We start from the raw sequence: 72,089 nt of genomic DNA, 5'->3' as shown, positions 1-72,089 counted from the left end.
CCGACACGAGACGACCTGAAACAGACATACAGTACGATAAACAGTTAAATGTACAGAAAAGACGTATAAAAAAAGACGTATCAGTACCAGTGCTTTCCACCTAAGTTGATTTTTTTATTCGCATTTTAAGAAATTAAATGGTTACAAGACATACATACGAAAGTGGATAATTGCCACATTTGGATTTCTTTTTTGAACTGACCAAAAGTGATTGTTGTTTTTTTGTTCTTAGAAAAAAGTTCTGACTTTAACCAAAAGATAAATTCACCTGTGGCACTCATCCTCTTCCGTACTCACATAACAACATGGGATACAGTTTAAACTAGAGTATACATTAAAGAGACAAAATACAATTCTGCAATATTTTGTATGATATAGTTAACCAGTAATGGATGCATCATTTAAATCATATGTACATTCATTGTCACATGTAAGTGGAGGGTCATTAGAAATGTTCCCCATTTTCCATCTTTCATCAAAAATATGAACCTGATTTATACATTTCATGGTTATTTTTTACATTTTATATATATATTTTCACTCACTTTGGTGTTATCCTGGGTCCATCGTCTCTGAACTCGTGCAGCCTCACAGCAGCTCCAGAACCGGACATCACTGAGGAGAAGAATCAATGTAAACAGGGAGAGGGTAAGAGCAGACAGAGACCACAAAGAGAGTAAATAAAAACCTAAACTGATTTTTATTCCAGTAAAAACTATTGATATGGATGGGTAATAGTTTATGGATTGAGGTTGAAATCTTGTCGGTTCAATGCAAAGTATTTGAGTTCCTTGTATTGTGCTTCTGTCTCTATGTTTGCAGACAGACTCTTTTTACAGTATTTGTTACTTTGAGATGATACTTGTAAGTAGAGTAGATTCTGCAAGAGGTGCAGAAGTTAATCAAATTACAGTACTGTTTTTGTAGACTCCTTTAGTGCAAATTATTAGAATGTAGTTGTTTTGAATGCAAGGCTAAGGCCCTCTTATGGTTGACACCCGCTATTGCATATTAACTTTTTCTATATTTGCTGATCTGGAGGCAGTTTATATCACAATCATAAAAAAGCTATCTTCCGGATTATACTCACATATTTTAACTCAAGTATCATTCTCCCATTTGCAGAATATAGCTCAGTTCCTCCATGACACTCCTGCACTTTCACATTTGATCACTTTTGCTGCCAACCCAACAAAAAAGTCTCTTCAATGCATTAACAGTTATCATGTTTTCTGTTACATATATTACTTTTCTGGTTGTTTCCTTGGTTGTTTTCTATGAAGAAGTGGATTCATGATCACTGGGATGTTTAATAAGATTACATGATTCAATCTGGGCACTAAAAAGTTTACTTTTAAAAGGATTTCGATGTTGACTTTTGCTCATCAGGTCTAAAGATTGCTTTGTACCAAACCTTTAATATGTGTGTCTGATCAATACATAAAACTGTAGGTACCTCAGGGTCTTTTCTAAAGTTAAAGTACTTATACCACGCTGTAAAAAATTCTCTGTAACAGGTAAGTCCTGCATTGTCAATGTGACTATATTTGAGTATAAGTATGAGAGGAAATGTACTTTTACTGATTGGAAAGCTGACTCCAGATCAGTCAATAGCAACATTCAAATGCAATAGATGGTTTCAACCAGTAGAGGGCAATACACACACAATATTAGGAACTCTTATACTTTGCACTAAGTTGTTAAGAATTAAACCTGAGTCCATAAACAATACTTCTATTTAAAGGTCACCTATCATGCTATTTGTAGGCAATAGCATGGGTCTCAGATATATAAAAATATATAAAAAACATGTCTATGAAGTGTTTTGCTCAAAATACCAAACAGATCACCCATTCTAGCCATGCCTCATATCCCTCTATTTCACTTCCTGTTTCAAAAGTGCTGATTTTGGGTATAAAGTTTTAAAATAAAAAAAGAGGAGGGGGCTGAACTCATGCGGGACCCGGCAGCTACGGTCTAAACTAAATTCTGCCGTGATGAAACGCCATATCATGGATTATCAAGGATTATTTCTGAAACAGTATGGAGCTCAAAGGCTTTCTCTCTTGCCGGTTATACCACAAGGTGAGTTCCTTTTTATTTCCTGCTTCTTCACACACATGCTCTCCAGTACAGGTTAGCTCTGAGTGTTAGCCATGCTAATGTAAACACCGACCATATTACGTCCAAAACAGTCGGGCATTGTTTCTGATGGCAACGTTTCTGATAGGGCCGTGGGTCCACATTTCAGATATTACGTCATATCGGACGCAAATCTGGATCAGCTCTGTTGTAGCCCCGTTTTTAGAGATTTGGGTACGGAGGAAAAGAGAGAGCGTTTTATTTTCTGACGCTGCGTGAGTTCCCCGACACACCGGGGACACAAATTGATGTATAAAAGACATCAAAAAGTGCATTTTGCATGATAGGTCCCCTTTAAGTTTCTACTTAATTACCCAAGGCCACACCCATCTACACACCTGTTGCTATTAAAAGACATGAAGGAATAGTAAGTTCTTCTTTTTTTATCAACACAGGAAATATTGGTGAGTATTTTTTCCAGAGTAATTACTATTTTGCTCTGAAATAGTGATATTTAATCATTTTGGAGTGTATTGATTACTCATAGCTTCTAGAGTGCGATCAAAAATGCAGAGTCAATTCTATTGGAGTTAAACCATGACCACGCTGTAACGGAGGTGATCTCTGGGGCCATTGCTCTAAAATATATAAAAAATAACAATAATAATGCAATTGATTTATATATCACTTTTGTAGGTACTGAAAGTCACTTTACAAACTGATATTACATACAACAAACAAAGATACAATGAAGTCAATTAGAAAAAAACAGAGACAATGTAGAAAGCTGTTATTAGAAGGACGTCCATCAGTCTTACCTGTAGATGAGAGAGACGTCACCTAAATGCTGAGTCACCGTCAGTTCGCTGATTCAGAGTCTGTTTTTAAGAGAAGGTAACCTGAGAGACTCTATGGCTCAGATTCAGATTCATCTAAACAAGTGTCCTCTGTTTTTATATTAGTGTATCTTCTTTTATCTCTCCTCTTCAGATATTATCTCTGCAAGACGTCCAGGACAGAGAAACCCAACACTGAACACTGACAACAGAAGAAACTGACACCACACACACACACACACACACACACACACACACACACACACACACACACACACACACACACACACAGGCCTATGAAATGGTGAAGAAAACAATAAAGTTTCCACTCAGCCCTATGGAAACCTTAGGTGTGTGTGTGTGTGTGTGTGTGTGTGTATATGTGTGTGTGTGTGTGTGTGTGTGTATGTGTGTGTGTGTGTGTGTGTGTATATGTGTGTGTGTGTGTATGTGTGTGTGTGTATGTGTGTGTGTGTGTGTGTGTGTGTGTGTGGGTGTGTGTGTGTGTGGGTGTGTGTGTGTCTCTCTGTGTGTGTGTGTGTGTGTGTGTGTGTGTGTATATATGTGTGTGTGTGTGTGTGTGTGTGTGTGTGTCTCTGTGTGTGTGTGTGTGTGTGTGTGTATATGTGTGTGTGTGTGTGTGGGTGTGTGTGTGTGTGTGTGTGTGTGTGTGTGTGGGTGTGTGTGTGTCTCTGTGTGTGTGTGTGTGGTGTGTGTGTGTGTGTGTGTGTGTGTGTGTGTGTGTGTGTGTGTGTGTGTGTGTGTGTGTGTGTGTGTATGTGTGTGGGTGTGTGTGTGTCTCTGTGTGTGTGTGTGTGTGGTGTGTGTGTGTGTGTGTGTGTGTGTGTGTGTGTGTGTGTGTTAAGATTTCCTCGATAGAATATACAGAGCCAAATACAGAGCACTTCTATAAGGAAAGTTCACTACTAAACCCACCACTCCTATATCCTGCCTGGATTACAGTAGGTCCTCCAGACCAGCCTTACCCCTTCCTCTTACATTTCCTCAGTGCTCAATGAACAACAATACCTGTAATAAAAGTTGAACTGACATATTGTTGAGGAGTGGTCCGTGCTGGAGAAAAGTCAATTTGGAAAAGCTTCTGCAACGCCCTGATTATGAGTCCTTATTCAAGTAAAACACGATTTAAAGAGTTGCTTTCCAATATGTTAAAGATGTTGGTCGTCGTTGTGAAGTGTAAGTCTACTATACAGTAAATTACCTCTAATGTTAAAAGACTAAAATGGCAATAGGTTTCACTCATTTGATCTTTAAAATCAAAATATGCATTTAGATTTGTCAAAACAATCACTGATGGATGTTAGAATGTGTCTCAGGGTCCTGATTCAGTATCTGATGTTTCACTGTCCTCTAGTGGAGGATCTTAAGTGAGACACATTCAGGCTTCATCACTCAGAGAGCTCCCTCCACCGTCTGCTTTAAAGGGTCAGCTCACCCAAACTAAAACACTTATTTCCCCCTTTGTGACGGTCTGTCTGTTTTCCTGTTTTATTTTAAAAAGTGTTCACCCCCTGTCTTATGTCTGTGTCTGCTTCCTGTCTCTGTGTTTTCCCTCCTTTTTGATTTTTGATTCTATTCACCGGGTACCATTGTGTTTTTCCTGCTCTGCCTAGCTCAGTCTTGTCCTTTGATTCGTTATGCATGTATTTAAGTTCTGTTTTTTCTGTTTGTTTTGTGGGTTCTTTGAGATTACTAAGGAGTGAGTTCTGGTTTGTACGCTGTATATCAAGACAACCTTCAACAAAGGTAACTTTCTGTGTCGAGACCTTCTCTGCCTCTGCCTTACCCTCGGGTCATCCACCTCCCTGAGTCAGTAGCATATAAGCAGTCAGTAGCATATAAGCAGTGAGTAGTATATAAGCAGCAAACGGGTCTTTAACCATAGTTTTCTTTTTCAAGAAAAGTTGATATTTTGTTAAAAAACATGACTTTATTGTGTAGTGGGTGTTACTGGTGTTTTGCTCATCATGCATATTAATAATCTAAACAGGAAGTAAATCTAGTCATCTAAAGCCTGATATCCGTCTTCTGCTCATTGCTTCAGAGGAAAGGCATCTTTCAACACATGGTTCCTCCTTCACTGTAAGTAGAAACAGTTTATTGATGTAATGATTCTGTAAACCTCCTGTGAACATTATTTAATCTGACATGTTTTATAGTCTCACAGAGATGAGAGGAGCAGCTATGAGTTTAACTGCAGCAGCGAGTGGATTAGTTGTCTTCCTGCTCTCTGTGTCAGGTACTGTACATCTACACTTACATTCATCACATGAACAGAGGGGATTCTGGGGAAATGTGGGACTTGTAAAATCAGGTCACATGTGGGAATAAGTGGGATGGATTTGTGTAAAAGGCAAACCTAGCAGAAACATTTTAAATGTAATTGTGTGTAGAATTGTAGAAACTCAAAGACGTTACTAGTTTTTTTGATGGATTTTCTGAAGATCTTGTTGTGCGTTGCCACTGTCCTTTGCTCCAATCATCTGCATACAATATCAGTTTGCTTATCACTTTTACAAGCGTTAAAATGAGAATATAGTGTATGCATAACTGTTCCATCCTCTCTCTGTGAAAACATTTTGCTTTGTTTTTTCTTAAGACGACTTAAAGAATCTCCAGCTCTGTTTTTATTAAGTTTAAGTGATTTAGAGAGATATTCTTATTCTAAGACATAACATATTGACTCAACTCTTATGTCGCCATACCTCTGCACCAAACCCTTCTAGTTCCTTCTCTCCTCTCTGACCTCAATGTTATATTCACACTCTGAGTTAAAAGCAGTCTTCTTCTTTTTCTCATCTGTATATCAGACAGAAGCTGCTCACACCTCAGTGCTCTGCATTCATTGTTCTTGTTCACACTTACCTCAGCAGCAACCTGACCACAGAGCGAACAGAGAGGGAACTGTTCAGAGAATCTCACACTATTCTAATTAATATGATCGCTAATCATTCACTGTTCATTTATATGAAGGCATTTTCCAATCTTGTGTCAAACTGACCGTACCCTTTTTGCGTAGACTTCTGTTCTACCTGGTTTGATTAAGAAACAACAAAGTCAAAGAGTATCACTGGTTTTAAAGTGCCTGAGAAGGAATTCACATGTGTTTTTCTGCTCTATCCCAGTAACGTTTGTAAAATGTTTATTTTTACATTCTTTGTTGAAAGTACTGATCAGGCAATTTCTCAACAATTTATAGATTAACTTTGATTATAGTTTCTGATGTGCTCTGTGTTTCAGTGGTTCAGGGTCAGCGTGGTTGGGGAGTGACTTGCTCTTCTACTGAGATCTGTGCAGTGAAAGAATCAACAGTGGAGATAAGATGCAGATACACTTACCCATCTACATGGAATGGTCATGTTAACACATTAGAGAAAACATTGTGGTTCACTAAACAGAAAGATGGTGAACTTGTAGATCTGACCACAGACTCAGAGTATGCAGGTCGTGTAGAGGATCTCTGTGGAAACAGCATCTGCACTCTGAGAATCAGAAACCTGAGAGAGAGCGACTCAGCTGAGTACAAGTTCAGGTTCACAACAAACCTATTTCCATACTCGGGTCCTCTAGTCACTTTGTCCGTCACAGGTATCTGAAATTGTACTCTTAAAACATTTAACATTTTATTTTAATTTTGATACATGAACATTATTGATCTTTTTTGTTTATGTTTGTACCTTTATTCAGATCTCCAGGTGGAGGTGAGCAGATCAGGATCGTCTACTTTCCTTCAGTGTCTCAGCAGTTGTTCACCTGGTCAAACTTCCTACATCTGGTCTAAGAATGGACAGGAAGTGAAGAAAGACACATCTTCTTATGCATACTTCAGATATGGTTCAGCAGACAGTTATTCCTGTGCTTTGAAGGGATATGAGGACTTCCCCTCTCCTTCAGTGTGTGAGTTTACTCAAAGTCTTCCACTAACATAATAACATTAACATACAGTATAACATATATCATCATTGCACTCATGTATCTATTTACCCACCAGAGGTCCCCAGCAGACATGGCAGTGTCCAAAGACACTGAACCAGGGCTCTAGGTTTTCTGTTTGATTTTAAAATAGGTAAAATATAATCTTGCTACGAGGGATGCTACTAGAAAGAAGAATAAAGGAGAATTATGAAGGAAACTTCTTCCATGACATAAAGATTAACACTTTCCCTCAAAGTGTTTAGATTTCTGATAAAGGATGGAATCAAGTTAACCACCCACTCTGTGTTTTATTAAACTATTATTCATTCAAATATCTTCCACCGAGGAATTAAATGTGAAATGTGTTCATGTTATCTCCTCCAGATGCTCCAAGCTTTAACATGTTTTGCCTTGTGTTTGTGAAAAACGTTTCCTGCTTTGTGCCTATGGACATTTGCAAGATGCCATTATATCTACCCTTTAATGTTAATCACTTTAAACACTTCTCCTCTAGATGCTCCAAAGCCTCCCTCTGTGTCAGTGAGTCCCTCTGCTGAGATAGAGGAGGGCAGTTCAGTGACTCTGACCTGTAGCAGTGATGCTAACCCAGCAGCTAACTACACCTGGTACAAGGAGAATGAAGACTCTCCAAAAGCTTCAGGACAGATCTTCACCATCTCTGACTTCAGAGCTGAACACAGTGGGAGTTATTCCTGTGGAGCCCAGAACAAGTTAGGACGTAGTAACTCCACCTTACATCTGAGTGTTGTGGCAGGTAAGTTCTCTACATTCACCAGACCTGATTCACTTTGTAATATTCAGCAACCCAAGCATATTCAATATGTCAGTGTTCAGGGAGGAACCTCCATGGTGTCAGAGGTGGATCACACTGACAAAGTTATTTATCAATCTAGTAGTTAGAAGTATCACATATGTATTCATGTTTCTAGGGAGTTCAACAATGATAGTGAATATCATCAGGACGACTCTGGGGGTCTTGTTTCTGATTCCTGTGTTTCTCCTGAGTCTGTGGACGAGGTACAACAATAGAAATGCATCAGTTTAAACATCCTTCTACCATCTTTTAATTTACTGTTATGACATAAAATCTGTGTTTGTTGTTGTCCTTAATCCAGGAAGAAGAAAGCTCTGCGCTCCACCACTGAAGCACATGAACCTGAAGAGATAGAGGTGAGAGAGAGCGGACCTATTGACAACATTTCCCCTTTGTCAAAGCTATACTGTGGCTCATAAATGCAATGTGAAGAGAACTTGTGATTAAAGACAACTTCCTGAGTTGAAACCAGAAATGAATTTAGCCAAGAAATAATTAGCATCAACTTTAAAATATGAAACATGTTTTATAAAATCTTAAAGTATATGCTGGTTTCATGAATGAGGGTCTAATTGTGTCTTCTCTCTCTTCATCAGTTGGACTCTGATCCTGAGTATGAGAACGACTCACACACTGCAGCACAGACAGAAGACACAGAGGAGCAGGGAGACCTGGTGTGAAGTCCAGTCAGGTTAGAGCCTCCTGCATCAGATAAAACAGGCCCACTCCACATTTAGAGTCACAGTTCCAGCTGAAACTTTACACAAAGTTTCTGTGATTTTCTTCAGACGCTCACCTGATGGAAACAAAGAAGAAGGACGTTGAAATGTCCCTGTGGAGAGCGAGGCTGTGCAGGATGTGTGCGGAGTGGATATATTCACGTTCAACTCTTAAAGCTTGTATTGTCAGTTTTCAGTAGCAGCAGCTTGTAGGTTTAGAAGAATGAGCTGCTGGCAGCTTGAAGTGAATCATGTCGAGGTGTCAAACATGATTTATCGTTAAGACCAGCCGATGGTCAGGTGCTCTATATTACTGCTTCAACTATGTGTACATGCTTATTTGTTATATGCAGAGTTGTTGATATTAAAAAAGTCTACTGAAATTGTTTTTTTAAATTCCACATAATAAATATGTATGTATGTATGTACACATATAAATGGTGTTCGTTTTACTATGTCTGAATTCATTTATAGATTTAAAGCTAATCTGCATTTAAACATAACATTTCAGGGGAAAACACTGACTTGACGTAAGTAACTATCTGGGGAAGTTGTGAGGTGATGTGTTTTTTTGTTTTATCCTTTTCACCTGCAATGCCTTGGTAACTGCATGCAAATTAGCGCATTTTAATTAAGCCTAGTTAACGCCTAATTTGCATATCAATGTGGCGATTGTGATGACGTTATTAGAATAGATACACATTTTACTGTAGGCTATTCACTTTAAGTGTCTCCCCTTAAGTACAGTACATTAGCCTGTATGCCCATGATAAATGGTCTTAGCTCAACCTTGAGCTAACTTATCCATTAGCTAGTAGCCTACCTTAGTTAACTATATTTGTTATTGTCTTTTAGTTAATTAGCTGTAAACTCGAGGCACTGGCAGTTTAGTAATTTGTTCATCACCACTCACCTTCAAAATAAGCCAAGAAAAGCCGGCATAACATTGGACAGTAAAGTGGGAGGTGCTGCTACCTGTCTGTCTGAAGTGACTGCCGATGACTGTCCCGCTGTGCGCGAGACGTGGAGGGACGGAGGGTAGAGAGAGCATCGGAGCTTCACAGTCTCACAACCTGATATTTTAATTTTGTATTCAATCAATATATTTTTGGAAAGGGAAACTGTGCGCAAACAGCAGTAGATATCAGTGGCGTTTTCTCCCGGAGGCCAAGGGAAGCCAGGCTTCCCCTGTTTTTTCGGATTGTAGTTATAATTTAAATAAATAAATAAAAACACTTTGTTTTGTTTCGATAATTCTCCTTTGCTGTGTGTTGCTGCTGGCCCGTCTCTCCCCCACTCTCATTGAATATTTTACAAAGAGTGAAACAAACAGCGCCCCTCTAGATGTTATGGTGAAACAGTAGATTGCATTCACTGTTGCGAGAGGAGGCCAGTCGGATCGGGCTTCCCTTGGTGAAACAAATTGAGGGATTGACCAATCAGATGAGGCCCACGTGATGCCCCTGCCAACCTGTGATTGGTCAGGGCCATGCCAAGGGAAGCTAGCTGCCTCTAGCTTCCCTTCAGAGGCGGCTGGCGATTTCACCTGAATAGATGAGATTGTTTATATTTTTTAGTTACTTTTGGACTACGGACTGAGCTAATTACAGAGACGAGGACTGTTGCTGCACTTGCCGTGTGTTAGAAAGGGAAGGGAAGAGAAGGTGGACTATCGCATCCAAATGTTTCTGTACATAATTGTTTTTGAATTCATGTGTTTCATACACGCCTACTGATACTTTGATGTGTACATACAACTTTAAAGGTCTCCTGATTTACTTTGTGAATGAATGCTTCTTTTTTATTCATTACCGAATCTGCACTGCGCATTGAGCGGCTGGTATTGCATTTGGGGGGGGGGTGTGTCTGCATAAATTAATAAGAAAATGCTTAAATGAATAAAACGAGAGTTTCGGCTGGAGAGTGCGTGCGGACCTGTCGGTTAGATAACAGGCGTGTGCAAGTCCTGCATCTGTGTGATACAAATGTGTGTAAAATGATACCGGGCGCTGTAATCACTCATTACCCCCCCCCCCACCCCCCCCCCCCCCCCCCCCAACCAACCCAAAAAAATGGGCTTCCCCTACATTTTTCCCCACGCCACGCTACTGGTAGATATATATTCATTTATAAAAATAAAAAAAGGGGGGAAAAAGAAAGTTTCTCTGGAGGAAGAAAAAGGGCAGGGGCTCAAGCCCACTTTGATGTCTATGTGTGCACGTGCCTGCTGGGCTAGGTTTACAAATGTCATCTACTAAACATGGTCAGTACCCCTTTAACTTGACCACAGGTGTAGTCAAGTTGGAGTCATATGTGTCTCATTGGTAGCCAAAGATAAGGTGAGAATATAGTATAGAACAGGGGTATTCAACTAAAATTCAACGAGGTCCAGTTAGAGAAAATGTCCCTGTGCAAAGGTCCGGAACATCAAAATGTCTAAGTTGCTTTATGAATTAGTGTGATATATATTGAAGTAGCCTGTAGCTTTATCAACGTCTGCATGTAATCAACAACTGACTGCCAATCAAATAAAGAAAGTACAAACAACAATATTTATTGTCAATTAACATTGAACAAAAAAGGAGCTTTTCAGTGGACTTTTTAAGGTGCAAATGAAAACATTTCGCGGCCGGTTTTGAACACCTTATTTATGCCTTTCTAAAACAGGCCATTCTGCTTAACGACTACTTTATGTACTAAGTTTGGAGAGTAAAAGTATTCATTGTGCAGTAAAATGTTCCCCGTCAGTGTTTTACTATTGTATATTGATTTTAGGTTAATAGGGCTGCTGCATTAATGTGTATGTCACCTTTTACTGCTGTAGATGTGTAACGTTGTGCTGACTAACTCCTTTAGCTACTGTTTCATCTGAAGCAATTCATCATATTCTATAAGGTCATTTTTGATTTGTCGCTGAAAACCTCAAATCCTAACATTTTAAAAAGAGCATTTTTCATGATAACTGTATTTAACTCAATAAGTAGGAAACTTTTCTTAAAACACAAAGGAACATTTGATCCTTTATTTTGTAAAACAGGATTTTTCAAAATGGTTATTATTTAGTGTAATTCAGTTTTGCAGGTATGTTGTTTTTATTTCAGTTTCAGCCACTTATACAAACATGTTCACACTTTAGCCAACGGTTTTTGTCCCAATTTCCCTTAAACTGAATCCACATCGTTTATACAAATGATGAAAGAAGACATGAGAAATAATAATAAATAAATAGTCAAATAAAAATAACAACAAATAAATAATGAAGTTATTAATGAATACAAATAAATAACTAATTAAATGGAGAGGGGAATTGTTTTAATATTTGAAATATAACCTTATTTACTGTTGAGTTGCTTGTTGTCAAGGGGTGAACTCAGAGGTATGAACCCAATTGCACAACTCAGTAATTCACAGTAACAAAACAGAGAACACAAAATCACTCTTTCGAGGAAAACTAAATACTTCCATAAGGAGCTTAAAACAAAACAACGGACATGGATCGGGCTTGAAGGTACGCTGATATGTCGAGTAATGAGAGAAGACGAACTGACACAGGACAGGGTAAGATTAAGACGATATATACACACAAGGTAAGGGGCACAGGTGGAAACAATCAGGGCGGGGTAGACAATCACAAACGCAGGAGACACATAGGGGCGGGGAGAACAGTGACCTGAAACGAGAGGGAGAATGACTTTTCAAAATAAAACAGGAAGGCACAAGACAAAGGGACATGACAAAAGCTCATTTAAAGAATAAAACTTTTAAATGATCTTTCGAGACAGGACACTTGTTGATTTCCCCTTAGAGGTTAATAAACCTATTATTGACAATAATAGGTTTATTTTGTTTCCTTAATCTAGAGTTTATCAAATCTATGAGTAGTAACATAGTGTAGAAGCAATGGCAATATTAACCTTTAAGAGGTAAGTGATTAGAAGTTACATACATAGAAACACTTTTTTAACTAACAGATTTTTAACCTAAGTAGAGTACTTGAGTTATTAGCCGCTTTCACACCAAGTACTTTGCCGTACTTAGTGTGGGCACTTAGTGCCCCAGCACTTAGTACCCCAGGACACTAAGTACAGATCGCGTTCACACCGGAATAAGTTCCCTGAGGGAAGATTACGCAAATGAGCCGCTGACGTCACTTCTTCTTCTTCTGCTTTGGGTTTACTGGCAGGCCGCAAACAACTTCACGGCGTATACTGCCACCCAAAGTCCCCGGCCGGCCACCCGAAGTCCCCGGAGTTGGGGACTGGCTTCAGTAGAAGCTGCTGGGACTCCCAGCAGCTTCTACTGAAGCCTTCCGAGTAAATCGCCAGAACGCCGACACCTCCTCATCACTCCACCGCTCCTATGTTTTTTTTTGTGTTGCCATAAGTTATTCTCTCTCCGTTGGTGCGCGGGGCTAATGCTAATGCTGATAATGCTAATGCCACAAATACAATGGCGGCTTCACAAAACTTTTCAGAGTTCTACGGGGCGTGGTTTGCAATTCGCCCAGCCAATAGAAATTGGTACTTTTTGGTACTTTTTTGGTACCACCTCTCTAGCAGGCACTAAAAATGGGGGTAAAGGTTCCCGGCGCTAAGTACTCTTTTTGGTGTGAACGCGACATAAGGGGTACTAACGGAACTAAACAGGAAAAGTACGGGGAAAAGTACTCTGGTGTGAACGCGCCTAATGTACTTCCTTCAATGGAATCATTCACACATCCTGAAAGGTTTTTAATATGATTATTGTGGATTACTTTTTTTTTTGTGATCACATTTGTATTGAGATTAATACACAACATGTACAACCAAAAGCACAACATTTTTATTTATTTTTTAAAGAAAAAATAGACAATAGCAATTACTTACAAAATATACAAAATGCAGAATACAGAATATATATGTAACAATAATACAGACAAACAGAAATAAAATAAAAACAACATAAAACAAACCCAACCCTCCCTCCCAGACATACAAACACACACACACAATGTTTACATCACTTCAGGGGACATTACATTGACTTACATGCATTTCCTGGAGACTCATCCTAACCTTAACCATAACCAACACATGCCTAACCCAAACCCTAACCAAGTCTTCACCCTTAAATGAATGATTCCCCTTATGGGGACCTTCCTTATGTCCCCATAAGGGAGGTGAGTCCCCACACGTGACTGTGTAAACAGATTTAGGTCCCCACAAGGATAGTAATGCTAGGACACACACACACACACACACACACACACACACACACACACACACGCACACACACACACACAAACACACACACACACAAACAGGGTGTTCGCTGTTGCACTCCATCAGCGCTATCAGACAGGACTCAGGAGTGTATTATTGTGGATTACTGAGGAAAGAGAGGAGACCGAAGTGCTCCTGATACGATGTCTGAGGACGGACAGCAGGACGGAGGACAGACAGCGCTCTCAGGGTTCGGAGGTCAAAGCTCTGCTGGACGTTTCCATACGGAGGATCTGGAGACTCATGGAGGGATGGAGATGCTCCACTGAGAGGACTGAAGCTGCAACACACAAGAGAGACGAGAGACACTTATTTATGTCTCAGAATCAGAATACCGGGGGAAATGGGATTTTGTGAGATGCTACATTTTAGATTAAAATAAAACATAGGTTAAAATGAAGAAAAAAAAGGAAATATGTATTTAACCATAAGAAGTTAAAGTAAGAATGTGCAATAAAAACATAAAATGAAATAAAACAATTCATAATTAATAAAGAAATGTATACAAACATGTCGAAATAAAGTAAAATGTACAATAAAATGTGTACATATTAAAAAATAGAATCTATATAAAATAGAATAAAATATGTATATAAATATAATAAGTAAAAAAATATTGAGCACTGAAAATATTAAAGGAATAAAAGGAATTAAAATAAACACAATCACCAAAATTAAAATGTCCAATAAATTATAAAATGAAACTAAACAGAAAACACATAATTATATATTTGAATGTGGAATCAAAAGATCAAATGAAAAAATGAAGAAATTGTTATAAACATAACAAGTTTTATTAAAATGTCCAATAAATACAATAAAATAATTACAAATATATATAACTAAATAAGAGTAGAAGTTCTGCATTCAAAATTGTACTTTTATTTTCTAAAATTCAAAGCGAAAGTCTAGAAGGATTAGCTTAAAAAAATGTTTTATAATATAGTATAAAATCTTGATTATCCTTGTTTTGCACCTATTTGAATGTATTACTCTTGTGTTTGCCTCTTGTGATTAATATTAGTTTTCTGTTCTATGTCTCTATCTGTTCAAAAAAGAAAATAATAACATTTAAGAACGACTCACCTTTCCAATGATATCTTTTATGGATATTCCAAATATTTGACTTTGTTGACACGATATCTTTTTAACAACAGAAGCCCTGTAACCAAGTTGCCCTGCACATTTTTCAGAGCACATTCATCCGCGCTGGAGGAATCATTTTTAACATTACGTGATGTTTCACACAAAACAGATTTAACCTTTGTTACCAGACCTCTTATTTTAGGCCAACAGTGACGTAAGAAGTATGACTTTAGCAATACTACACAATTAAAATACTTCATTACAAGTAAAACCTGGCATGCCTGAGGATGCAGTCATACCAACACACTCTCACTCCCTAATAGAGATGGCAAATCCGGATCCTTTTACGGACTCAGGGTCTTCTGAGTCAGTCATTGAAGAGATCCGGATCATACGAGTCATTTGAGTCATATGAGTCAGCATCACCAAGACCGTAGAAATCCTATCGGTGAAACCGAAAAGTTGATGCATTTCACGAGCATATTATTATTCCATATATTTTGAATATATATATATATATTTGTATATATATATATATATATAATATCCGCATGTATATTTTCTATTTCGACATGTATATTTTATATTTTATATTTTATTTTATTTTTCTTTCTATTCTTGTATATTTTGTAGTTTTGTTTTATTGTAAAATGCCTTTTATGCTGCTGTAACAACAATTTCCCAATTTGGGATCAATAAAGTACTATCTATCTATCTATCTATCTATTAAACTGACGTTATATTAACCTCCGCTACACAGTGTATTTTGCTTTAATAAAAAATGTTGATCACAAAAAAAAGGGTTATTTTGCGATTTGGCGAATCTGAGTCTGCTGTTGACTCGTGCATGAGGACGAGTCTGCTGGATCTCTGGATCTGCTGCTATATACGGCTCCGAGTCCGCACGAGTCTGGATTTGCGAATCTGAGTCTGCTGTGGACTCGTGCATGACGACGAGTCTGCTGGATCTCTGGATCTGCTGCTATATGGTTACGGCTCCGAGTCCGCACGAGTCTGATCCGCTGTGTGTTGCAGCGAGTCAGGATTTGCGAATCTGCGAATCTGCGAGTCTGCGAGTCTGCTGTTGATAGCGCGGGAGCCGGGTGCTGGAGGAGGGGCTATGCTCGTGCACATGACGAGTATGGATCTCTGGATCTGCTATGCTATTACGGTTAGGAGCCGTCGGCTCCTCTGAGTCCCCACGAGTCTGCAGGAAGTTTCACTGATCCGCGTCCCCTCCCCTGAGCCAAACGATCACTTCTGGCAGGCAGCTATCCTGTATATTTGCTAAAGGGTAGGCAGATGGACTGGGGTACGTTGTAATGTGATTTTACATGTTATAAAGAGAGTAGCGAGTGACGCAATTTATAGTTTTAATTTGTACGTCACACCAAGTGTGGGACTCAAGGACTCGGGTTAATGGAGAGGGGAGACTCGTCACGACCAGCTCATTTCTAGGATCCGGGTTAATGATCCGGATGAATCAGGACTCGCCCATCTCTACTCCCTAAACGTCCTGGAGCGACGCTTGGTCAGGGTCCCGTGGCGTGCAGTTGGGACGCACCGAGGCTCCTTCAGCTTCATAAACGGACGCAAAGAGCTTTCAACTGATTGCAATGTATTCCCATCGGCGGCGGGATTTGACGCTCATGGAAGCACCGCATCGGTCCATGTCGGCTGCATTTAACCTGTTAAGCCCGAGAGACCCCGGTACCAGGGCACTGCCGCAACATCTTGCAGGAAACAGTGTCTGAGGGCATGTTCATTTAATAAACTATGAATGTTTTATATCCATGTAACGGGAAGATAAACATTTAACTGTTCATTTTTATTTATTTTTCAAAAGAAAACCCACAATGCTAACACTGAGCCTCTGAATTAGCAACGAGCGAAAAATGCTAACAGATTACTGCACTGAAAATCACTCACAAAACCTTATTATTTATCTCTTCTCCACATCCATGACATCGATTCACATCGTGAGGTGACACAGAATCGATGGGTACCCTCATTATCACTGAATTATACGAATTCGCGACGTTATAAGCAAAAACGGACATCAAAACAGGTGACGCTAGGTAGCTAAAAATGCTAACATTTTTACCTTGGCTCTGTAGTCTCTCCAAAGTGGTCTTCAATGGCATTAAAACGATAAAAACGTTGCTGAAGTTAATCCATAGGTTAATCCAATGTGTCTGTGTCCCTTTGAAATGATTTCTAATAATCCATGAGCAAACAGACGGATAATCCATGCTTTTACGTTTCTAGATGTCAGAGCTAGACTGTAGTTTCACTCTAATGCAAAATTACATGCGCAAAGCCCGCACCTTTTTTTTCACAATGAGTGTGTGTGGGGGACTCCCCCTTCGATTCTATTGGCTCTAACGGTCAGAAAGAGGTGTCAACCATCAAAATTGAGCAAGGGGGGCCAGAGATATGGAAAATCCACCCAAATGACCCCAGAAGTGGTTTCTTTTTGCTAAATCTCTCTAAAAATGTCAAATGTCACTTGTTTTGCATCAATCTTGATACAGGGTACTTATTATATGTTGTACTTTGGATTCCTAAAGCTTTTAGTCTACCTTACCATCATCCAAGGGTAGTTTTCACTATAAGTAAAAAAGAATTTTTGGACGGACACTATAATTTACAGTTTTTTACTATGTAAAATCTGAATTTTCTTTAAAATAAAAAACATCTATATTGATTCTGACTTTTCTACATCCAACTCACAGGTTTATCATTACTTTGAGAAAATTGATTATTAAGTTAACCCTTTTAGAAGGGAAGATATGGTCATTTGTTCTGGGAATGTCATTTTCGAGCATGAGACCTGAAAAACAGGCTCAGGGCTTAACAGGTTAAAGGCAATGTGAGCGTCCATTCCCATTGGATAACGGAGGATTTTACACGCGGAAGTAACTATTCTCCTTACTGTCGATTGATTTTACAGTGATATCTGCACTACTCATCAACTCAAAAACACCAGATTATCCTTGTTAATTACACAACATTGATTGGTTTAAATTGTGTGCAATGCTTTTGTATTTTTCCCCTTCGATTCGGAGAAACAAATATTTTTTCGGAGTTTAGGATGGCAGAAGACACTACACTACCCAGAATCCTCAGCTATCGTTTAGGACTACACCATGTGCTTTGTATGACAAACCCCGTGATTACTGTAGTTCTCAAGCTCTGTGATTGGTTGACCTCCAACTGCATTCCAAATTAAAACATTTTTTTCGTAAAAGATAAAATCATACTTTATTCAGCAGTGCTTGCTTTACTCTTTGAAAGTCATCACATGAATGCATTGTAATAAATGGTTCGGCTGCATTAAATATTACACATCTGTCGTAGTTATTTATTTATCTACAGAGATCGGGCTTCAGAATAGACCGGAAACTATTCTTTTACCGTTCTGTTTTAATTTCACAATAAAGTTAGTAGTAATATTTTAGTTTTGATATTATTGTTTTTTATTAACTACTAGACCGCTGGGTCATGTTAAGACCATCTTTTCTGTGTTGCTGTGGGTTGCTTTTGTGTTACAAATATCAAAACAATAACAAAATATATCCGTCGTAAACTAAACCGGAAACAGCAGTATATTTTATTTTGTTAACACTGTAAACTTGACAGCTTTTTAACCCAAACCACCTACTGGTTAAAGCACGTTATTACAGGTTTAGAGTAATTGCAATGCAGGTAGATTGTGTTGCTTTTTAATGACTGTTTAAAATGCCTTTTTCTTAATGTCTTTCATTTTTGTAAAGCACTTTTGAATGTGTTATATTTTATGAAAACATTTAAATATTAAGAGTATATACAAAATAGGAGGAAAGTAGAAGGTCAATGATAGAAATATAGAATAGAAAATATCAAGAAGATACTGTAAATGGTATCTAGAATAAAACAGTTTAGTGCCGGATGTACAAAGATATTAATAGAAGGATGTGCAAAACAGACAAACTAATTAGGCTTTATTTAAACATTAAATAATACTTTAGGTTAAGGTCTTCTTTTAAATACATGTAAGCAAAAAGCTTTGGGGGTATCTATATTAAGCCTGACAAAGTACTTAACGTTTAATATATTGCATGGTTTGTTTTGGGACTTGACAATCAACTTTCCTGCAATGTTAACTATGTTGAAGCACTTATTTTAACCGATATTATACATATTTATTATACTCTTATACAGTGGCGTTTTTATATGTACAAAAGTGGTGGGGCACAAAAAACTTAGATGTCTATATATAAGCTTCTGCAGTGACGTGCAGTGAGGTTCATGGCTGCTGAGGCACTGGCACTGACTCTTCAGGTTTACAAATATTATATTTTGACCTAAACCAAAATATAATATTATTTTCAAAAGCTTTTTTTGTCTGATGCTTCGATTAATTTTAAACAGACAGTTCAACAAAAGGATACCCAAAAAATGTAATTTTATCATTTAAATATTGAATTGTTCTCTCTTAGTAAGATCCCATTTTCAATAAAATGGCGGTCTTACCTTGACTTGAAGATGAAGTCCATTTGCCTATCCTTCTGGACAAACATTTCTATTACTTTTTTGTAAAAGTCCTCCTTATGTTCTTGTAGTTTCAAAAGTCTATCATAAATCTAATCCATAGATTTATGATAAAAAAATTATAAAAGTAGGGTAGACATGTGGATGTTATCCGGCTAATCAAAACGTGCATTTATCTAACAGGTACGTTTCCCACAGATCTTATTTCCAGCTATTTTCTAAAATCCTCTGGAGAAATCTCATTACTTTTTTGTGCTTACATCCTGGTTTTAGGACGCGCCACTGCAGCTCTCTCGTCTCCTCTTCACACAGCACACTTTTCGCGGCACACGTACTTACAGCCAATCAGCTCTGAATGATTTGAGATGACGTATGGTGGGGATGGTAGCTCCGTGCCCCTCTGGTCATTATTTTTTTGCCACACACATTTCATTACAAAATACTCTGAGCATGCGCAGTGAAGTTTTTACAGTCACCGTTGACTTCACAGCGAGAGGAAGGGGCATAATCAGGTTTTGTCCCACATGGCTCTAAACAGCTCAATAGGCACACACTGTGACTGTAGACACACTAATTAGAAGAACACAGACTAAAACAGCAATGTACAGACGAATCAGATGATTAAACATGATCTTAAAATATATTTTATATATTTTTTTTTTTTTTTTTTGCATTTTTGTAATCATTATTTGTAATACTTTCTGCTGCCCCTAATGACCAGTCGCCACTGCTCTTATAAGATGTATGTAGATAGAATAAGAAATGTGCAGAATATGACAGTTTAATGGTGGAGGTACACACATATTGATATCTTGTTGAGGAACCTATGACCCAAGTTTGTCATCATTGCATAACTACACCGTAGTTGGTAGTAGGACACGTTCGAGTCTTGATTTGGATTGTGTGCCGTCGATGGGTTTCATTTATAGACTGTATATATAAAGGTTTCATTCCATTTCAAAGTGCTGTTTGACGCGGTGTAAACTTCGCGCACTGCCACTCCAACATCCAATCACAGAGCTTGAGAACTAATCACGGGGTTTGTCAAACAAAGCACATGGTGTAGTCCCAAACGATAGCTGGGGATTCTGGGTAGTGTAGTGTCTTCTGCCATCCTAAACTCCGAAAAAATATTTGTTTATCCGAATCGAAGGGGAAAAACACAAAAGCATTGCACACAATTTAAACCAATCAATGTTGTGTAATTAACAAGGATAATCTGGTGTTTTTGAGTTGATGAGTAGTGCAGATATCACTGTAAAATCAATCGACAGTAAGGAGAATAGTTACTTCCGGGTGTAAAATCCTCCGTTATCCAATGGGAATGGACGCTCACATTGCCTTTAAATGCCACGGACATGGACCGATGCGGTGCTTCCCTGAGCGTCAAATACCGCCGCCGATGGGAATACATTGCAATCAGTTGAAAGCTCTTTGCGTCCGTTTATGAAGCTGAAGGAGCCTCGGCGCGTCCCAACTGCACGCCACGGGACCCTGACCAAGCATCGCTCCTGGACGTTTAGGGAGTGAGAGTGTGTTGGTCATACAGTATCTTTGATAAAGGTGGGAAATGTTCCCCTAAACTATTTTTATAAATCAATCACAGTCCTTTATCTTCTTAAGATTTGCAAATGTCTTAAAGGTCCCCTATTATACTGTTCTTCATCAATATATTATAGGTCTCAGATATATACAGAACATGTCTCTGATTGGCTGAAACACCAAACAGATCATTGCAGCATCCCATAATCACCTCTGTTTCAGCCCTGTTTCAAAAGTGCTGATTCTCTGTCTGTTACTTTAGATGAAAATAAGGAGCCACTCCCCACGCCCCTCTGAGAGATATTTGGTTAAAAATAACACTATAGCCGCTTTCACACCAAGTACTCTGCCGTACTTAGTGCCGGCACTTAGTGCCCCGGCACTTAGTACCCCAGGGCACTAAGTATCAATCGCGTTCACACCGGAATAAGTTCCCTGAGGGAAGATTACGCAAATAAGCCGCTGACGTCACTTCGTCTTCTTCTGCTTTGGGTTTACTGGCAGGCCGCAAACAACTTCACGGCGTATACTGCCAGCCGAAGTCCCCGGCCGGAAGTCCCCGGAGTTGGGGACTGGCTTCAGTAGAAGCAGCTGGGACTCCCAGCAGCTTCTACTGAAGCCTTCCGAGTAAATCGCCAGAATGCCGACACCTCCTCATCACTCCACCGCTCCCATGTTTTTTTTGTGTTGCCATAAGTTATTCTCTCTCCGTTGGTGCGCAGGGCTAATGCTAATGCTAATAATGCTAATGCCACAAATACAATGGCGGCTTCACAAAACTTTTCAGAGTTTAAGGGGCGTGGTTTGCAATTCGCCCAGCCAATCAGAAATTGGTACTTTTTGGGTACTTTTTTGGTACCGCCTCTCAGCAGGCACTAAAAATGGGGGTAAAAGTTCCCGGCACTAAGTACTCTTTTTGGTGTGAACGCATCATAAGGGGTACTAACGGAACTAAACGGGAAAAGTACAGGGATAAGTAGTCCGGTGTGAACGCGCCTAATGGTGCTCTAGGAGGAGATTCAGGTGATAAGGGGGGGGGGGGGGGGGGGGGGGGGGGGGGGGGGGTTACCTTGGTTGGTGATTGGCTAATGGTTACACAAGCCAAAACATCGTTATGACATCACAAAGTGGCCAAAATCTGATCAGCTCATTTTCAGACAGGTTTTTATATAAATGGATCAGGACAAAAAGAGAGGGGGTCTTTTCTCCTGAAACTTTCAGAATCTCTTTACACAGAGGGGACACATGTTGATGTAGAAGAGACATGAAGAAGTGGATTTTGCATAATAGGTGACCTTTAATAAAAGTATTGGCTTTCTCTTCGAAAGCTTTTAGATCAGAAAAAAACATCTTAATGACATCAAATATACATAAATATAGCAGTATATTTGATCTGACATGGTTTTGCACACATTTGATTTTATGCTACATGTTCCTGTCTTTCTTATTTAACACGTTAGTCTACTTATTTGACTTTTGCCTCTTTCTGCACTGTCTTGCTGCAGATGTAACGCAGTATATTTAAAGGATTTATGATTTGTATTCTCATTTTAAACGGCAGAGCCTTACCCATAATCCTTTGAGGGGGCAATGTGGACTCGACCCAGCTGTCCTGGATATAATCCCTGCACATCTCTCCCGACACGAGACGACCTGAAACAGACATACAGTACGATAAACAGTTAAATGTACAGAAAAGACGTATAAAAAAAGACGTATCAGTACCAGTGCTTTCCACCTAAGTTGATTTTTTTATTCGCATTTTAAGAAATTAAATGGTTACAAGACATACATACGAAAGTGGATAATTGCCACATTTGGATTTCTTTTTTGATCTGACCGAAAGTGATTGTTGTTTTTTTGTTCTTAGAAAAAAGTTCTGACTTTAACCAAAAGATAAATTCACCTGTGGCACTCATCCTCTTCCGTACACACATAACAACATGGGATACAGTTTAAACTAGAGTATACATTAAAGGTAGGGTAGGTAAGTTTGAGAAACCGGCTCGAGATCGCTAGAATTTGAAAATACACAACCGGAGAAAATCTGCCACTTCCTTATAGAGCCCCTCCTCCAACACACACGAACGCGCACATGACCAATGAGGGCACGAGATAAGTTTGTGCACAGATGGAAGGCTGACAGGCAGGTAGGCCATCCAATCATTTTAGCCGGGCCGGCTCAAATGATTGGTCGTGCTTTTTACAGTACTACGGCTTCCACAGATGACATTTTTTTATGGATTTTTTGTCAAAGCACTTCAGATATTCATTGCTATCGGGATGTTAAGAGCATTCCATGGAATATAACAAAAAGTGTATCTCGAGCCGGTTTCTCAAACTTACCTACCCTACCTTTAAAGAGACAAAATACAATTCTGCAATATTTTGTATGATATAGTTAACCAGTAATGGATGCATCATTTAAATCATATGTACATTCATTGTCACATGTAAGTGGAGGGTCATTAGAAATGTTCCCCATTTTCCATCTTTCATCAAAAATATGAACCTGATTTATACATTTCATGGTTATTTTTTACATTTTATATATATATTTTCACTCACTTTGGTGTTATCCTGGGTCCATCGTCTCTGAACTCGTGCAGCCTCACAGCAGCTCCAGAACCGGACATCACTGAGGAGAAGAATCAATGTAAACAGGGAGAGGGTAAGAGCAGACAGAGACCACAAAGAGAGTAAATAAAAACCTAAACAGATTTTTATTCCAGTAAAAACTATTGATATGGATGGGTAATAGTTTATGGATTGAGGTTGAAATCTTGTCGGTTCAGTGCAAAGTATTTGAGTTCCTTGTATTGTGCTTCTGTCTCTATGTTTGCAGACAGACTCTTTTTACAGTATTTGTTACTTTGAGATGATACTTGTAAGTAGAGTAGATTTTGCAAGAGGTGCAGAAGTTAATCAAATTACAGTACTGTTTTTGTAGACTCCTTTAGTGCAAATTATTAGAATGTAGTTGTTTTGAATGCAAGGCTAAGGCCCTCTTATGGTTGACACCCGCTATTGCATATTAACTTTTTCTATATTTGCTGATCTGGAGGCAGTTTATATCACAATCATAAAAAAGCTATCTTCCGGATTATACTCACATATTTTAACTCAAGTATCATTCTCCCATTTGCAGAATATAGCTCAGTTCCTCCATGACACTCCTGCACTTTCACATTTGATCACTTTTGCTGCCAACAAAAAAGTCTCTTCAATGCATTAACAGTTATCATGTTTTCTGTTACATATATTACTTTTCTGGTTGTTTCCTTGGTTGTTTTCTATGAAGAAGTGGATTCATGATCACTGGGATGTTTAATAAGATTACATGATTCAATCTGGGCACTAAAAAGTTTACTTTTAAAAGGATTTCGATGTTGACTTTTGCTCATCAGGTCTAAAGATTGCTTTGTACCAAACCTTTAATATGTGTGTCTGATCAATACATAAAACTGTAGGTACCTCAGGGTCTTTTCTAAAGTAAAAGTACTTATACCACGCTGTAAAAAGTTCTCTGTAACAGGTAAGTCCTGCATTGTCAATGTGACTATATTTGAGTAAAATATATGTATATCTATATATATAGAGGAAAATGTACTTTTACTGATTGGAAAGCTGACAGCTTCAGTCAATCAGTCAATAGCAACATTCAAATGCAATAGATGGTTTCAACCAGTAGAGGGCAATACACACACAATATTAGGAACTCTTATACTTTGCACTAAGTTGTTAAGAATTAAACCTGAGTCCATAAACAATACTTCAATTTAAAGGTCACCTATCATGCTATTTTTAGGCATTAGCATAGGTCTCAGATATATAAAAATATATAAAAAACATGTCTATGAAGTGTTTTGCTCAAAATACCAAACAGATCACCCATTCTAGCCATGCCTCATATCCCTCTATTTCACTTCCTGTTTCAAAAGTGCTGATTTGGGGTATAAAGTTTTCAAATAAAAAAAAAGGAGGGGGCTGACCTCATGCGGGACCCGGCAGCTACTGTCTAAACTAAATACTGCCGTGATGAAACGTCATATCATGGATTATCAAGGATTATTTCTGAAACAGTATGGAGCTCAAAGGCTTTCTCTCTTGCCGGTTATACCACAAGGTGAGTTCCTTTTTATTTCCTGCTTCTTCACACACATGCTCTGCAGTACAGGTTAGCTCTGAGTGTTAGCGATGCTAATGTAAAGAACGACCATATTACGTCCAAAACAGTCGGGCATTGTTTCTGATAGCAACGTTTCTGATAGGGCCGTGGGTCCACATTTCAGATATTACGTCATATCGGACGCAAATCTGGATCAGCTCTGTTGTACCCCCGTTTTTAGAGATTTGGGTACGGAGGAAAAGAGAGAGGGTTTTATTGTCTGACGCTGCGTGAGTTCCCCGACACACCGGGGACACAAATTGATGTATAAAAGACATCAAAAAGTGCATTTTGCATGATAGGTCCCCTTTAAGTTTCTACTTAATTACCCAAGGCCACACCCATCTACACACCTGTTGCTATTAAAAGACATGAAGGAATAGTAAGTTCTTCTTTTTTTATCAACACAGGAAATATTGGTGAGTATTTTTTCCAGAGTAATTACTATTTTGCTCTGAAATAGTGATATTTAATCATTTTGGAGTGTATTGATTACTCATAGCTTCTAGAGTGCGATCAAAAATGCAGAGTCAATTCTATTGGAGTTAAACCATGACCACGCTGTAACGGATGTGATCTCTGGGGCCATAGATCTCAGTCTCCGTTACGGATTATATAGCTTCATTATTGGCGAAGTATATTACTTTGTTCCACGCTAAAACATTGCACAGGAAGCATGTAAATCTATGTAATTTATGCATATATTTGTCACGATCTGTCTATGTTTTAGTTTGTCTGTCTCTGTTTCCTGTTTTAGTTTGAAAAGTGTTCCCCCTCCCGTCTTGTCTGTTGCTGGTGATTGCGTTCACCTGGTGCCCTGTGTTTCTCCTCCCTCCTCACCTGTGTCTTGTTGGTTTGATTAGTCCTGTGTGTATTTAGGTTCTGTTTTCCTGTTAGTGTGTGTGTGTGAGATCCTTGTTGCTGGTGACTGTGTTCACGTGAGACAGTCATATTGAGGCTGTGTGTCCTGTACCACAAAGAGGAATAAATGCCCACACCGGGTTGTATTTGAACTCTCTGCCTCTGCCTCTGCCTCCTTGCTTGGTCGGGCCGCTCAATGGTCAGCTTCACGCCCACTCATGTTCCTTAAGCACTTTGGTTTATTGACCTTTTTTATTGTAAAGATCATTATGGTTAATTTATTCTATTCTGAGTGAAATGACGTTCCATTGGGAGTAAAATTACCTTCTATTATGAGTAAAATGGCAGTAGAGTTGTTTTTAATATACACTACATAGAGTAAATAACCATTAAGCAGAGTCAAATCTAAGCACATAATAGAGTAAAATGAACTCTAAAAATACAACTCTGAACAAAGAGTACATTTTACTCTATATAGGTTGGGACCAAATGTTATATTTTTAGAGTAGAATTTTCTTCAATTTGAGTCAATTTTACTCAGAGAAATTTACTGTGAAGTCATTTGCAATTTTTGCTCTAAAATATATAAAAAATAACAATAATAATGCAATTGATTTATATATCACTTTTGTAGGTACTGAAAGTCACTTTACAAACTGATATTACATACAACAAACAAAGATACAATGAAGTCAATTAGAAAAAAACAGAGACAATGTAGAAAGCTGTTATTAGAAGGACGTCCATCAGTCTTACCTGTAGATGAGAGAGACGTCACCTAAATGCTGAGTCACCGTCAGTTCGCTGATTCAGAGTCTGTTTTTAAGAGAAGGTAACCTGAGAGACTCTATGGCTCAGATTCAGATTCATCTAAACAAGTGTCCTCTGTTTTTATATTAGTGTATCTTCTTTTATCTTTCCTCTTCAGATATTATCTCTGCAAGACGTCCAGGACAGAGAAACCCAACACTGAACACTGACAACAGAAGAAACTGACACCACACACACACACACACACACACACACACACACACACACACACACACACACACACACACACACACACACACACACACACACACACACACACACACACACAGGCCTATGAAATGGTGAAGAAAACAATAACGTTTCCACTCAGCCCTACGGAAACCTTAGGTGTGTGTGTGTGTGTGTGTGTGTGTGTGTGTGTGTGTGTGTGTGTGTGTGTGTGTGTGTGTGTGTGTGTGTGTGTGTGTGTGTGTGTGTGTGTGTGTGTGTGTGTGTGTGTGTGTGTGTGTGTGTGTGTGTGTGTGTGTGTGTGTGTGTGTGTGTGTGTGTGTGTGTGTGTGTGTGTGTGTGTGTGTGTGTGTGTGTGTGTGTGTGTGTGTGTGTGTGTGTGTGTGTGTGTGTGTTAAGATTTCCTCTAGAGGATGCTAGAGAGGCTTTAGATACATGGTTTTACAGTTGACCGTTTTAAGAGTTTCTATCAGTTATTTCTTAAACATATAGGACATCAGTGTCAGGTATGAACCCACAGGGAATGAGGATTTAAAACTAATAAAGGAGAAGATAATTGAGTTCAATGCCACCTCAAAAACGTCAGCATTATACTCAATAAAATATATTTTTTAAACTGCCAAATGGCTATCATAAGGCTTTAAGAGTCTTGAAGAATACACACAACAAAGAGAATTAACTAAATTAAAATATATAAAACAGGAAAAAAATGAATATGTCTTCACCAATTATGTAAAGCTTTAACAATGTAATTATTATACAAGAGAAAAATTACAAATACTAAGCAATAATAGATGTTAGCAGGTCAAAGACAAGCCACGTTTATAGTATATTTGTGAAGGTTTATATTGAATATTCCCATTTTGTAAAAATATATTGTGAATTGGGGGAACTAGGAGTGATTTAATCTGATTTATTTGTATTAAGTCAGATTTGTTTTCACATTAAATGTATTGTATTCCTGTTTTATATTGCTGAATTAATTAATTGAGTCTTTTCTTTTGTGATTCTTTGGGTGGGGACATTATTTGTCATGTGTTGACACGCCCTGAATGGTTTCCACACATCTGACCCAGACCTGGTTGGTGGGATTTGAATTGTTATTTCTTTCTCAGACTGTACTTGATTAATGCAAAGCAGCAGCAGCAGCAGCAGCAGTCAGACTGGGACCAGGATCCTCAAACAAAGCATCCATTCACAGGAGCGCTGGGGAGGGGGGGAGGAGGGAGGAAGGAGGAGGGGTGCTATACATTTAGGTAGGCCTAAATAAATCAATAACAGTGTCAAAGTCTGGGGGAAAATGACTGTCAACATGCAAAATCATATGAGTGTGTGTGAGTGTTACTCTGAGGATGGATGATAATGCATGATGTCTAATGTGGATCAGAGGGAGGTGAATTCAAAATGAACTGAATGTGAACATATATCCAGCAGAGAGAGAGAGAGGGAGGGAGAGAGACAACAAAAGCCGGGGACCAACAAAAGCCCTGGATGCCATGAGGAGAGAGATGCTGCGTTCAGGTACACCATGTAAACTCCTGCTTCCCAGTGTGAAGGAACATACTGTACAGACCATGTGTACAGACTCAGACATGGTGAGCGATATGGAGAGTATCAACACATAACTGGTCGATTAATTCATTATTTAATCAATATGTAATCTAATTTATAATCATTCTGATCATTGATTGATCGTTTGGGTCATAAATGTGTAGCTTGTCACGTGTGAGGATTTGTCGGTTTTTCTCTCCTCTCTTTTATGTAATTTTACTTTCCATATATTTGAGGTTTTAAGTGTTGGTCTAATTGAAATTATTGTCTGAAAAAATTCTCTTTGACGGTGGATATTGAGACATTATTTTACAATTTTCAGACATTTTATATTAGCTTTATGTATGAATTAATACAATATTATTTAAAATTAAATAACTGTATTTTTTTTTTGCTATCACTATATGCATGTCCATAAATGCATGCACGCGCGCACACACAGTGTATATTTATTTTAGAGATACGTGGTTCTCACAGGTCAGCGACACAAATATATGATCTAATTTTCTTATTAATATGATGCCTTGCTGTAGATTAAACTAAGAGCATGAAATGTGCAGCAGTAAAATCAGAGTCATGCTTACAGAAAAGTACGTTAACGTTAACTTAATGTTTTTGTTTTATTGTTGCATGACATAAGACAACATGTAAATGTGAATGATGGAGAAAAATATAGAAAGGAATAAAATATCACATACAAATTGATGATGTAAAACGTCCTAATGCAACATAAACATTAATGCAGCAGCAATATTAATCCTAAATCGTAAAATCACTGACTTTTAGGGACATTTTTCATACACAGACTTTAACCTCTTAGTATGATTTTGAAAACACGACTCAATCTGGATTTAATTCTTCAAGATTTAGGTATTTGTACTTGAACTGAACTAGAGTATTTCTATTTTATGCTACTTCAAACTTCTAACGCATTACATTTTGGAAGAAAATACTGAACCTTTTATTCCACTACATTTATTTGACAAGATAAGTTAGTGGTTACTTTGCGAGTTCATAAAATGAATGCGAAAATGATTAAAGCTTTTTATAATGGATTGAGATATCTGGCAGTATAAAACATTCAATCAAGTTATCTCCACCTTTACCAGCTGCAAAATCAAAATGATTTTCACATATAATTGAGCCGAGCTTACTTTTTCTACCTCTGATACGGAAGAGGAATAGGGCTATAGAGAAATGTGGGATGTGAACAAAAGCAAAACAACATTTGAATTCTGTGAAAAAGTCAAAATTCAGAAAAAAAAATTCAAATTCAAAGAAAAAAGTCAGATTTCTTAGATAACAATTCTGAGAAAAACATCACATTTCTGAAAAAAAGTCTGTATTATTCTTTCGGTTTTCTGAAGCAAATATAATTATTTTTCAGTTGATTTTTTTGTTCTTGAAAATCTCAGAATTCTGACTTTTTTCTTAGAATTCTGAGGTTTGATCAGAGCTAAAAAACAACAACTTTGTGTAACATCCCAACATTTTTTCCTCATGTGGCTCTAACCCTCCTCCCTTGATTACACCTTTGAATCTTATAAACCCTTAACACATTTTTTCCAGTTGGGTTGAGTCATATGCCACCTCGACGTCCACATTTCCGACGCGCCCCTGAAGGCAGCAGGAGTCCTCCCAGTCAGATCTGGCTGAACGTGACGTGCCGGAGAGCAGCGAGGTTTCCTGGCGGAGCTGCGGAGGAGCAGGAGCGGGTCTGCTGTCTGTCTGTCCGTGTGTCTGTCTGCCTGCCTGCCACCGCACTCTCTCTCGTCTGTCTGCTGTGGGACACACAAACACAAATAAACCTCCTATTTCATCGTCTTTCCACGGTGTCAGCGGCTATGGATGCATCGCTGTCCTCCTCCTGTTCTCCCCGCTGTTGGATGCTCCAGTGCCCATAGAGGAGGAGGAGGAGGGGGGGGAGGAAGAGGCGGAGGAGGGGGGGCATCTCATTCTTCGACTACCAGGTGAGATTATTATTATTATTCTTATAAGGTGATATAACGTGTTGGGGGGGGGGTGTTGGGGTTTGGGGGGGTTGCACCGGGGTGAATGGGTTTGTGTCGAGCCCGGAGTGGAGGTTAGCATGCTAGGCTAGCTGATGTTAGCTTCGTCATCCGCCAGTGTGAGGAGGGATGCGGCGCCGGGATGCTGCTGCTGCAGGAGGGGAGGGGAGGGTATAACGGTACCGTCTGGCCTCGGCCCATCTCCGTGATGAACGACACCCCCAACCTCCCCGTTTATCCCCCTCTCATCCCCCTCCTCCCCGGTCTCCCACCCGCTTAAAAAACACAGCGTCTCAAGGGTTTTTCCCATCTGAAACACATGAACATAATACACAGATCCACCAACGGTTTATACCAACGGCTGTCAGTTAGCCAGACATGCTAACAAGCTAACGAGCCTTCCAGCCCACCAAACCCCCAGGAAGTGAGCCGGACGGTGAAGCTCATTTTAGGTAGTGGTCAAATTGTGATACTACAACTTCCGTGTCAGTCAGTGGCATTATTGGGCCCAAAATGACTTTTCCCCATTGACTTGCATTCAAAGATTCAAAGGCTTTATTTTCATATGCACAGTAGCTACAGTTTAGATATAGCAAAGAAAATCCCAACCAAAAACTTCCAAAAAATATAGTAAAAAATACAAGAAAATTGATTTAAAAAAAAAGTAAAACGAGATAAAAAATACAACAGAGAGACAGTAAATATACCATAAAACCTTTAAATAAAATACCATAAAATGTAGGACTTTTAACGAAATCAACTACCCAGTATAAATACATGTATAACCTTTAATTAATCATTATGGGTATGAACAGTTGTAAAATGCTCTAAAAGCTGAATCCAGAGTTATTTTTCCCTTTTATATTCTGGATATATTAAAGTGTTCTATTCAAGACGGAAATACTGCAGCAACAGAAAGATAAACGTTACTACTATAGCAGAAATATATACATAGGCTATAATATAAGATAAGATGGACCTTTATTGAGCCCCATAGCAGCAACAGAATAAGACATACATACAGATAGTACATATGGGATGATAAGAATAAACATAAAACGATACAAAATAAGATAAAATAACAATAAACATGTAGTAATAGTATGAATCGAAATAACAAAAAATGACATGAGTTAAACTGAATTTGAATTTAAGCTAAACTGCGCATGCGCTATGGGCCCACATACGGGTACTTTAGCTCAGCCTATTTCGTGCTTCATTCGCCACTGAGCTACTCTCATAGGAATGAACGGGGTCCCGCCTCCATCGCTGTATCCACTTCTCTTTATACATCCATGTTCTAGCCGGCTAACATTAGCATTAGCATCACCCCCCCTCCACCACCACCACCACCACCACCACCTCCTCCTCCCCGCTAGCATCCCTGGCTAGTTTTCATCCTTTTCCAGCCGACCATCACAGGCCTGTCTCACACAACCCTTCCGTTTCACACCGGGACTATTTTATCCCCTTCTTTAAAAGCAGCGACTCGTGGGTTTAAACGTCGCAGCCAACCAGACATTTATTCGGCCATTGATATAAAACGGAGCACGCCAAGCGGATGTTGTTATGTAACGAGATAATGACACCACACGCCCTTGAAACAAAAGCTGTTGTTTCCGTATTTGTTTGTTTGTGGTGCGGTGCAGGAACCCAAATCCTGGTGGATAAATTGGAGACAGGGGTAGGGGGTTAGTGGCGGAGGTTTCGTTTGGTGTAACCGAGGGCCGCAGCTGTGAACCGGCTTCTGAAATATACAACGACTGCTCCTGTCAGCCATTGTTTTTGTTGTCATCGGAGGGCTCTCATTTGTTCCCAGCCTCGGATCTTCCCATTGATGGTGTGTCGCTGTGCATTGAAGGAACAAGGCCAATTTACCTTAATTATGATTCACAGTCATTAGGGAGAATATCATTGTTACCTAGATACTCTAGTGATGTATGTAATTTATTATATTTTGAATTAACTTGCTGATGTTCATTTTTATTTTTATTATATTTAAATCTCATTTTATCTTTTAAATATTTTTATATATAATATCTATCTATCTATCTATCTATCTATCTATCTATCTATCTATCTATCTATCTATCTATCTATCTATCTATCTATCTATCTATCTATCTATCTATCTATCTATCTATCTATCTATCTATCTATCTATCTATCTATCTATCTATCTATCTATCTATCTATCTATCTATCTATCTAGCCATCTATCTATCTATCTATCTAGCCATCTATCTATCTATCTATCTATCTATCTATCTATCTATCTATCTATCGAAGTACCACTTAGAGGTTATTTCACATTGGGCAACATGATATAGTTATTTTTGTGATAAGATGACTGCTTTGCTTTTGTCAGCCATTTTTGTTGTTGTCATTGGGGACGCTCATTTGATCTTCATTTTGATGGTTTGTGCGCTGTGAATGAAAGGAAATTACATTGTAATGGTAATACTAGTTATGTGGACATAGTGAATGCTATGGTGGGATTCGGTCAATTTGACTCTGACATAACATTATTTTTGTTGTGGTATTTTTTTTTGTAATGTTTAACTTTTTAAATTGAAGGAGTCATATCTAAATATGATTGTTACCCACAATTATAAAGGCAGTACAAGTTATGTAAAGATGATTAAAGGCAGTCTGAAAAAAGGTCAGTTAGACTCTGAGAAAAAACAATTGTATTGTTAAATATCTTCTTTAAATGCCAGGATTCATATCTAAAGGTTATTTCCTCAAGGGTAACATGATATAGTCATTCCTGTGATAGGAAGACTACATAGTCATGCTCTTGTCAGCCATTGTTGTTGTTGTCATCGGAGGGCTCGCAGCTGTTTTCCTTCCCCTGACTTCCCATTGATGGTGTGTCCTGTGCGTTGAAGGTTCATGGACCGTCTCGACTCAGAGTCATTATATGGAATATGATTCTGACCCACAATATGTACAATTATAACGGTAATACAAGTTATGGGAAGATGATGAAATGCTATGGAAGAAAAGGTCAGTGAGACTATGAGATTGTTTAATGTCTTTTTTAAATACCAGAAGTAGGATCTAATGTTTATTTCACCATGGGTAACATCATGTGATAAGATGACTGCACAGTCATGCTCCTGTCAGCCATTGTTGTTGTTGTTGTTGTTGTTGTTGTTGTTGGAAGGCTTGCGTTTGTTTTCAGCCTTGTATCTTCCTAGTGATGATACAAGGATGTGTGTTCTGCGTGTTGCAGGAAATTAACCTAACATGTAATAGGCAATTTTTTGATAAGATACAACTCCATTTTGTTGTCATTGGAGGGCTTTTATGAGTTTTTCAGCCTTGTATCTCCACATTGATGAAGTCTGCTCAGTAAATTAAACAAATGTGGCCAGTTTGCCCTATATAACATCTCTAGCACCGAATACTCTTACAGCTTGGTGCTGAAATGTCAAATTATGATTCACAGTCATTAAAGGGAATGTGATCTTTACCCACAATGCACTGAATTGTTCAGGAATGGCTATAGCCGTGAGGGGGAAAACTCGTAATTTCTTTAAAAAAATGATGCTTCATTATTATATTTCTTGTAAAAATACTAGTAGCAGTAGGACCTAGAGGTTATGACATGATGGGTAACATTGTGGGCATTCCTGTAATGAGATCAGATTAAAGGTTGTTGTTATTGCATAGAAGACAGGTTCTGAGACAGCAAAATGCAGCTTAGCATCTAACCAGAAGTGCAGAGCAATGTACATGGTGTGATAAATAATAAATATAATAGACAGTAAAGGGCTGACATGGATATGCTGGATATGTGAAGTATGGACAGTAATGAATATGCTAACATGTATAGCTACAGTGTGAACAGTAGGACATGTGCAGCAGTTACAGTTGTACTGTGATGTAATACAAGACAATCATTTATGAGTCATTGTTGTAATAGTGAGACTGAACAGGAAGACTTTTTGAAATATTTGAGCATATGCATCTATTAGTGCTCGCAGAGGTCTAAAGGGACTGAACATCAAGATATGCATGTTATGCCTCTTATTTGTGATGCTATTTATCAGTCGTCTCCTAGATTGTTTTGGCTCTGAGATAATGTTACAGCGCAGCCGAGGAGAACGCCATTACTGTTTACATCTCACGCTGTCATGAGCCTCTCCTCCAGGAGGAGATGCACGCTTGCTTCTGCGCAGTGATACGGCTGCTGGTGTTGTTTAGTGGAAGGAAAGTAGTTCCTACGTAGAACTGCTCACAGAAGGGTCTGTGGCTTATCTTAAATAAACTGGGTCATGCTTTTTGGAAAAATATATAGCTGTTGAGTTTTTTAAATGCTTTTTTTGGCACTCGGAGCCGAAAAGTAGAGAGATTTCTAGTTCAGTTATATTTTTAGAGAGGGCAGCTGAGGGCACATTTATCTATCATGTTTTTGTCTCGGTAAAGTTTTTGTTGAATGGCCATTTTTGTCTTTCTTTGTCAAAGAAAACCAGTTTAGTTTCAGTGTTAACATTTGTCTATCTTTTAGTCTTCAGATTGCATTGCATTGATCATTCGAGTCAATCTAATTAAGCTGAAATATATAATTGTTTCTTTCTCTCAAGGTACCGTCTTGTCATTGCCCCGTCTTAGTCATGAAACATTTTTTTGTTTGCGGACAGAATTAGTCATAGGGTGAAGTGAAGATAGAGAGAAGGTTTGGGAGTGAACCAATGAAATAGGAGTGAGGGCAAGGGAGGAGGGAACAAGGGAAGGTGTGGCAATAGATGAGGAGGAAGGGGACAAGGAGGAAGGGGGGTCAGATGAAGGGAATCACCCCAAAGTGCATCGTTTTTCTATTTATTTCTACTTCTCTATACCTCTGTACTTTAGAATCTTTTAGGGGCAGATCGTTGGTCAAAAACACACAGAAAGAACTGATGGTCATTCAAAAATATGTAATTAAAATATGGTTGGAAAAGTGCTAGATAGAGAGAAACATATATGCTAAATGTCTCGATTGATTGATTGTTCGGTCTAGAAAATGCCAAAGAGTAGTCACACACACCTATCACATCTTCCCAGAGACGAGTAGTGATATTTTCAAATTGCGTACCTTTGTTTTACTTACATTTTGAATACTTGCTTGATCAGAAAATATTGACAGTAATATTTGCAGAAGAAGTTGGATTAGGAGGGAAGGAGTCAGTGAGGAATGGAGGGGAAGAAGAGAGTGTGAGGATGGAGAAAGGCAGCCAAGGAAAAGATGGATGGATGATTTGGAAGAACAGAAGGATCTAGTAAAGGAGGGTAGGAAGGAAGGAAGGGAGGGAGGAAGGGAGGGAGGGAGGGAAGAAGGTGGTATTAAAAAAGAAAATAGTTGGAGAGAGGAGGAAACAAGAGCAAGAGAAAGATTGATGTTGATTGATCAATGACTGAGGTACAAGTGTGTATATATTGAAGGATTGAGGAGGGAAGGGAGGAAAGAGAGGAGGCGAGAGGGGGAGAAAGTAGATGAAGTAACAACAGAGCTAAGTAAAGGAAAATGGGTCCCATGGAAGGTTTAAGGGAAGAGAAGAGGAATACATGGTTGGGGAAGGACTCGAGGGAGAGAAGGAGAAAGGAAGAAACAAATGAAGTGCAGGAGAATATTTGAGGTGGGGAGTGATGTAAGGAGGCAAGGAAATGGGAAAGGAGAGAGAAGATGATGGCAAGGGAAGGAAAGTAGGGGCATGGGAAGGAAGCAGTTGGAGAATAAAAGTGAAAGGGAGGTTTCCAAAATCTCAGGAAGGACTGAGAAAAGAAAGTTGGGGAGAAGTGGTTAAGAAAGGACAGATGGAGAGAAGGAGAAGGGGAAGAAAGTAATTGGGATAGGAGGAGTCAAGGAAATGATGAAGAGGAAGGGCGGGAGTTAAGAAAGAAGGAGGGATAAGAGGAGGTTAAATGTTAAGTAACGACTGATGGAAAGAAGGAATTATTAAGGGGGGCCGAAAGAAGTTGGTTAAGGTAGAAAGTGTGAGGAGGCAAAGAAGGAAGGACACAAGGATGTGAGGAGACAGGAAGTGTGATTTAAGACTCAGAACAATAAGTGGCGTCCTGCTGTGCGAAGGAAACCATCCACTAACCGGCTCTGTTTGTTTTGTTTCCTTCCCTCTCTCCTTTCTCTGCCTCCGTTTCCTTCCAGGCTGACTCACCGCGGGAGCGCCTGAACACAGGAGAAGAAGACGAATACAAAGTTTAAGGGAGAAACAGAGGAAGAGAAGCAAAAGGGAGAGAGAGAAATAGGGGAGAGAAAAAAGCTATTAAGAAGAGCTGAGGGATACTACGAGGGAGGAAGAAACAGCAGAAGAAGAAACAAGAGGAAGTTGGGTTGGCGGGGCGAGAGGAGGAAAGAGAAAGTGATTTTGGGAAAAATAAAGAGACTCTGTGGGAGACGAGTCAACAGATCTGAGGTCAGGTGAGAGAGGGCGCAGGTAGATTGGAGGTCGGAGGTCAAGCGGCGGTCAGACTGAAGGCTGACTGAGCTTCAGCTGTCCCCCCCCCCCCCACCCCACCCCCACAACCCTCCCTTCAGTGTCAGCACACTGGGAGAAGTGGGAGGACTGGAGACGAGGAGAAGCCACCATGAGCGACCTGAACGTCATCAAGGAAGGCTGGGTCCAGAAAAGAGGTGAGTCCTGTTTTCATCCAGAGACGGGTTTTTACTGATTCAACGTTTCCTCAGATATCAAAAGTCAAAGCCAACTTTATTGTCAATCTTTCCGTTTGTGTGTACAGACAGAGAGATCCAAATACCGTTTGAGGTATTTATTTTTTTCAAATATAAACTACATATGTTTTAATCTTAATCTATGGCAGTCTTTTTAAATAATAAGAGCGACACATCGTGTGGTTTGGGCGTTATATTTTTTTGGTTTACAGTCAGAAAAATATAGAATAGCCTTCTCCCTAAAGTGGCTCCTTTCTTTTGGTTTCTTCTGAGTTTATATATGAAATATTGATGTAAACATACCATATCATTGAATAAGTAATGCAGTAGGAGTGGTGGGTGAACTGCCTGGCACAGCACATTTGTCGTATTCATGCACGGTTAAAAAGTGGCTTCAGAGTTTCTCTAGTGTTTACTTTCAAAGATCCCAGCTTTCCTGAATTAGTTTCACTAAGAGAAAGCTAACATTTAGATATATATATCCAAGCAGTTTTGAGAGTCCAGAAGGGGTTTGAATACAAGTTGTTTAAACCAAATAATATATAATAATAGAGTCAGCTGTAAGATAACATCACCGATCTTTGGATCTGAAAATACGAAAACGACACCTCAAAGGTGGGGTAGGTAAGTTTGAGAAACCGGCTCGAGATACACTTTTTGTTATATTCCATGGAATGCTCTTAACATCCCGATAGCAATAAATATCTTAAGTGCTTTGACAAAAAATCCATTTCATCTGTGGAAGCCGTAGTACTGTAAAAAGCACGACCAATCATCTGAGCCGGCCCGGCTAAAATAACTGGATGGCCTACCTGCCTGTCAGCCTTCCATCTGTGCACAAACTTATCTCGTGCCCTCATTGGTCATGTGCACGTTCGTGTGTGTTGGAGGAGGGGCTCTGTAAGGAAGTAGCAGATTTCTTCCGGCTGTGTATTTTCAAATTCTAGCGATCTCGAGCCGGTTTCTCCAAAATGACCTACCCCACCTTTAATTTATGCAATTTGCTATAGTCTTGATTACAACTTTGCAAAAAGCAAAAATAATTATATTGGAAACAAAATGTTCTTTTACCGTAAAATGTTTCAATCCACCCGTGAAAGTCTGATATCTGTCCATACATCTGTGCATGAAAATGAATTATAAATTAGGATGCTTGGTTGTTAAAATATGATTTGAAAGAACACTTTGTCCTGATGGGAGCATCCCAGAGTCACTAGGCAGGAGAAACATAGAGTAGTAAGTGTGCTGGTCAGGACTGATACAACTAGTGTTGCAGCCAACACTAGTTGTATTATTTTCATCAGCAACTCAGTAAGATTACAGGAAATGTTGAATTCATGCCAATCACTTATTCCCAGAGTTAAACAGACCAAAGCCCAGACAATTAAAACTGATGAAGCAGCACATTTGCACATTTGAGAAGCTGAAATACTTGTTAATCCAATCAAATAATCAGCACTATAAAGGCTAAACCAGTTGAGTGTCCCTGGTTAAGGATGTCATATAAATTCCTCTGTTGCTTTTGGTTTCAATTCATTTAAAGGTCCCATGTCATGGCCATTTCTACTGATCATAATTCCATTGTTGAGGTCTACTAGAATAGATTTATATTGTGCAATGTTCCAAACTCACATTGGTTTCTCATACAGCATCTCTGTATAGTATGTGTATTCACTCTCTGTCCTAAACGGCTTGTTGGAGCTCCTGCCCCCCCTCTCCCTGTGAGCCCAGTGTGCTCTGATTGGTCAGCTCGCCCACTCTGGTCTGATGAGTCCACCACCGTTACAGCGGAACATCAGTGATTATGTTTTACAATGGCGTTTGATAGCAACCAGAAAATGACACCAGTAATGACAAACAGGGGGCTGCAGCACCCCCATCTGCGAGGCTCCACTAGCACCCGCACCCCCAAACACGGCGCACCTACAGTGTAAGCGCGCCACAGTTTCGCCGCTGAGAGTGTGTGTGTGTGAGGAGCTCCACGGATTGGTCCATTTGGACCAATGGGCCCATTTGGGTATGGTCACGTCACTGTACCCAGGAAGAAAAAGAGAAATCCCCAACGAGGCGTTCTGGAGCAGCATAGACAGGTCTTTTCTGTGTTAGAGTTTTATTCGCTACAGGGTGTACTTTGAGGGTTTGTGACTCTGCAGACCATTTACATGCAGAAAAAGCTTCATAACACACAAGGGGACGGGTGATAACGGGAAAAGCATGACATGGGACCTTTAAACTTGCTGTAGGGACAGTCATCCAAAATATATCAAATTTGCATAAATGCACAACACAGAGGTTCTGGTTAAAATAATAAAGAAAACTATTACCATTATCTTATTAATCATCATAGTCAAGTTAAGTAAATTGTATTTATATTGAGCCAGACTATTACAGATGTTTTACAGAGTAGGTTTTGACTGTAATGTACAGATCATCACAGCAGCCATGTTAAGTCATATTGAGCAGGATTTGACGGTCTGGCTACAAAATGTTTTCTTTACGTTCCCCTCAGATAAAGGTGTTACCACAGCTGACATTATCTGACAGAACGGGAACAACAACACTAAGATGCCGCTTCTCCTTTTTCACACAGAGGAAGCTGATTTATTGCAAACATGACAGTTGGATTGAAACATGGCGGATGTGTTTTACTCCTTGTGGCTGTCTGTGTTTCTGTTGGTTTGAATGAATGTATGTAACTGTGTGTCTGCCGTGGTTAATGGGTTTTTGTCGTTTAGGGAAATGAAACATTTTCTGCCTCAGACGGCTGCTGCTCTCTGTTATTCTTCAACTGACTTCCTTTTCTTGTTCCTTTTTATAATTTACCTGACTTTTCACACCAAAGAGCGCCAGTGTGTTGCATTTACACGCTTCAATTGTAACACATATTTTCCACACAGGAAACTTTCTAATTCTCTCCACAGGGGATGTGTTCAGATGATTTGTAGGGCTGATTCTACAGAAACATACTTTACCATTCAAATATATAATTATAATTTCCAAATTCATCATTATAAACATACTCATACTTAACGGGGCTCTATTATACTCATGTTAAGGTTCATATCAGTATGTAGTGTCTCTACTGTGACCTGTCTCCATGCTTTAATGTTCAAAAAGCTCTCTCTCATACTACCTGTGCTGCAGCACCTCTTTTCACCCTCTGTCTGAAACCAGAGCCCAGTCTGCTCTGATTGGTTAGCTGGTCGGCTCTGTTGTGATTGGTCAACCGCTTAGAGATGTCCCGCCCCTTAGCCTATCAGTACAATGTGCTGAAGCGCTAGCTAATAGAAACAGGGATTTTAAGCTTTGCAGACCGATGGAACACACTACAGGAAAACAAAAAACCCTAAAAGCATAATAGGGCCTCTTTAAAACCAGGATATCATTATTATGTGGTGTGCAATTGGAGCACACATGTAGCTGTTGAGTAGTTTGTTTACACAGAAATGAAAGCAACAGAGAACTGGCTGAATCTCTTCTTCTGCAACTTTCAGTCAATAAACAACCAAACTGTTCTTGCTCTTATCTTGTTAGAAGTGGGACAGAAAGAAACAGCTTGGTAACTCTCCTGACTCTTTCTATTGACCCTTTAATTGGCACAATGTAATTCCGGAAACACACAATTTAGTTATTCATCTAGAAGTTGTGACACAAACGTTGGCTAACAGCAACAACAGCAAATCCTGAGTTTAGTAAGCAATCCCAAAGAGCTGGCAGAAAGTAGTGTGTGACTGTTATTCTTTTTGAAAAGCTTTGTTTTACTGGTCCATGCTACAACATAAGCCCAGTGTTTTCAGGTGAACTCACTGCAATGGGCACTGAGGGAAACACACAGTCAGAAGACTTGTGTTTTCATGCAGCTTAGTGTGGCCAGTTTGAAGAACAGAACTCCAAACAATGGCTGTTTACCTGCCAGACGGAGAGAGAGAGAGAGAGTGTGTGTGTGTGTGTGTGTGTGTGTGTGTGTGTGTGTGTGTGTGTGTGTGTGTGTGTGTGTGTGTGTGTGTGTGTGTGTGTGTGTGTGTGTGTGTGTGTGTGTGTGTGTGTGTGTGTGTGTGTGTGTGTGTGTGTGTGTGTGTGTGTGTGTGTGTGTGTGTGTGTGTGTGTGTGTGTGTGTGTGTGTGTGTGTGTGTGTGTGTGTGTGTGTGTGTGTGTGTGTGTGTGTGTGTGTGTGTGTGTGTGTGTGTGTGTGTGTGTGTGTGTGTGTGTGTGTGTGTGTGTGTGTGTGTGTGTGTGTGTGTGTGTGTGTGTGTGTGTGTGTGTGTGTGTGTGTGTGGTGTGTGTGTGTGTGTGTGTGTGTGTGTGTGTGTGTGTGTGTGTGTGTGTGTGTGTGTGTGTGTGTGTGTGTGTGTGTGTGGTGTTTGTCTGGCTGGCAGGCAGGGGGAAGTTTCTCTGGCACTATGAGCTTTCAGAGGATGACCTAACACTCCGGTTCCTTCCTCTCCGGCCCACACAAGTCCCCCAATTGTTTATTGCACCTCTGTGTGCTCTTATAATTCAGGCCAAACCAGCCTCTCAGAGAAAAACTGCCCCAAGCAGCCTCTCCGGGCAGTTTGAGAGCAAAACTCAAGAGTTCACACGCAGTTCAGGACGCTTCGGAAAGTGGGCTGTAGAAACTGAATTTTAGAGAAACATAGAAAAGACATTATAGGTTCTTGGTGCCATTATTTATATATTTGGAGCCTTAGTTGTACAGTATTCAGTGTAGTCATGAATTGATGATTCAGTTGATGAACAAACCTGTAACAATCAAAGGTGTTTGGAGACTTGAAATTGCATCTTCTTCACTGCTAAGTGCTTCTTGCTCGACAGGGTATCGGGCAGGACATCACATATGGAGGAACCAATTAAATCTGTATACAAAGGGGAATTTAGTCAAAGTGAAAGGCCATGTTTTGAGATAGGACATCAAGAGGGGCAGGCATATTATTTGTACTCTTTTTTTTGTATCAAAATAAGATAAGGTACATCTTAAGGTAAGGTAATCCCCAGTGGGAAATTCAGGTCTCATAGTAGCATCATTCATGAGAATAAACTACAGAGAGATACAGGGAAAAGTAAGAGCACAGAACCAAAGCAAGATAATAATAACTGGTGACCATGAAGTCAAATAGGGCTTTACATTTGGGGGGAGAGTTGCCCCTTTCGCACCTTCTACTGCCTGACTGCCTGCTGAACTGAAATGAATTCACTTGATATGATGATATAATAAAAAAGGCAGGTATTCTCAATATTTAAGTGTCTGAAAACAACCTTTTTTTAAATGTTTGCATAAATAAATACTAAAATGATTCATTAATACCAAAAAAATGTCTAATAATCAAACAATTAATTATTTGACTGTTTGTCACACTGCCAATTTAGTTAGTTAGGTAATAACACCCCTCCCCAGAACACAGAAAACAGCCTAAATTAAGTCAGACTATAATGCAGTTTCATTATCAGGCTAATACCGACATTAGAGAGACAGGCTTCTCCACATTAATACAAAAGAGATTGACTAGCGCTCCAACACATTGTACGTGATTGCCTAAGGGGCGGGACATCTCTAAGCGGTTGACCAATCACAACAGAGCCAGCCAGCTAACCAATCAGAGCAGACTGGGCTCTGGTTTTAGACAGAGGGTGAAAGAAGAGATACTGCCATACAATCCAGACTCATATTAGTCAAAGTCAACTTTTGTGTGTACAGACAGAGCGATCCAAATAGCGTTTCCCACAATCCCGAATACAATATAAGTGCATATGTAACCGGTTTGAATCTCCTCTCCTCCAGGTGAGTACATAAAGAACTGGCGACCGCGTTACTTCCTGCTGAAGTCAGACGGATCCTTCATCGGCTACAAGGACAAACCGCAGGACTCGGACCTGGCGTACCCCCTCAACAACTTCTCTGTAGCAAGTAAGACAGTCAGACTGAACAGGGAACATGTTCCACGCCCTGGAGGAAGAACCCCACGTGTCTAAGTGCATCCCTCTCTCTGTGGTTCTTGCAGAATGTCAGCTGATGAAGACGGAGCGGCCCAAGCCGAACACCTTCATCATCCGCTGCCTGCAGTGGACCACCGTCATCGAGAGGACCTTCCACGTGGACACTCCTGATGAGAGGTGAGCGTCCTCCTCCTTATCCTCCTCCTCCACCTCCTCCTCCTCCTCCTCCTCCTTATCCTCCTCCTCCTCCTTATATCTATCTGGCCAAATTGTACCCAGGGAGAAAAAGGGTAAACTATCTAAATACCCAACACATTTCTGGAGACCACTGAATGTGAATGATTGCCAATATTTCAAAGTTGCATTTGCTATATTTTGGATCATTAGGTCAATTCTCAGCCAAAATTCCATTAAAGTTTCACATTTAAAACCAATTACAATAAGAAATAGGTTTATTGCCATATACATTTACACACACAAGAAATGTGTCTCGTTTTTTGGGCAGTAATTAGAAAAATATAAAAGCAAGTAGAAGAATCATAAAATCAAAAATGGTAGAAATTCCCTTTCCATAATGAAGGAGCTGAAAGGTTTGTGCAGGAATGTGCGATATATTGACCAGTGTTCCCAGTATGGAGAATGCTGCACGCCTCCTTACAAGGACAGGCAGGCATGAAAATGTTACTGTTTGCATACAAAGCCCTAAACGGTTCAGCCCCCCCGTACCTGGCAGATCTTTGAGGTCTGCTGACAGACTCCTTCTGGTCGTCCCTAAATCAAGGCTAAAGCAGCGAGGACACAGCGCCTTTGCTGTCGCCCCTCCAGGTTAGACTTGCTCCAACTCTGCCTGTTTTTAAATCTCGTTTAAAAACCCTCTTCTTTTCCCTTGCATTTACAGACCAGATGACACTTCGGGTTTTTATCTGACTAGTGTTTTTACGTCATGTTGGAGAGTTTCTCAGTCTGTGGCTTCTGATCTGGTTTCATTGTCTCCTGTTTTACATTTGTTTCATGTCCTGTCTGTTTTTTATGTATTTATTAGGGCTGTCAGTCGATTAAAATAGTTAATCGCGATTAATCGCATGATGTCCATAGTTAATCGCGATTAATCCCAAACATGTTATCTGTTCTAAATGTACCTTAGAGGAATATTTTTCAAGTTTTTAATACTCTTATCAACATATGAGTGGACAAAGATGCTTTATGCAAATGTTTGTTTATTATCATTGGAACAATGACAAATATTCTCCTGAATATTCTCAATACAACAACCTGGAACCTCTCTCTCTCTCTCTCTCTCTCCCAACCAACCCTGTCTACTTCTCTGCACTGAGCCAGTTGCTCAAACAGACAAGCCTGTTTACAGGTGTTGGGGAAATGCCGCTCCTCTGTCTTCATAACAGTCAAAGCATGAGACTGAAGTTCCCACTGTGGGTCAAAATAATGCGCTGTGATGTGGAGTCGACACGTAGGATGCGATCCGAATTATCTAACGCAGCCCCTCGTCCTCCACAACGTTAAGCTGTAGCCGCCCATTTAGCTATCGCTGTTGTTGTCCAGGCGTCTCCCCGGCAAACTTTCAAGCGTGGTCTGCCGCAAGCGTGGTCAGGAGCGGGTCTGTCGGCATCAGCTGTGTGCTTGGCTTGCTGTTTAAAACACCTTTTTTTGTATCCATATCTCTCGCTAGAATCTTCCATCATCCAACTAACAACAACAACAACAACAACAACGTCAAGCCTTTGGGCTCTGAAACTACGGGGTGGGCCGAGGACAAATACACATGCGTTAATCGCACGTCAAAATAATTAGTGGCGTTAAAAAAAATGGCTTTATTAACGCGTTAACTTGACAGCCCTAATGTTTATGCTATGTTTTTATACAGTTGTTGATGTACAGCACTTTGTTCAACTCTGTTTTTAAATGTGCTATAGAAATAAAGTGGATTGGATTGTATTGGATATTTGTGCAATGTGCAGAGATTACGTCGACCAGAAACACATGTTTCTAATTGTGTCGAGGAGCTGCTACCTGAACATTTTCCACATTGTCCTTTACCAGGAAAGGAAACTTGCCTTGCACGTTAAACATTTTAAAAGGCGTGGCTTTAGGGACAAATCAAATGTTTGGTTCTCAGTCCTGAACGAGTGTTTGTCTCAGCAGTGAGAAGAAAGACAGGAAACGGGGGGGGTGGGCTGCGGCTCCAAGTTTTACACGGTTCTCGTTAAAAAACCCAATATAATGTACATATTATGACTGATTACCTGTCACTGGACTCTGCTAACAACATCCTCTAACAGCTCACATGAGCAGCAGAGGCACCTTGTAGGTTTTTAAAGGAGTGAATATATGATTGTGTTCGTTGGACCTTTCATTGCCTCACATAGCTCCAACATATGAAAGGAAACTAACAAATTCAATGTCATTCTGAACCTTTTTCCTAAGTGTTATAAAAGCACTGGGATGTAAATGGTGCACGCCTCTATTAAATAAAAGCTAGTGAGTAAGGGAAACATCCTCTGCTGTTCCTATGATGTTCCTGTCTCCCCTCGGCCGGCAGGTTGATGGTGATCATCTCTTAAAAACAACTGAGATTGCTAGATTTTGTCTGCTTTAGTCTTTTGTCAGACATTTGAATCCTCTGTGGAGAGTCTTGCAACAAATAAAGCAAGTAATGCCAGTGGTCTTTGAAAGATACAAAGAAAAGTTACTCAGAGTAAACGCAAACATTTCAGAAACGCAATAACTAAGAACTATATTTAATTACTGGACATATTACAACCATGAATATGAAATAAGATTTTCTTCTCCCTGCTCCTTTCCAACGTGCGCTATATAAAAAAACAGTACAAGTGTACATGTTTTGTTTTAAAATAACTGCCATGTGTGGAATAAATAAATAAATGTTTATCTCTTAATATCTATACATGTATTTATTATTAAAGAAAAATAATTCATGAAATAAAATGGTCTGCCAAGAGGGGCTCACATATATAATATAATAAATAGTAATTGGTGTTAAAAGCATAGTATTCTGTGCAGTTTAAACATATGGAGAGCGTAAACTATATTTCACAGAGGGTCAGTCTAATGGCACATTTCCACTACACGGTCGGCCTCGGCCACGCTCGGTACGGCTCGGTACGGCTTGGCCTTAACAGGGCCGACTCACTTCATGCTGCGCTTCCATTACAGTTTAGGAACTGGGGTAGTTACTATAGTAACGCAGTGTAGGCGGAGCCGTGACGTCATCTTCAATGAGAACTCCAGAAACACAACACAGCCGTTAGCTGTTAGCACTCAGAGCTCACAGCTCCTCATATATGTTCAGAAACTAGACAAAAGTTAAACAAGTACACACCACAGACTGCCTGTGTCATGGTGAATACAGTCGCTGCTTTATTTATGTCTGTATAGGCCGTTGTTGTGAGTGTGGATGGTCGGAGCATATACTGCGTTAGCTTAGCCAATCTCCATTCAGAAAACAAGCATTTTAAAAGGTGTTTCGCCTGCCGTCTGTCTGCAGACTTGTCAAAGCATTAATTCATGGTTTTTACTAACCGGTATCAGTATGTTGTTACTTCGGCATCATTTTGAAACGTGTATTACAATTAAATCACGGTCAAATATGTCCATCTTGTTGTAGTTGTAGCCCCCTTGCCAGCGCTCCTCTCTCTAGTTTAGCATACTCAGCCCGACTCAGCCCTGTTTGTTGGCCTCGATAGAACCACAATTTTCTCGGGCCAGAAAAGACGTGAAAAAGTGTCCCCGGGCCGGGCCGGGCCGGGTCGGAACTAGGCCTAGTGGAAGCGCAACCAAAAACGGGCACGGCACGACACGGCACGCTTAAAGCGAGCTCCGCGCTGTAGTGGAACTGCGCCATAAAGCTCAGAGGGTCAGAGTCTAAAGCTCAGAGGGTCAGTCTAAAGCTCAGAGGGTCAGTCTAAAGGTACGGACACACCAACCCGATTATCGGCGTTGGTGGGCGTCAGGCCGACGATGAGCGTCGACACGCCCTACTCGGGTTGGTGTGTCCCGCACCGTCGGATCTTTTCAGCCGACCCGACGCCTTATCGGCAGTCGGCCAAAGGCAGTCGGTGAAAGAAATCACTCTGATTGGCTGTTCAGCTAGCGAATCAGTGCATGAGAAGCGAAACGGAAGTGAGGGACCCAAACAAACTATTAAGAAGGCAAATCTGAGATTTCATTTAACTCCAGCTCTCGACACAGGTTCAGGAAAGCCCCATGAGCTTCACGCTGTAGAGTGAAAATGGAACGCACACACTATTTGTTGTTTCTTTATATCACGCAGTCTGTTCTTCTTCTCTCGCTTATCACAGTCTGTCTTCCGGTTGTTGCCTCTTTTGAATGACGAATACACACTACCGCCGCCTGCTGGTAAGGAGAGTTATTGCCACTCACGCATGCGCAGTTCGTACGTGCTTCTTGGCCGTCGGCTGAAGTCTTTGCGGTGTGTTCCAGTGCGACACATGGCCAAGACGCAGAGAAGCGAGGCGACGCAACAGTCGGGGTCCGTCTGTGTCAGTTCTTTGGTGTCAGCTTGGTGTGTCCGTGCCTTAAAGCTCAGAGGGTCAGTCTAAAGCTCAGAGGGTGAGTCTAAAGCTCAGAGGGTGAGTCTAAAGCTCAGAGGGTGAGTCTAAAGCTCAGAGGGTCAGTCTAAAGCTCAGAGGGTCAGTCTAAAGCTCAGAGGGTCAGTCTAAAGCTCAGGGGGTCAGTCTAAAGCTCAGGGGGTCAGTCTAAAGCTCAGAGGGTCAGTCTAAAGCTCAGAGGGTCAGTCTAAAGCTCAGAGGGTCAGTCTAAAGCTCAGGGGGTCAGTCTAAAGCTCAGGGGGTCAGTCTAAAGCTCAGAGGGTCAGAGTCTAAAGCTCAGAGGGTCAGTCTAAAGCTCAGAGGGTCAGTCTAAAGCTCAGAGGGTCAGTCTAAAGCTCAGGGGGTCAGCTCAGAGGGTCAGTCTAAAGCTCAGGGGGTCAGTCTAAAGCTCAGAGGCTCAGAGTCTAAAGCTCAGAGGGTCAGTCTAAAGCTCAGAGGGTCAGTCTAAAGCTCAGAGGGTCAGTCTAAAGCTCAGAGGGTCAGTCTAAAGCTCAGGGGGTCAGTCTAAAGCTCAGAGGGTCAGTCTAAAGCTCAGGGGGTCAGTCTAAAGCTCAGGGGGTCAGTCTAAAGCTCAGAGGGTCAGTCTAAAGCTCAGAGGGTCAGTCTAATGGCGCGTTTCCACTACAGTGCGGAGCACGGTTTAAGAGGGCTGTGACGTCAGCGGCCCGTTTTTGGTTGCGTTTCCACTTGGCCTAGTACCGGCCGGCGGGTCCTAATTCACAGTTTTTCTGGCCTCATAAAATCGCGGGTCTAGGGCCAGAGACAACGAGGCTGAGTCGGGCTGAGTATGCTAAACTAGAGAGAGCATCGCTGGCAAGGGGGCTACAACTACAACAAGATGGACATATTTGACCGTGATTTAATTGTAATACACGTTTCAAAATGATGCCGAAGTAACAACATACTGATACCGGTTAGTAAAAACCATGAATTAATGCTTTGGCAAGTCTGCAGACAGACGGCAGGCGAAACACCTTTTAAAATGCATGTTTTCTAGATGGAGATTGGCTAAGCTAACGCAGTATATGCTCCGACCGTCCACACTCACAACAACGGCCTATACAGACATAAATAAAGCAGCGACTGTATTCGCCATGACACAGGCAGTCTGTGGTTTGTACTTGTTTAACTGTTGTCTAGTTTCTGAACATATATGAGGAGCTGTGAGCTCTGAGTGCTAACAGCTAACGGCTGTGTTGTTTTTCTGGGGTTCTCATTGAAGATGACGTCACGGCTCCGCCTACACTGCGTTACTATAGATACTACCCCAGTTCCTAAACTGTAATGGAAATGCGCCATAAAGTGAGCCAGTCCTAACGAGGCCTAGCCATACCGAGCGAGGCCGAGCGAGGCCGTGTAGTGGAAACGCGCCATAAAGCTCAGAGGGTCAGCCTAAAGCTCAGGGGGTCAGTCTAAAGCTGAAGCTAGAGTTGAAAGCAATTAACCAAAAAAGTGGTATTTTAACCCGTTGTTGTTGTTGTTGTTGTGTCCTGCAGGGACGAGTGGGCCGAGGCCATCCAGACGGTCGCAGAGTCTCTGGCCAAGCAGGAGGAGGAGGGCATCCTCTGCAGCCCCTCCTCCGCCATCGAGAACGTCAACGAGGAGGAGATGGACACCTCCATCGGACACTACAAACGGAAGGTGACCATCATCTCAGTAGAAACCAAATATCACTCAAAACAAAGACTTTCTTAGGACTTTAAACAAATGACAAGAGGAGATGCTAACACATTTAACCTTTTTTTACCCTGTCTCATATTTAGTATCATTTTCTATGCGATTAAAAGCGATAATAAGGGCTGTTTGTTATGAAAAAAGGCTGTGAGTGTGTTGAATGATGGAGAAGCTCTTTCCTCACATGCTCCTCTGTTGTTTGTGTTTGCAGACAATGAATGACTTTGACTATCTGAAGCTTCTGGGCAAAGGCACTTTTGGGAAAGTCATTCTGGTGAGGGAGAAGGCGAGCGGCATCTACTACGCCATGAAGATCCTCAAGAAGGAAGTCATCATAGCAAAGGTCCTTTTATTATTTCAGTTATTTCACTTACCTTATTTCAGTTTCATAGTTTCAACTGTTTTATTTTCATTTGCTATATCTACAAAGTCAATACAAAGAAAGGGAACATGATAGAAATGCATACAATTGGAAATAAATAATCAAATAAATGCAAAAGTATTGAAAGAAATAGATATATGAAAATATGATTATATGATTAACATATGGTCCTTTTCTGGAAAGCATGTTAATGGTCACTGGATGGAAATGTCATATTTTAGAATTGAAAGCAAATTCATCATGAATTTAAGTGGGAAAATAGCAAAAATGAAAATGCATCACCTTCTGTTAGTCTAGAGAAGTATATTTAGAAATCTCAGTAACAGATTGGTTTCAAATGACAGGGTCCCGATGTTCACACACCTCCCTAACAATTACATCCTCCTCCTTGTGACTAAAACAAGAAAGTGTCTCCTGACTAATCTCCACGCCTCTCCTTTCCTGTTTTATCTCCCATCGCAGGATGAAGTTGCTCACACACTCACAGAAAGTAGGGTATTAAAAAACACTCGGCATCCATTCCTAACTGTGAGTATCAGCATGTCGATGAACACATTACATGAAGACACACCTGTGCTGTGCTGCTGTAAAATATGTGAATAGATATAAATACAGAGAAGCAGGTACACATCAAAGACCTCTTGATAGATGTCGTGCACAGAAACCACAAAGCTTCTTTAAAAATGTGTTTGAAACAAATGGCTGAGCAGAGTTGTGTGTGTGTGTGTGTGTGTGTGTGTGTGTGTGTGTGTGTGTGTGTGTGTGTGTGTGTGTGTGTGTGTGTGTGTGTGTGTGTGTGTGTGTGTGTGTGTGTGTGTGTGTGTGTGTGTGTGTGTGTGTGTGTGTGTGTGTGTGTGTGTGTGTGTGTGTGTGGTGTGTGTGTGTGTGTGTGTGTGTGTGTGTGTGTGTGTGTGTGTGTGTGTGTGTGTGTGTGTGTGTGTGTGTGTGTGTGTGTGTGTGTGTGTGTGTGTGTGTGTGTGTGTGTGTGTGTGTGTGTGTGTGTGTGTGTGTGTGTGTGTGTGTGTTGCAGTCTCTGAAGTACTCGTTCCAGACGAAGGATCGGCTGTGCTTTGTAATGGAGTACGTCAACGGAGGAGAGGTGAGACTTCAAAGAGTCGCTTTAAAAAGAAAAGAGGTTTTGATGCTGGCTGATGTTCCGTCTTATTTTAACATGGAAGTTATTTCAAGATTTATTGAAGAATGGTGAGGAGAGCTTCAACAGAAAGCTCTCACTCGTCTCGCTGGGGGAGAGTGTCTGCACTGTCCTGGGTTTGTAATGATGCTAGAGATGTATTACTTAAGGAAATCATTTTAACAAATAGAGATGCGAAACGTCTTCAGAATGTATTATTCATTTCTTATTTATTCGTCTTGTTTGGTCAAAGATTGTTTCATTTATTAGAAATGGTTTTGCTGAAAATATTTGTTGCAACCTGGATTGTTGTGGGGAGAATGAAGCAAACGCATGCATGGAGAATAAATAATCATCTTAAACCAATAAGAAAAGTTACAAGAATAAATAGTTATACATACATATATATGACGTGAAACAGTATTTTCTTACAGTTTTGCTCGATTGATTGCCTTTAATAATTCATCTTTTTTTTTAAATAGTTGCTACGGTCTGTCACGACCCCATTCTGAGTTTTACTGCATGTTAATAACTAGTCTTGTACCTAATGAATATACTTAAAAACAACATTTGTATTGTGTTTGTTTGCAGCTGTTTTTCCATTTGTCAAGAGAAAGAGTTTTCTCGGAGGACCGCACCCGTTTCTACGGCGCTGAGATCGTCTCTGCTCTAGATTACCTTCATTCTGCAAAGATCGTCTATCGGGATCTGAAGGTAAACTCCACCTGAGAGGAATCTAACGTTTATCACCTGGTTCTTGAATACAAGAACCCTATATATGTGAGGTTGTAGGATGCTCGATGGACCACGTCTATATAAGTGTGCCTGTTTAGCTTTTTCCTTTGTACGTGTTTTTTTTTCTTTGTGTTTTGGTTTCTGTTTCACAATTACAATTTGAAATGAATCATCAACACTTGAGTTTACAGCTCTTAGTTTATCATTCAACATTGAGAAACAAGTCCAGATTGGTCTTGAAATCGAGGGTCATGTTTTTAATGTCTGTTGTCCTCCTCACCAGCTGGAGAACCTCATGTTGGACAAAGACGGCCACATCAAGATCACAGACTTCGGCCTGTGCAAAGAAGGCATCACCGACACTGCCACCATGAAGACCTTCTGTGGGACCCCAGAGTACCTGGCCCCTGAGGTCAGAGGTCACACTCACACACAACTACATACATTCACACTCACACACAACTAGATACATTCACACTCACACACAACTAGATACATTCACACTCACACACAACTCGATACACTCACACACACACACAACTAGATACACTCACACACACACAACTAGATACATTCACACTCACACACAACTAGATACATTCACACTCACACACAACTAGATACATTCACACTCACACACAACTAGATACATTCACACTCACACACAACTAGATACATTCAGACACACACACAACTCGATACATTCACACTCACACACAACTAGATACATTCACACTCACACACAACTAGATACATTCACACTCACACACAACTAGATACATTCACACTCACACACAACTAGATACATTCACACACACACACAACTACATACATTCACACTCACACACAACTAGATACACTCACACTCACACACAACTAGATACACTCACACACACACACACAACTAGATACACACACACACACACACACACACAACTAGATACATTCACACTCACACACAACTAGATACATTCACACTCACACACAACTAGATACATTCACACTCACACACAACTAGATACATTCACACTCACACACAACTAGATACACTCACACACACACACAACTAGATACACTCTCACACACACACACAACTAGATACACTCACACACAACTCGATACACTCACACTCACACACAACTAGATACACTCACACACACACACAACTAGATACACTCACACACACACACAACTAGATACATTCACACTCACACACAACTAGATACACTCACACACACAACTAGATACACTCACACACACAACTACATACATTCACACACACACACAACTAGATACACTCACACTCACACACAACTAGATACACTCACACACACACAACTAGATACACTCACACACACACACAACTACATACATTCACACACACACACAACTAGATACACTCACACTCACACACAACTAGATACACTCACACACACACAACTAGATACACTCACACACACACAACTACATACATTCACACACACACACAACTAGATACACTCACACTCGCACACAACTAGATACATTCACACACAACTACATACATTCACACACACACACAACTAGATACACTCACACACACACATAACTAGATACATTCACACTCACACACAACTAGATACACTCACACTCACACACAACTAGATACACTCACACACACACAACTAGATACACTCACACACACACACAACTACATACATTCACACTCACACACAACTAGATACACTCACACTCACACACAACTAGATACATTCACACTCACACACAACTAGATACATTCACACTCACACACAACTAGATACATTCACACTCACACACAACTAGATACACTCACACTCACACACAACTAGATACACTCACACTCACACACAACTAGATACACTCACACACACACAACTAGATACATTCACACACACACACAACTACATACATTCACACTCACACACAACTAGATACACTCACACTCACACACAACTAGATACATTCACACTCACACACAACTAGATACACTCACACACACACACACAACTAGATACACTCACACACACACAACTAGATACATTCACACTCACACACAACTAGATACATTCACACACACACACAACTAGATACACTCACACACAACTAGATACATTCACACTCACACACAACTAGATACATTCACACTCACACACAACTACATACATTCACACTCACACACAACTACATACATTCACACTCACACACAACTACATACATTCACACTCACACACAACTAGATACATTCACACAAAACTACATACATTCACACACACACACAACTAGATACACTCACACACACACACACAACTAGATACATTCACACTCACACACAACTAGATACACTCACACTCACACACAACTAGATACATTCACACTCACACACAACTAGATACATTCACACTCACACACAACTAGATACATTCACACTCACACACAACTAGATACATTCACACACACACACAACTAGATACACTCACACACAACTAGATACATTCACACACAACTAGATACATTCACACTCACACACAACTAGATACATTCACACTCACACACAACTAGATACATTCACACTCACACACAACTAGATACATTCACACTCACACACAACTAGATACATTCACACACACACACAACTAGATACACTCACACACAACTAGATACATTCACACTCACACACAACTACATACATTCACACTCACACACAACTAGATACACTCACACACACACACACAACTAGATACACTCTCACACACACACACAACTAGATACACTCACACTCACACACAACTAGATACATTCACACTCACACACAACTCGATACATTCACACTCACACACAACTAGTTACATTCACACTCACACACAACTACATACATTCACACTCACACACAACTAGATACATTCACACACACACACAACTAGATACACTCACACACAACTAGATACATTCACACTCACACACAACTAGATACATTCACACTCACACACAACTAGATACATTCACACTCACACACAACTAGATACATTCACACTCACACACAACTAGATACATTCACACTCACACACAACTAGATACACTCACACACAACTAGATACACTCACACACACACACACAACTAGATACACTCACACACACACACAACTAGATACATTCACACTCACACACAACTAGATACATTCACACACAACTACATACATTCACACTCACACACAACTAGATACACTCACACACACACAACTAGATACACTCTCACACACACACACAACTAGATACACTCACACTCACACACAACTCGATACACTCACACTCACACACAACTAGATACACTCACACACACACACAACTAGATACACTCACACACACACACAACTAGATACATTCACACTCACACACAACTAGATACACTCACACTCACACACAACTAGATACACTCACACACACACACAACTAGATACACTCACACTCACACACAACTAGATACATTCACACTCACGCACAACTAGATACATTCACACTCACACACAACTAGATACATTCACACTCACACACAACTAGATACATTCACACTCACACACAACTAGATACATTCACACTCACACACAACTAGATACATTCACACTCACACACAACTAGATACACTCACACACAACTAGATACACTCACACACACACACACAACTAGATACACTCACACACACACACAACTAGATACATTCACACTCACACACAACTAGATACATTCACACACAACTACATACATTCACACTCACACACAACTAGATACACTCACACACACACAACTAGATACACTCTCACACACACACACAACTAGATACACTCACACTCACACACAACTCGATACACTCACACTCACACACAACTAGATACACTCACACACACACACAACTAGATACACTCACACACACACACAACTAGATACATTCACACTCACACACAACTAGATACACTCACACTCACACACAACTAGATACACTCACACACACACACAACTAGATACACTCACACACACACACAACTACATACATTCACACTCACACACAACTACATACATTCACACACACACACAACTAGATACACACACACACACACAACTAGATACATTCACACTCACACACAACTAGATACACTCACACACACACACAACTAGATACACTCACACACACACACAACTACATACATTCACACTCACACACAACTACATACATTCACACACACACACAACTAGATACACTCACACACACACACAACTAGATACACAACTAGATACACTCACACACACACACAACTAGATACACTCTCACACACACACACAACTAGATACACTCACACTCACACACAACTAGATACATTCACACTCACACACAACTCGATACATTCACACTCACACACAACTAGTTACATTCACACTCACACACAACTACATACATTCACACTCACACACAACTAGATACATTCACACACACACACAACTAGATACACTCACACACAACTAGATACATTCACACTCACACACAACTAGATACATTCACACTCACACACAACTAGATACATTCACACTCACACACAACTAGATACATTCACACTCACACACAACTAGATACATTCACACTCACACACAACTAGATACATTCACACACAACTAGATACACTCACACTCACACACAACTAGATACATTCACACTCACACACAACTAGATACATTCACACTCACACACAACTAGATACATTCACACTCACACACAACTAGATACATTCACACTCACACACAACTAGATACATTCACACTCACACACAACTAGATACATTCACACTCACACACAACTAGATACACTCACACACAACTAGATACACTCACACACACACACACAACTAGATACACTCACACACACACACAACTAGATACATTCACACTCACACACAACTAGATACATTCACACACAACTACATACATTCACACTCACACACAACTAGATACACTCACACACACACAACTAGATACACTCTCACACACACACACAACTAGATACACTCACACTCACACACAACTCGATACACTCACACTCACACACAACTAGATACACTCACACACACACACAACTAGATACACTCACACACACACACAACTAGATACATTCACACTCACACACAACTAGATACACTCACACTCACACACAACTAGATACACTCACACACACACACAACTAGATACACTCACACACACACACAACTACATACATTCACACTCACACACAACTACATACATTCACACACACACACAACTAGATACACACACACACACACAACTAGATACATTCACACTCACACACAACTACATACATTCACACACACACACAACTAGATACACTCACACACACACACAACTAGATACACTCACACACACACACAACTACATACATTCACACTCACACACAACTACATACATTCACACACACACACAACTAGATACACTCACACACACACACAACTAGATACACTCACACTCACACACAACTAGATACACTCTCACACACACACACAACTAGATACACTCACACTCACACACAACTCGATACATTCACACTCACACACAACTAGTTACATTCACACTCACACACAACTAGATACATTCACACTCACACACAACTCGATACATTCACACTCACACACAACTAGATACACTCACACACAACTAGATACATTCACACTCACACACAACTCGATACATTCACACTCACACACAACTACATACATTCACACTCACACACAACTAGATAGGGATGGGTACCGAGCCCCGGTATTAAACGGGCCCCGGGGCTGAATTATTAAAGACCGTGGTACCGTTAATCTCCGACGTTATCAGTCTTTTTATCGGTACTGGAGACATCTAAAAAATATGTCATGTGTATTATTGCTACACAAACATTATATTGCAGTTTTAGTGTCGCCAACTCCGTTTCTAATACGCAAAAAGACTGCAAAATGCGTCATTTTTAGTATTTTCGATCTCTCCAATCCAGACGAGAGATCTCTCTCCCCCGTCTGTGTGCGAGGGGGCGGGGCAGTTTACACACACGCAGCTGCTACATGCAGCAACACACACACACGGAGGAGATGGCGGAGAGAACGCGTTCCGAGGTGTGGTTCAACTTTACCCGTCTCGCTCGTTGCCTAAAGTGCAATAAGAGTTTAGCATGTCAGGGCGGTAACACGAGCAATTTGTCTAAACATTTAGCAAAAGTGCACCACATTCAGACGGAGGAATGCACCGGGTTTGACTGTCTTTCTAGTAGCTCTGTTGCCCCATCCACGAGTAACGTTTCCACGTCAGGTGTTATGTATGCTAGCAGCAACACACGGAGCTAACTCAATGATACAAACATGGGTTAATGATTAGAGGGAACTGAGTTATTTAGTTTGTTAAAGTTTCAGCCATTCTGTTCACAGTTCTGTCATCAGATTATTTAATACCATTTGTTAAAACGTTGTTGTTTCTTTTGATGTGAAATATTATGTATTTAATTTAAATAAAAAGCAATGTTAGTTTTGTTCACAATTTGTTTATTTTCATTTGTCATTTAATCGTTTATTTGAATAGGGACAATGCACATTAATGAACACTTTAGACAAATAATGCTTCAAGTGTAAATATGCCGGATTTTAGCTTTGAGCTAATTTCCATTCGTAGTCCCTGACATACAACATATAGTTCGTTTACCTCATTTTTCTCTCCAAAAGAACCGATAAGAGTACCGTTAAAAGACCGGACCGATAAGCGGTATCGATAAAAGTAGTAGTACCGTTAAAACCTTAACGATACCCATCCCTACAACTAGATACATTCACACTCACACACAACTAGATCAATTCACACTCACACACAACTAGATACATTCACACTCACACACAACTAGATACATTCACACTCACACACAACTAGATACATTCACACTCACACACAACTAGATACATTCACACTCACACACAACTAGATACATTCACACTCACACACAACTAGATACATTCACACTCACGCACAACTAGATACATTCACACTCGCGCACAACTAGATACATTCACACTCACACACAACTAGATACACTCACACTCACACACAACTAGATACATTCAGACACAACTACATACATTCACACTCACACACAACTCGATACATTCACACTCACACACAACTAGATACATTCAGACACAACTACATACATTCACACTCACACACAACTAGATACATTCACACTCACACACAACTAGATACATTCAGACACAACTACATACATTCACACTCACACACAACTCGATACATTCACACTCACACACAACTAGATACATTCACACTCACACACAACTAGATACATTCAGACACAACTACATACATTCACACTCACACACAACTAGATACATTCACACTCACACACAACTAGATACATTCACACTCACACACAACTACATACATTCACACTCACACACAACTAGATACATTCACACTCACACACAACTAGATACATTCACACTCACACACAACTCGATACATTCACACTCACACACAACTAGATACATTCACACTCACACACAACTACATACATTCACACAGAACTAGATACATTCACACAGAACTAGATACATTCACACACAACTAGATACATTCACACTCACACAGAACTAGATACATTCACACAGAACTAGATACATTCACACACAACTAGATACATTCACACTCACACAGAACTAGATACATTCACACAGAACTAGATACATTCACACACAACTAGATACATTCACACTCACACACAACTAGATACATTCACACACAACTAGATACATTCACACTCACACACAACTAGATCCATTCAGACACAACACACAGGGAGGGATAATAGTACACAAAATCAGATTCAAATAAGTTTATTTAATTAGCCGAAGGAATTGAGAAAACATACAATACATGGAGTTGAAGATATTTTATCCTAATAGCATTCCTAGTTTATTTTATATTATTATTTGTTTGAGATATGTTTTTACAGATATCCCAAACTATTGGGAGTTATTTTGGTGTGGATAATAGTTTAGTGAAAAATGGAATTTGAAACTATCCCACAACTTTATATAAAATCCCAAACTGAGTCTCGCTGTCGTCTGTTTTGGTCGCGTGTTGTTTTTCATTCAGCCACAACCACCGGGAGTCACATTTGTGGAAGTACCGTCACGTGTATTTCCTCTAACGGCAGCTTAATGTTTATTTACATCAGAGCAGGATGTCAGGGCCTTATTTCACTTCTTCTAATGTGGTCCTTGGTGGAGATCTTGAAAGTGATATCAGATCAGTTAAGCTCACCATGGCCTCTTTCGTTATTAATGTTCGATTCTGTTCAAAAGTTTGAGATCTCCTGCCACAAAATCTTAATTCGGTCCAGTGAGATGTCTAACAGGACTTCTCTATATTTCTAAATGGGTTCATTCTTTTGGTTGTAGAACGCCCTCTTGTCCAATAAATGTTATTTTGTATCAAGGAATTGCAATGCTTCAAACAGACTGTAATTTGAAAGGACAGAAAGACAAATATATATTTATTTGTAATAATACAAACAAATCTGCAGATTTTGGTAAAAAGAAAATGGAAGTTCAGTATCAAAATGTGTACGCATTTAAATAGGAACAGGTTCTTGTTTCAGTGTCATGTGCACAACAATAATGCATCCAACAAGCTGGAATTAACAATATAAACAAAAGGTTAGTCCAGGGTTACAGTCGAATAGTCCAAAAATCAGCTCCTAAGTTCTAACCCTATCGTCTATTCCTTGACCTCTTGAGTGAAACGTCATGGGGTTAAGGGATAGTGGATAGGAGAATTCAAAAGGACTTAGGAGAAGAGACTGCGGTACTTTAGAGAATCCGACTGCACTTTCACTATCCGACGTGTTTATGATGCGCCAGCGGAGGTCATAAATGTGCGTCTGCTGCTGTGGGGAAACTATGGAAACTACAGTTTTCTATACAGCGGACTACAACATGGATGTTTAATAAGAACGAGGGACTACTGTAAACTCATCTAGAGACTCTGCACCGTGCTCTGATGCTGTTGCTTTATGCTTTAAGAACGGGGACAACAGAGAAACATATTCTTCATGACCAAAGTTGGAATTGAAATAAAAAAGGAAAGTGAAACTTATGCTCGTCACCCTCTCCCTCCGGTCCACATTAATACAAATGATCCCAATACGTATGATTGTATGAAAAGATCTTAAAATCAATACAAATGTATTTATTATAAACGTTAGTCCTTAACATCTATCACTGTGTATATCACCATTCAAACATCTTTTAAAAGTTGAACAAACCCCACACAGCTCAGTAAAGACTGTGAAATGTTGACTTTATTTGATCATTTCAGTAAAAACTAACGTTCATATTTCTCTTTTTGATTATAATACTGATGAACGTTCAAAACAAAGCACTTTGGCAACTTACCACATACGTTTTGAACCGTAACTTTCATGATATAATTTCTCGTTCATAATCGGTTGTTTCCGTGAACGGCCGACTGTTGTGTGACGGCAAATGCTGCGGCCGCAAGGCATTGTGGGGCAGCATTTTCTCCTCTCCTTTAGGTCAGGGAGGTCCAGTGGTTCCTAAGCTAAAGGAGGTTATAAAGGGAGTTTGACCTCCTTTCCTTTCATCTAGAGAATTTGAACGGCACTTATCATGGCTGCCACTGAGGTACTCCCGGGTCATTTCACTCCGTTAGGAAGGTTCCTAAGCTAAATGGACTATTCGACGCAACCCAGGTTTAGCACTGGTTAGAATACCAGCTGGACATAAGATGGACTGACAAACCACATTTTAAACTTCGTCAATGAAACCACTGAGGAGACTGCAGAAGACCCAAAGACAAAAGTTAATACTCAGTGCAAAATTGCAGCGTAGTGGATACATAATAAAATAATATGTTCAATATAATAATCGAGGGTCGCAGACGCTGGAGTGGAGTGGAAAACAATGTTGTCCCCTGTCATGCAACATTATAGGGACCTCAACTAAACTAATGTTTGAATTATTTAATTCTGCTTTTTAGGGTGAAAGCTGTTTGAAATGTAGATAACATTATTATTATTAACAACTCTGCAGTTTTGACAGTTAAATGTAAACGTGTGCCAAATGACTCGCAGATGGTTGCCTCACAGCCACTCGCACACACATTATGTCATTGTTGTGGAAGTTCTTCAAAGTTGGGGAAAAAGACGTGAAATCCAAAATAAAATGCTGACGAAAAAACACGCATGTAACTTGATGCAGTTTGAATGGTCATGAATATCATTTTATTTCTGTTTTCTATAATTGAAAAGTTACAAACATTGTGCATTGTAGTTCTTAGAAAGATTTTGATATTTTAGTGTCAAATGATTTTTTACCACTATATATAAACTACTATAAAAATGCCATTGTTAAAGGACAGAAGAAAAACATCAATAGAACAGCTGATTACAAACTGAACACTGTCAATGAAAGTGTTTTTTGTTACTTCCATTTTGCTTTTAATAGAAAACATTGTTGTTAAATCCGTCCCATGTGGTGTGTTCAGGTGCTGGAGGACAACGACTACGGCCGGGCGGTGGACTGGTGGGGTCTGGGCGTGGTGACGTACGAGATGATGTGCGGCCGCCTGCCGTTCTACAACCAGGACCACGAGAAGCTGTTCGAGCTCATCCTCATGGAGGAGATCAAGTTCCCCAGAACTCTGTCTGCAGACGCCAAGTCGCTGCTGTCAGGGCTGCTCATCAAGGACCCCAACAAACGGTACACACACACACACACACACACACACACACACACACACACACACACACACACACACACACACACACACACCGTTGCTGTCAGGGCTGCTCATCAAGGACCCCAACAAACGGTACACACACACACACACACACACACACACACACACACACACACACACACCGCTGCTGTCAGGGCTGCTCATCAAGGACCCCAACAAACGGTACACAGACGCACGCACAGACACGCACACGTATACACACACACAGATACACACCCACACGTACACACAGACGTGCACACACACACACACACACACACACACATTAATATTGTGGTGTTAAACACACCGTCTCCTGGCTTTCACAGTAAAGGGAGAAAATATGGCGTTATGCAGAGAAATATCAGTCAATAAATCCACCTTACTTTATTTATATTGCACGTTTCCTACAAAAAAGGTAACAAGAAAGTGCGTCACACACCAATATACATATTACATTACTTTTTGAACATAATGATATTGATGTAATTTGAACATTGAACTAAACAGACACAAAAGAAGTAATAACTACATGTTTAAAAAACGAGTGGCTTTAAATTGTCCTAAAGCATCAGTCTACACATTGGTTTTAAATAAGTAAGATATATTTAACACACACACACACACACACACACACACACACACACACACACACACACACACACACGGGGAGGGATAATAGTACAAAACCAGCACTTTAAGGTTTAGCAAAAAAAGAAACATATTGACCGCTCACGCCCCAGTTTCTTATCCACAGAATAAAAGATATATTTGGTTTTATTTCCCAGAATTCAGCAGTTAATGCCCGTTTAAACCTCCACCACATCGTTATCAGAGAACAGACCTCCTCGTGATAACTGGTGTTCAGTAAAGTGCCGTTTCACAGATCTGCTGCTGCTAATTTCCCTCTGATTGTCCCGGAGGCGTCTCTGCCTCTAATGAAGAAACAGCTTCGCAGCGAACTCGCTCACCCGGCGGTTATTTTGGGATGCGTAGCAGGTGGATATTCTGGGTCTATTGATGGAGACTTTGTTGGAGCAGGTTTTGATGTGTTCTTCTCTGTGTTCTGACAGGCTGGGCGGCGGGCCGGATGACGCGAAGGAGATCATGAGACACAGCTACTTCAATGCAGTCGACTGGCAGGACGTCTACGACAAGAAGGTGAGAGCAGGAGACAGCGGAGAGTTATTCTAAAACTGCCTACCTGAGATATTCTGGGATCAGGGTTACCTCATTATTCAAAAAAAGCCTGGCTGTTAAAAGCATTAACTCCAGAATAGAAAAACAATTACCTCATCTTTACGCAAGTAGAAGAACAATAAGCAGTCCAAACAATCCTCTAAAAAAAAAAATGTCTTCGTTTAACTTGAAGGAATGCAGCGTGTACAGATATGAAATAAAACAAACCTTATGTTTCCTTTCATTGCCTCATGTTTTTATTTGTGTGTGTATGTTTTATGCATACTTGTATTTAATGTAAGGTTTCTTTGTGAAATTATAATAGAACAATATCAATTAAATGTATACTTTTTTAGATTGATTTTTTTTAAAGAATCCACCTGATTGGTTGGTTTGGCTTTCAGTCGATTAGTAACTGGTTAGTTAAAGTCCTGCATTCAAAATAAAAAAAACCTAAAGAACCTACTTTTGTATAAGTAAAAAAAGTACTTACATCAAAGTATATTTAAAGTGGACCTATCATGCTATATTTGAATAATATAGTGTAGGACCATACCTATATAAGGCATATTTATACTTTTTTTTTTTTCAAAATACCAAACAGATCATGCATTTTAGCCATGCCTCATTTCGCTCAATTTAAAAAAAATGTAGCTCTGTTTTTGCAAGGGTTGATTCAGTGAGAACAGCACCATCTACAGGCCTGGCATATGTACTACAGCGTCTCCAGCGCTTTCGAACGACAATGGCCGTGGCTGTCTCCTCCTGATTGGTGGAGTTGGCCCAATAGCCGTAGCGCCACCGTCCTGACGTCAGGACAGTGTTCAAATCTGGATCAGTTTTTATCAGATCCGTTGCAGCCCCTTTTTTAGAGATTTGGGTATGGAGGAAAATAGAGAGGGTTGTGTTTTCTGACACTTGGTGAGTTCCCTGGAACACCGGGGACACATATTCATGTAGAAAAGACGTACAAAAGTGCATTTTGCATGATAGGTCCCCTTTAAAGTACCAGATATAAAATTACTCGTTATGCAGGACGGCGCAGTTCATAATTAATAATCCCAAACTATAACGCTGGGAAAATGTAAAATATATTTATATATGTTGGGGAATAATTCCCATAGATGTTTACCTTTTGCCCTCTGACGTTTATGACCTTGGCATCTGTTATCTCCCTTAAGAGGGGGGCTGCATTAGCCATATGTTGTTGTGGCCAGTTTATGACCGGGCATCTTTCGGTCAAACATAGTTCATTGTTATGGGGACATATGGAACGCTTCCTTCTCGTCTCCAAGGTTGGAAATCTTCGAGGCCATTAGGCGTCAGTTGCAAGTAATTCAGTGTCCCCAGCTGTTTAGTCTATCTAGTGAAGAATGTGGATTACCCTCCTCCAAACTAGTTCAAACATCATGTGAGAGGAAGGGTTCTTCAGAATTGATTGTGGCAACTCATCCGTGTGGTCAGATCGTGGCTCTATGACATGTCTTGTGAATTCTCCGGCCGAAGCTCCAAATAAACCGTCGGTGTTTGCCATCAAAGCTCCAGCTCTCCTCGTGTCTCTCTGAGTCCTGACTCTCCATTGCTTCAGAAGTTTCCCCCACAATATAGATTATTTGTTTTTGTTTTGCAACTACTGTCAAGATTGCTTTGGCGACACATGCCATTAAAGCCTTTTGAATTTAATGTAGTTTAATAAATATATTGATTAACAATTCCATGTATTTTTTTATCCTCACAGCAAACTCAGCTTTAATAACTGTCTGTTTCTTCCTGTCTCCGTCTACTTCCTGTCTCCGTCTACTTCCTGTCTCCTTCTACTTCCTGTCTGGTTGCAGCTGGTCCCTCCTTTCCAGCCGCAGGTCAGCTCAGAGACGGACACACGCTACTTCGACGAGGAGTTCACAGCACAGACCATCACCATCACTCCGCCGGAGAAATGTAAGCTCCTCCTTCTACCTGAACATATTTGGCTTTCAACATTTGCAGAAAATGTAGTTATGAATAACTGGTCTAGCCTTTGAACAGTCGTTATACACCAACTGCAAAACTATTAAGGTGTGTCATCTATGAAGGAAACTGGTGTGCAGTAGATCATGGTTTTGTTAGTCTGAAAGTGAGCTAAAATGATAAATATGTACCTGTCATTCAAATAAAACGTAGCTGAAACGTTCAATGGACACCAGTTAAGACAGACCTCTGCTATGACCAGGATTTATTTTAAGCGTGTTTAAGCTTCACAAAAAAATGATGTTCATGTCTGTCTGTACCCCAAAACAACTACCATCAGCAACTTCAATCCAAAATATTGGTAAACTTGTATCATTATTATAAGTCAGTGGCTCAGTCAGTAGGGGCTTGGACTGTGAGCTGAAAAATATTATACTCACTTACTCACTTTAATAATGTCATTGTGTGATTCTTATTTACTAATGTTTATCTATATGTACTACTTCTCACTTGACTTGTGAACATCAAACAATAGAGATCCATCCAATCAAGATATTGCCTTTTATAGTCGGTCAAACAAAGTCCTAATCACATGACACACATACACACATGGTAAAATGGATGGACTGTACTTATTAATGTATATATATTATCAGGTCTGTTTGACCCCTTACAGCGCTTTACATAATACGAGTCATTCACCCATTCACACCTCATTCTGACAGAGCAGTGCACCTTGCTCTAGGGAAGCTAACAGTCACACACACACACGCACTCGCACACACACTCTCACACTCACACTCACACACACACTCTCACACTCACACTCACACACCCCACTATAGAGGTGAGGAGGAGTCCCGTATCTCACACACACACACACACACACACACACACACACACACATGTTTTATGTTCTCCTCTGACTCTCCTCCTCTCTGTCTCTCCTGCAGACGATGAGGACGGGATGGACGCGGCGGACAACGAGCGGAGGCCTCACTTCCCACAGTTCTCGTACTCAGCCAGCGGGCGGGAGTGAGCCCGTCCCCATCCGTGGCCATTTTTGAGGAAAACACGTAGCCATTTTAGGAAAAAAAAAATACCAGTCTCCCCTCTTTTTCTCCTGCTCTGCCTCCTCACAGACGGGGAGGAGTCTTTTTAGGGACTTTAAAAAGAGGTTTTTGCACAGTGGGATAGACTCCAGCCGGTCTCCCCACACTAAAAAAAATAAGTCTCCTACATTTTCAGCGCTATTTACTGCAGAAGGCAATGTTTTTGTTATTTATTTTTTCTCTCCGTCAGTATTAAGTTGTCGACCCGGGTCATCTCTTTTTTTTTGTTGTTGGTTGTTCTGCCCTTATTTTCTTAAAATCTTCTTTTGACTTTTTTGCACTTGGTTTGGAAGAGCCGTTTTAGGGAACAAAAAACCAAAAATGTTGCCTTACGTGTGCAGATGTTTCGTATCATACCGACAGGGTGTTTTCTTTTGTTTTTCGGGGAGAGGGCGGGCGGGCGGGGTTTCGGGGGTTGTGAGAGGGGAGGGGAGGGGGGGGGTTATTCTTAGTTGAGAATAAGTGCATGGCTCGTGGTTCACTAAAAAAAAAATGTTTCTTTCTCATGCATTTGCCATGGCAGCGCACATTCCCCCAAATCCCATGGCAATGAAATCACTGTCTGCAGATAAACTTAAAAACAAAAGAAGGACGAGGACGGACGAGTCTGTGTCATTCCTTTCATCGTTGCAGTGTTACTACTTTCGTATTTTTTCAGCCTCATGTGTTTTTTTGCGCTTTTACTTCCAAGTTTGTTCTTTTATTTTGAAAACAGGAAACACTAAACTGCCAGAAACTGCACAGTTCACTCAGGCGCCACAGAGCACAACCGCGTTCAAACTCAGCTAACCGCTCCAGCTTTCCACAGCCGGCAGGGGAACGAGGCCTTCTCTGCTTTCTCACCGCTTCTCCTCCTCTTCCTCTTCTTCTTCTTCCTCCTCCTCCTCCTCTTCTTCACCTCCGCTCTTTGTTTCCTCATCGTAGCTGTAGGACTAGTGGAATGGGTGTTTACACAGGGAAATGTGGCTTAATGTATGTATGTACTGTATGTATGTGGGACATGGGGGTCAACTTTATGCTGTCATAGCACACACACACACAAACACACACACGCACACACATATATTTACACTCAGAAACAGGAAACAGCTGTGACTAAAGTTGGCAGTTTACTCCGAACAAAAGCAAATTTGGTGTTTTCTGAAATGAACGGCATATCAGATCACTCACTGCAACTTAAGGCGTGTGTTTAAAAACACATTTGAGACGAAGCTGGAGTTTGCAAGTTGCTTCAAGACGACGCTCTCTGATAATGTGGTGATCCACAGTAGCTAGGTTTCCATGCAAATGCATTCGTACATTTCGCTGAATTTAGAGAAAAATCTGTGCCCGTTCCCATACACTACCGTTATGCGATTTATGGGAAGTTTGGTTGGTAGAGATCAGCAGTAGGTGGTGCCAATTCCTCATTCAGAAAACCATTATGGCATTGTGGAAGAAGAGGATGCAACAAGATGACGTGATTTAAAACATCGGTCAGTGTCAGGCTCACTAACAATTAGCATTTCCTGTGTTTCCGACTCCAAAAGAAAAGTTGTTTTGCCAGTTAAAGGCTTTTATTGAGAAGCTGCAGCAGTGGGACACGTTCAGTTTGCATTAGATGCTACTCTTTGGGGAATGTTGCCACAGACACCAAGTTTGTTATCTTGCAAATGTAAAAAATACTACAATACTTTAATCAGCGGGACGTAGGCTTAATCACAATTTGAATACCTCTTATGGTGATAGCGATTTCACAGACAATTATTTAAATAGAAATCTTTTAAATTGAGACTTTAATCTGCTTCAGTTAAATGTTAGAGCGGCAGCGGCTCATCCAGCTTCAGCTTCATGTCAACTACAACCAATGGTAGTTTAGAAACACATCCAGGCATTATTAGCTCCAACCTAGAGAGTCCTGCCCTCTAGTGGTTTGGTCTAGCTCTCCTGTTGCTGTTAAACTCCTGCATTTCACCACGGGGATTCTTCTTATCTTATCTCTTAGTGGTTTGAGAGAAAGACAAGAAGACCCTTCACTGAAGAGTAGTGAAATATCTATTTGTTTTTCAAAAGAAAGATAATTAAAACTAGATTATTTTTCATACCAAATGAGCAGGAAATGCTGTTTCCAGCCTCAGAGATGGAGATGTCCTGCTCTTCTCTGCTTTAAACACATTAAAGTGAACATCTATGGCTTTTGGATTGAATACACAAGACATTCAAAGACATCATCTTGGACTTTGAGAAACTGGGATGGACAGTTTTCCCTTTTCTTCTGACGTTTTAGAAAGCAAACGATCAATCTAGACAACAGTTAGCCGATTAATCCATAATGTCAATAATCACAGCCTTAAATCTGAACCAAAACAAACCGTATATCAAAACTGAATCTGACGTTTCGGTTGAGTATTGATAATTCACCTTGGAAGAAAAGAAAAACACGTCAAAGTGAATTTGTTTTGGAGAAAACTGTCCACTTAATATAATCTGCTGCTCGCACTCTTCAGGGTTCCTGCACACTTTCAGAAAGGTTCATTCAGAGGAGGGGATTTGGGGGATTTCCAGGTCTTTAAACGCTGTTTGTAATTGCTGAAGTTATTGGAAATAATTGTTTTCTTGACGTCCATGTGTACAAGTGATGAGACAAATATGACTGTGAAACATATCGAACAGCGAGGGAAGTTCTACTGGTTTTTTATTGTGTGTGTGTGTGTGAACAATTTGGATCTGTATTGGAAGTGTGTAGGAACCCTGACAACACACACACACACACACACACACACACACACGTCATTCATACTCACACACTGATAACAAAGAGACTGTTTTTAGACGGTAGATCAGAGTGAAGGAAATGTAATTTATCACACGGACACTAACAGAATCGTGGCTTCCAGATGCAGGCCTTCTGTCCTGTCAGTATTATGAGATACATTTATACACACACACGTTTTTAAACCTAAAATGGTATCAATAAATCACTTATCATGTCACGAGAAAAACTGAGCCGTGAGACACTCCTGTATGAAGACTGTGAGGACTGCCAGAAAAAAGTCGCCCCAAAACTCCTCGATGTAAATATGCAATGCCTTTTCTTTTTTTCTTCTTCTTCTTGGGTCTATCGTGGCATCTTGACAGACATAAAACATTTGTTTCTGTGTGACTGTACTTCAAGCTTGCTGATGAGAATAGTGACCGAAAAAAACAACCACGACTCAAAAAACTGCATTTCAGAGAAAAAGAGGAGGGAAAGACAGTGTCGAAGACTGGGACCCTTCTGCTGATTTTTTTTGTGGGTCGGTGATACTCATTATGGGATGTTTCCCGCCTGTTGACTCCTGACTTCCTGTGAGAGGACGTGACTGTAACTGTGGAGTCTGCACTGTCGTTTCTGTCCCCTGCACCCTCTTTAAAAACTAAAAAAAAATACAAAAAAGTGGGACCATGGATTACCTTTTTTTTTTTTTTGCAGTGCTGGTTTCATCAGGTTGTTCCAATCCCATCATTCCCCCCCATCCCAGCCCCCCCATTCCCAGCCCCCCCATTCCCAGCCCCCCCCATCCCAGCCCCGCCCCTCTTTTTGTACCATAGTATTCGTTTTATTTATGTTTGTCATTCTAGGCAGTGTTACCTTGTATGTCGTTAAAAAAGGCACCTCTTGAAAGTCGCTGAAGGATGATGATGATGATGATGATGGATGCATTAACTGAAGTCTTTTTTTTTCTTTTTTTTTGGATCGTTTGCTTGTTTGTTTTCTTACCAAAACATTAGGGCAAGAACCCAGTAGTGGACTTGCGTTGCCGTGGTAGTATTTATTTTGAATTAAATTAAAAAGAAATACATTTCAGGGTTTCTGCTGTCGTGACTCTTTATTTCAGCTGGATTTATTCCGTGTAATTGTCTTTTTTTCTTTCCTTCATATCAAAAAAATGTAAAATTATAGTTTAATTAAAGAGGCCCTATAATGCTTTTTGAGGTTTTCCCTTTCCTGTAGTGTGTCTGCAAAGGCTCACATCCTAGGGTTCCCTCCAGTTTCAGCACAGGCTGGAGAGACACTACATCCTGATATACACCTGAACATCAGCAGGAGAGGACTCTTTAAAGTAGAGACACTACATACTGATATACACCTGAACATCAGCAGGAGAGGACTCTTTAAAGTAGAGACACTACATACTGATGTACACCTGAACATCAGCAGGAGAGGACTCTTTAAAGTAGAGACACAACATACTGATATACACCTGAACATCAGCAGGAGAGGACTCTTTAAAGTAGAGACACTACATACTGATATACACCTGAACATCAGCAGGAGAGGACTCTTTAAAGTAGAGACACTACATACTGATATACACCTGAACATCAGCAGGAGAGGACTCTTTAAAGTAGATACACTACATACTGATATACACCTGAGCATCAGCAGGAGAGGACTCTTTAAAGTAGAGACACTACATACTGATATACACCTGAACATCAGCAGGAGAGGACTCTTTAAAGTAGAGACACTACATACTGATATACACCTGAACATCAGCAGGAGAGGACTCTTTAAAGTAGAGACACTACATACTGATATACACCTGAACATCAGCAGGAGAGGACTCTTTAAAGTAGAAACACTACATACTGATATACACCTGAACATCAGCAGGAGAGGACTCTTTAAAGTAGAAACACTACATACTGATATACACCTGAACATCAGCAGGAGAGGACTCTTTAAAGTAGAAACACTACATACTGATATACACCTGAACATCAGCAGGAGAGAACTCTTTAAAGTAGATACACTACATACTGATATACACCTGAACATCAGCAGGAGAGGACTCTTTAAAGTAGAAACACTACATACTGATATACACCTGAACATCAGCAGGAGAGGACTCTTTAAAGTAGAAACACTACATACTGATATACACCTGAACATCAGCAGGAGAGAACTCTTTAAAGTAGATACACTACATACTGATAAACACCTGAACATCAGCAGGAGAGAACTCTTTAAAGTAGATACACTACATACTGATATACACCTGAGCATCAGCAGGAGAGGACTCTTTAAAGTAGAGACACTACATACTGATATACACCTGAACATCAGCAGGAGAGGACTCTTTAAAGTAGAAACACTACATACTGATATACACCTGAACATCAGCAGGAGAGGACTCTTTAAAGTAGAAACACTACATACTGATATACACCTGAACATCAGCAGGAGAGGACTCTTTAAAGTAGAGACACTACATACTGATATACACCTGAACATCAGCAGAATGGGACCCCTTTAAAGACAAAAACTTTGCAGAGCAGATTCAAGCAAAACTAAAGAACTAAATGTCATCTCTTTACTGTTAGAACCATAACAACAATCTAAGTATATATTATCTTGAAGTAGGGTGTAAATCAATTGGTTTAAAATGATAGCATCAAATAACTGAACAA

General features: G+C 40.2%; 1 protein-coding gene across 4 annotated transcripts; it reads left to right on the top strand.

Moving 5' to 3' along the window:
• Positions 1–30,047: 30,047 nt before the first annotated feature.
• On the top strand, positions 30,048–67,041 carry akt3b (v-akt murine thymoma viral oncogene homolog 3b). 4 transcript variants are annotated; one of them, XM_034129765.1, is made up of 14 exons: positions 30,048–30,379; positions 36,570–37,055; positions 42,871–42,996; positions 43,091–43,202; positions 49,129–49,273; positions 49,518–49,649; positions 50,151–50,216; positions 50,719–50,787; positions 51,412–51,534; positions 51,839–51,967; positions 62,185–62,399; positions 63,492–63,579; positions 65,433–65,535; positions 66,498–67,041. In XM_034129765.1, exons 2-14 carry the CDS (start codon positions 37,010–37,012, stop codon positions 66,581–66,583), a joined length of 1,440 nt encoding a protein of 479 aa, XP_033985656.1. In that variant the 5' UTR covers positions 30,048–30,379; positions 36,570–37,009; the 3' UTR covers positions 66,584–67,041. The 4 variants fall into 4 exon arrangements, with proteins under 4 accessions (XP_033985656.1, XP_033985657.1, XP_033985659.1 ...); XM_034129766.1 differs by lacking the exon at positions 30,048–30,379 and adding an exon at positions 31,812–32,258; XM_034129768.1 differs by lacking the exon at positions 30,048–30,379 and adding an exon at positions 35,809–35,825.
• Positions 67,042–72,089: the final 5,048 nt, after the last annotated feature.

Source organism: Trematomus bernacchii, unplaced genomic scaffold, assembly GCF_902827165.1.
Source record: "Trematomus bernacchii unplaced genomic scaffold, fTreBer1.1, whole genome shotgun sequence".
Lineage (NCBI taxonomy): Eukaryota > Metazoa > Chordata > Actinopteri > Perciformes > Nototheniidae > Trematomus > Trematomus bernacchii.
This window is presented reverse-complemented; position numbering and strand designations above follow the sequence as displayed.

Coding starts and splice junctions, on each gene's coding strand:
- akt3b (XM_034129765.1), top strand. CDS start 37,010: ATGAGCGACCTGAACGTCATCAAGGAAGGCTGGGTCCAGAAAAGAG. Junction 51,535..51,838: donor TCGTCTATCGGGATCTGAAG/GTAAACTCCACC, acceptor CCTCCTCACCAG/CTGGAGAACCTCATGTTGGA. Junction 51,968..62,184: donor CAGAGTACCTGGCCCCTGAG/GTCAGAGGTCAC, acceptor TGGTGTGTTCAG/GTGCTGGAGGACAACGACTA.